The 72,089-nt window shown below is 37.7% G+C and overlaps 1 protein-coding gene across 1 annotated transcript; it reads left to right on the top strand.

Moving 5' to 3' along the window:
* Positions 1-14,261: 14,261 nt before the first annotated feature.
* LOC131162899 (phosphoglycerate mutase-like protein 4) lies at positions 14,262-42,119 on the top strand. The gene is made up of 7 exons (XM_058119514.1): positions 14,262-14,601; positions 14,944-15,064; positions 15,426-15,476; positions 15,557-15,667; positions 39,970-40,098; positions 41,261-41,336; positions 41,578-42,119. Exons 1-7 carry the CDS (start codon positions 14,567-14,569, stop codon positions 41,799-41,801), a joined length of 747 nt encoding a protein of 248 aa, XP_057975497.1. The 5' UTR covers positions 14,262-14,566; the 3' UTR covers positions 41,802-42,119.
* The last annotated feature ends 29,970 nt before the right edge of the window (positions 42,120-72,089 follow it).

Here is a 72,089-nt window from a genome sequence, read left to right as displayed (position 1 = left end):
TCCGTATTTGGTACCTGATAAGGAAAGGAAGGCAAGGAAATTTGAGGAGGGTCTGAGGCAGAATCTATTTGAATAGGTTATAGGTTTTCAGGTTTAGACATTTGCAAAGGTAGTAGACGGAGCTGTTGTGATTGAGGGTGGCATTTAGAGAGGCACCGCAACACAAAGTCAAGGGAAGAGGCCCACGCCTTTAGATGTTTAGGCAAGGTCCAGCTGAGGACCTTGGAGGAGGAAAGATAGTAGAGGTAGACGAAGACAGGTAGTGAGAGATCGGGTTGTGCAGGGTAGTCAGATGCATCCTTTTTGTCCCATATGCTACTGGAGACACTCAAGAGAGTGCTGGGTTAAGGAGATTGTGTGTTATCGGTGCTATCAGTTAGGGCATATGGCAAGGGACTGTTGTGCATCGCTAGTTGCTGTGCTTGTTCCTAGACCATACCGAGGAGCTCATCAGGCACCTCGAGGCGGACAACAGAAAAATATTGGCTCAGCACGAGTCTACGCATTGACACCGGGGGATGCAGAGGCAGTAGGAGATGTTGTGACAGGTACAGTTTCAATTCTATCATTTACAATTACTGCTTGATTTGATTTAGGGGCGACTCATTCTTTTATCACCCGGGAGCTTGTTAAATTTCATGGGTTAGAAACACAGTAGTTGAGTGTCAGTTTATCAGTGGCTACGCCAACAGGGGCTGTGGGGATATATGGTAAAGTACTTAGTAATTGTCCAGTATGCATTCAGGGGGGGGGGGAGATTTTATTAGTTAATTTGGTGGTTTTGGATATGCATGAGTTTGAGGTGATATTGGGTATAGACTGGCTAGCTGCTCACTATGCCAGTATAGATTGTGATTAGAGGGAGGTAGTGTTCAGACCTCCAAGGGAATAGGAATACAAGTTTGTGGGGTCTTGTGTGTGTACCCCACCACAGTTGTTATCTGCCATTCAGGTGAGGCGGTTGCTGTTAGAGGGTTGTCAAGGATTTATGGCCTGTGTAAAGGTAGTATTAGAAGGAGTTTTGAGATTAGAGGATATCCCGATAGTGAGGGATTTTCCTGATATTTTTCCCAAGAATTTGTCAGGACTACCTCCTAATCATAAGGTAGAGTTTTCTATTAATCTAGTACCGGGGACAGTGCCGATTTCGAAAGCGCAATACAGAATGGCACCAGCAGAATTAAAGGAATTGAAGGATCAGTTGCAGGAATTATTAAACAGGAGATTTATTCAACCTAGCGTGTCGCCCTGGGGAGTGCCGGTATTATTTGTGAAAGAGAAAGATGGGTCGATGAGAATGTGCATCGACTATCGAGAAATTAACAAAGTGACTATAAAAAATAAATACCAGCTTCCTCGCATCAATGATTTGTTTGCTCAGCTACAGGAGACACAAGTTTTCTTGAAGATAGATCTACGGTCTGGGTATCATCAGGTAAAATTCAGAGTAGAGGATGTTTCAAAGATGACATTCAGGGACTCGGTATGGTCATTATGAATTTTTGGTTATGCCGTTTGGATTGAAAAATGCTTCTAGAGTGTTTATGGATCTGATGAATCGGGTATTCCACTAGTATTTATATCAGTTTGTGGTAGTATTTATTGATGATATACTGGATTATTCAAAGAACCTAGAGGAACATGAGGAATATTTGAGGATAGTACTTCAGGTACTGAGGGAAAGGAAACTATTTGCGAATTCAAGAAGTGCGAGTTCTGGTTAGAGCAGGTTACCTTCCTTGGACATGTGATCTCCAAGGGTGGTATCTCAATGGATCTGAGTAAGATTGAGGCGGTAGTAGATTGCGTACGACCGAAGAATGTGTAGGAAAGCAGAAGTTTTCTGGAATTAGTTGGATACTACCACAGGTTTGTTGATGGTTTTTCGAAAATTATTGGGTTCATTGACTAGATTGACCAGGAAAGGGGAGAAATTTGAATGGTCTGATAAATGTGAGCAGAGCTTCTAGGAGTTGAAGCAGCGACTCATCACTGCGCTTGTGTTGATGATTCCTTTTGGTGAAAAGGGTTTCGTGATTTACAGTGATGCATCGCATAAAGGGCTTGGCTGTGTTCTGATGCAGTAGGGGAGAGTTAATGCATATGTCTCACGACAGTTGAAAGAATATGAGAAGAATTACCTTACCCATGATATGGAGTTAGCAGCGGTGGTATACACACTAAAGATTTGGAGACATTATCTTTATGGAGCTAGGTGTAAGATTTTTACTGACCACAAGAGTTTGAAATACTTTTTCATGTAGAAAGAATTAAACATGAGACAGAGGAGATGGTTGGAGCCAATAAAAGATTACGACTGCACCATCAGTTACCACCCGGGAAAGGCTAATATGGTGGCTGATGCGTTGAGCCGGAAGTCAATAGGTGCATTAGTATCTGCAACGGCAATACAACATCCGGTTCAGATTGATTTGGAGAGGCTGGGAAAAAAACTTGTAGAGAGTGATCATCAGGAATTTATTATCAATCTAGTGTTGCAACTGACTCTACAGAAAATAATTAAAGCAGCACAAAGGAGTGATGTGGAGCTGGTAGAGCTTATAGAGAAAGTACAGGATGGTATGAAGGAGGATTTCAATATCTCAGATGATGGAACCTTGAGGTTTCGTACCAGGTTGTGTGTACCTACCGATTCTGAAATTAAGAAAGTGATTTTGGAAGAAGCGCATCGATCCCTGTATGCGATGCATCCTGGTAGCACTAAAATGTATAGGGATCTTTGAGAATCTTTTTGGTGGAGCAGAATGGAAAGAGAGATTGCTGAGTTTGTAACACAGTGCTTGACATGCCAACAGGTGAAAGCTGAGCATCAGAGACTGGCGGGGTCTTTGCAGTCGCTACACATTCCTGAGTAGAAGTGAGAGCATATAGCGATGAATTTTGTTACTGGGTTACCGCCGACACTACATGGATTGACTTACGAAGACTGCCCACTTTCTGCCTATCAGAGTTAACTACTCCTTAAAAATATTAGCAGATTTATACAATCAGGAGATAGTGAGAATGCATGGTGTGCTTGTGTCCATAGCATTAGACCGAGATCCACGGTTCACATCCCGTTTTTGGAAGAGTTTGCAAGAGGCCATAGGTTCTCAGTTGTCGTTCACCATAACATTTCATCCTCAGACAGACGGACATACAGAGAGGATGATATAGATATTAGAGGATATGCTACTGATCGGTGCAAACTGCAAGTGCACAGTATCGTAGTTTTATAATATAATGATGTGTAAAGTATCGTCCTCAGGGATTGATGTCTTAATTTTACCAAGTACCAAATTTATAATAACCTTAATTTTTTTTATAAAAATTAATAATTAGAGACTGCGAAATTTAAACAAAACTACTTTAAATGAACTATTCAAGAGAATTTAAAACTGGATGCCGCGTATCAAATTACTAATGGTGAAAACTTCTAGGAAACCAATTTCACCTAGTTTCTCACTATGCTTTACTCATTTAGCTAATTCGAATTCATATTCTTTGTTTGTTAGAAAATCTCCAATTTTTCCAAAAGCCTCTTTCGATAGTCAATCAAAACCTATTCTTGTTTATTATTTAACATACGATTATGCAAATTAATAACGCAAAAACGCAATAAGACCCTCGATTAATGCTACGTAGGTTCATATAAGTCTTTCGATCTCTATATTTACCTGTGTTGAATTATTCAAGATCTATCCTATAATCCCCCCTTTCGGTAGCAAATCACAAGATTAATGTCATATAATTAATGGCTAGTTAATTAAAAGCATTAAGCGCAGAATAACCCAAACAAACATTAATGAAAACTACTTCAGATTAGCATAAAAGGGTAAGCATAGTTCAAAACTAGCTACATCGTTTTCCTAGAATACAAAAATTTAGTTCATTCCGAAAATTAAATTCAACATAATAGATTTCACCATATTTTCTTCTATTTGGAGCCTACGGGAAAAATCAACACTCGTAGTATTGTCGTCACTCACCGAACACCCCAAACATTGACCACGCGCCGCTTTCTTGTTCCGAAAAGATTTGAAATTTCTGTGTGCCGCTAACTCTCCCTTGCTGCTGTGTTTGTTATTCACTGCAGCGCCGCCTTACGATTCCAAAAAGCCTTAAATTTGTTGCATGTCTTCAACTCCAAAAGAGAATTTTTTTTTTCAAAAGAAAACTCCTTGGGTGCGGCCTCCTTCTCTCCCTATAGAATACCAGGAAAAAAAAATGCGTCCTCCCAAAAGACTCCTCCAGAAAGTGGTGCGGCCTCTCTTATTTTCAGCCTCAGCGCATGCCTCCCTCTTCAAACCTTCTGCCCCCTGTTCATGTCCAAACCCCCCTTTGAATGTTCGCTAGCCAAGCCCCCCAAAACCCTATGCGTGTCCTTTGTTCTGTCGCCCCCTTCTTTCCTTTTCTTTCTTTTCTTTTCTTTCCTTTCTTTTCTTTCTTTCCTTTCTTTTGCTCCTCATGTAGCATGTTGCTCTAAGATGACCCATCTGCATGGCGGGGTCACATCACACTTTTTTATTTTTTTATTTTTTTCAAAGGTACATGATCTGCCCTCCACCTTCAAGCCAGATTTCGACCCTCCTACTACCCATAACTCTCAAAACTCAAAACACAAAAGTTGTAGAGCTCTTTCTCAACTTTCCCAGAGTTTTAAATCATCTCAATCGAAGCTCGGACGAGAAAGTTACGCCTAGATTACAGAGAATTGTCGAAATAGTCCATAAAACTGTGTATGGTAACTTCACATCTAATTTTGACCTTGATGCGGTTAGTATTTCGCAAAACACAAAACATGAAAATTGTGGAGTGTTTTCTTATATTTATATGGCATCCTGAATCATCTGAATTGGAGGTCGGATGAGAGAGTTACACATAGATTGCAAAGGACCATCGATTTTTAGCTTCCAATAGTTATGCTGCAATAAAAAACACCAAAATTTCATACATTACTCAATAAAACCCAAATTTTATAAATAGAACACAATGTTAGAATATTGAGAGTAATTAGGCATTTAAATAAAAAATATAATTCGTAATGCATGAATTAAAGCACCTAATTATACAATTTAAGTGCGTAATCAGGTACGTGCATGCGTGTTGGACTTTGAAGGCAATTGGTTATGGTTTATACCACTAGTCGAGTTTGCGTATAATAACAGCTAACAATTCAGCATTGGGATGACATCATTTAAGGCATTGTATAGCAGGAAATGCCAATCTCCATTGTACTGGGATGAGATTGGGGAGAGACAGATATTGAGGTTAGAGCTAATACATAAGACTTAGGATAAAGTTAGACTCATCAGGGACAGGATCAGAACAGTGCAGAGTTAGCAGAAGAGTTATACAAATACTCGGCGACGAGAGTTAGAGTTTGATGTTGGTGATCACATATTTTTTAGGATGGCACCATTAAAAGAAGTTATGAGATTTTTGAGGAAGGGTAAACTGAACCCTAGGTATATTGGACCATTCTAGATTCTTGAAAGAGTGGGTTCAATTGCCTACAGGTTGGCGTTACCGCCAATTTTATCAAGAATTCACGACGTATTTCACATTTATATGTTGAGGAAATACGTCCCAGATCCCTCACATGTAATCAGATATAAGGCACTAAAGCTTAGTGATGCTTTGTCTTATGAAGAAGCGCCAGTGCAGATTTTGGATTGGAAAGAACAAGAACTACGTATGAAAAGCATACCATTGGTAAAAGTTATGTGGTGCAACCATATAGTAGAGGAAACTTCTTAGGAATTAGAGGAGCAAATGCGCCAGAGATACCCACAACTGTTTAGTGGGAATCAGGATTAAGTTATGTAATTTGATTTGTATGTGTATAGTATAGGTAGTATTTTTGTTTTAATGGTTTTGGCGAGAATTTTCTTTTAACGGTTGTAATCTCTTAGAACCCCCTATGTAACCACGGTTTTCCTCCACCATAAGTGAGGGTAATTAATAAAATGATGGTGTTGTTCTTTTAGAATGGAAATGTGATAAATGACAAATTTCGAGGACGAAACTTTTATAAGAAGGAGAGAATGCAGGGACCCGAGAAAATAAAATAATAAAGGAAATGGGAAAGATGATTTTTGGCTGAAAAGGAAGAAAATCGACTACAATTTTCTGGAGGAGTCAGAAAATCGGTGACATTTTTAGTTTATTGTGGAGCGGTAACGAGTAAACGGTAAAAAAATCAAGCCAATTAAATAGAAAATCGGTGACGGTTTCCTGAGGGTTAGAGAAAATTAGTGACGGTTTTCTCCTTAGTGAGGGTTATATGAAAGATCTTGCGAGCATTTTGGTTAAACAACACAATAACTCTCTCTCTCTCTCTCTCTCTCTCTCTCTCTCTCTCTCTCTCTCTCTCTCTCTCACTCATGCAAACCTACGAAGCTCCCTCCTTCTCTCTTCGATTCCGGCTCTGTTAAAGGTCAGATTGACAATCAGGAACCACTACGGGGTTCCTGGGAAGGTTCTATGCAACCTACGTGAAGCAGATTTTCGGTTTGGGGTTCCAGGGCACCATCCCAAAACTAGGGTAGGTGGTGTATTTCAGGGTTTTTAAGTTAATTTGGAATATATGAAATGTAGGAAGTGTTAAATGGAAATTATTCTCGGAGTGGTGTTGAATAATTTGGGAAAAATGTGAATTGCAGGGTTTTTTGGGTTGTGAACGCTGAGGGGTGTAGAAATTGGGTGTTTTAGCAAAATTTTAGTGAGCCAGGTAAGGGGAATAAATTATAGCAGTCTCTTTATGAAAATCATGGGTTGAAAAATATGTGAAATGGTGTATGTTATTTTACCTGAAATTTACTATGATATAAATATGAAATGAAATTTGTGTGGCATATGATTTATATTGAAAAATGTTTAAATTGGGTTAAATGATTTATTCTGTGAAATATGTGATACTGAAATGTGTTTTGATATGAGAATTGAAATGTGGGAAAATAATGAAAGTGAAATGTGCAGGAAATGTATCCTCTGAGAAAATGAAGAAAAGTGAAATATGAAAAATGTGTATTGAGGAATATTGAGTAATTGTGAAACGAGATATGTATATGATAGTATGAGATGAGATGAATTATGAATTGAGAAAATATCATTGAAAAGATGAATGTGTTGAGAATACTTATATTGAAATGTAAATATGAGAAATGTGAATATTGCAATGTAAAATTCTGCAATACTGATATTGAAATGTGAATATGAGAAATGTGAATATTGCAGTGTAAAATTCTGCAATACTGATATTGAAATGTTAATATGAGAAATGTGAATATTACACCTTTAATTCTACAATATGAATATTGAATTGTGAGAATTGAAATGTGATATTTCGAAATAGGAATACAGACATGAGATTGATGAAATGCCAATACCATATAATGATTGCTGGTATGTGGCAGTGATAACCCTGATGGATGAATATGGAAACCCCAATAATGGATTGTAATATTGAGCACGGTACCATTGCTAGTGGCGTTAGTGCAACCACACAAGCTTGTGGAGCGTGTGGCGTGATTGTCAATTGAGTTGTATAGTATAGTTGTTGTACCCTCTGAGTCCAAATCAGGGCTATAGGCCAGCCAGTCGTACTACAAATACGAGATATATGATGATATTTGACCTAACTGGGTCAGCCAACCACAGTTAGATTCAGCGTTCAGGCCGCACAACCCTATTCATGAGGGGAAGTATGACGTGGAGGGATATACTTAGGGTAGCCATGAATACAGACATGGATGTATTGGTAACTAGTGACACTTATGAACTTGATATGGAAATGGAAATGGAAATGGAAATGAAATGAGAATGGAACAAGAAAGGAAATGAGAAATGAAATTGTGTGAGTTAATAAATAATTAAAGCGAAGTAAAACACACCGCCCAAGGGCTTACTGAGTAAGGTAAGTGCTCTGATAAGTATCAATTGTAGCTGAACTCGAGTTAATCGGGCTAGACTACAAACGATATTAGGGTAGAGGGAAGGTGCTTGTATAGGTAGGTAAGCTTCCTTATTCTTAGGAACTTCGCCGATAAACTTGGGTTACGAATGAATGATTTTGGAAATGGAAGTGAAAGCTTATTAAAACTTGTGTTGTATATCTATATGATTATGATTATGGATTTGGTATATTTTCTAAGAAGATATTATTACTAAAACGAATATATGTTATTATATAATTAATCTCATATTGCCTCACACTGTAAATAATTTATTCCATTTTACTGAGATGTGTCTCACCCAATTATTTAAATATTTTAGGAAACCAAGATAGACTTGGTGATAGAGCTCCGAGATAGAGGAGAGTAGATACCTTGGGTAGACAGAGTGAGTATTTTGTGCTAGGGAGGTTTGATTCCCCTAGAGTTTTTGTGTTGGACTTGTAATTATGGATGGTGGTACTTTGGTATGTGTATTCGCTGCGGTATGTATGTATGTATGTGTATATATATATAAAATGACTTCTGCTGTTAGGATTATGTATATAAGTATGATTGTATACCCGATACCCACTTTCGGGTCGAGTTATGTATTATGGTATTAGTGGTTGACGTGGCCGGTTTATGGTTATATGTGATGTTTACATGGAAAAAAATGGTATGAAAAGTCGGGCCGTCACACATTATATGGAATGAAATTGAACGACATGAACGAAGCAAGTTGGAAGGAGCTTGAAGCAAAGGCGGTTTCCACGATCAAGTTATGTCTAGCTGATGACGTGTTGTATCACATCATGGATGAGGACTCGTCCGTGGCGGTTTGGTTGAAATTGGAGCGCCGATGCATGTCCAAGTCGATTTTGAACAAGTTGTAACTTAAGAAAAAGCTTTATTTTGCCCAGGAAAAAGAAGGATGTTCATTGTTTAAGTGTAGGAAACTAGGGCACATAAAACCAGAATGTTCAGCGTAGGAGAAAGGAAAGGCAAAAGGTCAAGGGGTTTCGTCGAAATCTATGAATGTAGTTGAAGAAGGGGACTCGAAAAGTAGTGATGGTGAGATGCTTACTATTTCATCAGGTTCAGAATGCCTCACATGTTCTTGGATCGTAGACTCGGGATGTTATTTTCACATAACGCCCAACAAAGTTTGGTTCACCACTTACAAATTGGTGAGTCCTGGTTCCATTCTAATGGGAAATGGTGCAGTTTGCAAAGTTATCAAAATGGGGGATATCAGGATCAAGATGTATAATGGTGTGGTAAGGATGTTGTGTGGGGTAAAACATTTACCCGATATACGAAAGAATGTGATATCATTGGGTGCTTTGGATTGTGATGAGTATAGTTTCAAGTCCAAAGGCAGGACGATGATGGTGTGTGATGGCGTATTGATGGTGATAAAGGGACATATGATAGCAAGGAATCTCTATGCAATATAGGGTAACATAGTTGTCGGTGGAGTTATAGTTGAGAGTTCTAGGGGTAACTCATGTGGCACAAGTTGGAGTTGTTTGCTTGGTGTAACTTGTGGCTAAGGTGGAGTACTTGACCGAGAGAGAGTTCCTGAGGTCAGATATTGTTGCTGAGTACGTTGAAGTTTAAGAAATTTTGTGAGCGGGGCATGGTGTATGCAGGGCTTGCAATGGAGTTCTTGGTTAAGTCAACGAGTATGACGTGTTTCTCGGTTAATCAATCACCAAAGGAATCACTAGAAGGGAGAGTTGTAGGAGAGGCTTAAACTAGTTATGCAGTAGACTTTGGAAGTCCAGCCATGTATGTTTCTAGTGAGGTGGGATTTAGGCCGTCTTGGTGTAATGTCTAGATGGTGCATCTTTCTGGTATATATGAAAGATAAGTTCAAGTTGGGTGATCCAACGACAAACAGGGTGGTGATTGGTGGAGATATGGTTTTAGGTATTAAAGCCATGAGACAACATACTCAAGTATATGAAGAGAAATAGGTGCCAAAAAGCCGCAGTAGCAGCAATGAGCATGTAGTGCAAGTGGAGTTGGAGACTTAACGTAGGGGTGTAGGGAGTTCTAACTTAAAAGACTTGTAGTATCACAGGATATGCTGGAACAGAAAGGAGATTGTGATGCAGGTGAAGTTTCATACTTAGGGCAAGAATGACATTGGTCATAATGTAGGGAGTTCGAGCTTGGGAGATCAACATGTTTACAATGGGCTTAGAGGCACTATTAGGCCATCACTACCAGGAAGGATCCGACTACCTTTTAGAAGGTAGTGCATGACTAGGAGAAGGGTAGGTGGACAGGTATCATGGTGGAGGATATGAAGGTATTGTATAAGAATTAGATATGGAGGTTAGTGGAGCTCCCAGAAGGGGAGAGGGAGATAAGCTGCAAGCGGGAAAGTATTCTGTGGTTTTATGTGAGTGACATGCCAATTACTGGAAAGGTTCAGATTAAGGTAAATCAGTCAAAGATTCTGTTGAGAGAGGAAGTTGACATGAAGGTCTTGAGCGTTGCCAAGATTATTCTTGGGTTGGAGATTCACAAGAGTAAAGTTATAGGGAGATTGGGATTATCTCAGGGTGACTTTGTAACTGCGGGGATATTGGTTTTATCTTAGGGCAGCTGTGTGGACAAAACTACATGGAGATTATGGTTACCTCAAGGTGATTTTGGGGATCAAGTGTTATTGAGGTTTAGTGTGGTTGATGTTAAACCTATCACTGGTACACCGTTGGTGAATCTAAGCAAGTAGTCTATTGCTCAGTACTTGAAGACGAACAATGATGTTTGGGTCGTGTCAAAGGTTTCCTACGCCAGAGTAGTTGGGTACATTGACGAGCAATAGAGGGTTCCGTTAGTTGTGAGGTTCGCAGAGGGAGGCTACATAGGGGACATAGATGATAGGAGGCGTGCAACGGGGTGCATTGTGGGAAGGTATAATTGTTGGAAGTTTGGGGTACAGTCTTAGGGTGCGTTGGTTACAACTGGATTGAAGTTCTTGGTAGAGGCTGAGGCTACCAATTAGGGGTGTCCAAAAATTACTGAAAAACCAAAAATCAGACCGAAATCGAATTGAAACACATTTCGATTTGATTTTTTGATTTGTGGCTTCAGTTTTGGTTTTTGTTTTGGATCAAAACCGAATCGAAAAAACCAAAACCCAAATTAATAAATTATAATTGTATAATTTTATATAATACTAATAGTTAGAGTTGTTGCATGTTGGATCGCCAGTTGCCAGTGAGAAACCACCTCTGAATCCACCATCACTACCAAATTCAGAATAACACCCAGCTCCGCTAGCAATTTCCTCTTCTTCACATCTTCTCCAACGAGTCCTTTATCTTCTCTGCCGCCGTCTCCTTCTCTTCCAAATTACTCTTGAAGTGAAGCCTCTTCACCGACAGACATCACAATCCCATCGTCTTGATCACTCCCTCTCTCTATATCTCCTTCCCCAATTTTCTTCGTTTCAAATTTGATCATCCATGGTTTGCTGATTCAATTGGACGACTCGCAACCCTTCCTAGAGGTCTTCTTGTGCAGGAACCACCCGACCAGAGAGAAGAATTTGAGATAGTGTAGGAATCACTTGATGCTAGCCATCCACATTGGTTGGAAATGGGAAGAAAACAAGTTTCCCCATCTTATATATTTTAGTTGGATCCTCCCTTTATTTTGTCTCATGTGTTAGGCTTTGCATTCAAAGCATTAGCCCAGTTAGAAATATAAAAAAGGCTGTGGCCTATGGATGCAACCCAACTTGGGCTCAAGAATTGTTTTTGTTGCTTGATAGTTCAAAATTTGATAAAACAAAAAATAACCAAACTGAACCGCAAAATTGAAGGTTTGGTTTTCTCATAAACCAATGGTATACAGTTCAGTTTTGGTTCAGTAGTTTTAAAAATCGAGGAGTTCGGTTTGGTTCAGTTGACGATTTTGGCAACAATCGTACCGAACTGAACTGTGCACACCCCTACTGCCAAGGCAACATTGTGGTTCGAAGGATCGTTCAAGGAGCTGGGTGTTCAATTAGGTGGAGTTCTTGTTACCATAGTCAAGTTCATTCATGACTTGGACTTGGTTTATGTCTCTTGGTGTTAGAGGGGAGGTGGGTCCTGATCTACAGGCTCAGGTGGAGCAATGGTTATGTTTTTAGATTTCCAAGGTGGTGAATATTCACCAAGGTGGAGATTGTTGGGGATGTGGCTCATATTTAGAGCAAATCACATGCACTGGAGAAAGCTACATGACGCGAGGGACAAAGGGACAAAAACAAGGTGCAGCCATGGAGGGCAAACCGTCGATGGTTTAGGGCCTAACCGTCAAAGGTTTTAGGCAGTAATTGCAAAGTGTTTTTCTTCTACTTCAAACCGTCAATGATCTCTGTTGGTGCAGACTATGTATTTTCAAATTGGGGGCTTGTAGATTGGGCTTATCAGAGGAATTTCCTCCGGGGGATTGTTACAGATGTAGTTTAGATATACTAGAACACTTATGTACGCATTGTGTTAATACTTAAACAATACTGTAACCCAAAGATTATAACTTTGATATTGATCATAGTGAAAACCTAAGTGCCGCTCTCGTGGACGTAGGCTACTACCAAATCACGTAAATCTTGTGTGTTCTAGTTATTTTTTTATTCTTCTTATTATTGTTTGATTATTTCTTGAGTATATTTCATCATTGAGTGATTGCATTAGTGGTTGTTGATTGTTTCATGATTGATTGTGTGGTTTCACTACATGTGTTCAAGTTGAACGAACATCAACACCACCAACTTGGAATTCCAAGTAACCAATTTTCTTTTAGGCATTTCGCAAATGGTTTTTTTGGTAGTGCATAAGCTGTCACATTTGTTAAACTTTTCCTACCACTAGCTACTTTTTTTTCTCACATGCAAAAGAACAATGGTCATTAGCATCTACATTATCAGTATCTTCTACACTCACTACCTTTTAAATAGTTAGAAAGCTTTTTTCGAATTTTGCTCCCAATGTATAGGAATTTATTTATTTATTTATTTGTAAATTTTCTTTGAGCATGACTTCTATTTTTCTTTAGAAGACTAAAATTGCTCTATTGGAGTCATTTCCTCTTTGTGTGCATGTTTGTGGGGGTGGCGGGGGAGTGGCCTTGATCTACAATGATCATGTTCACAAGGGGAATTGGCTCCTTTCAATTGGTTGGAGTCAAAATTTTTATATGAGATTGATATGTGTTGGGAGAAATATCAACAAACAATCACAGCGGAATAATTCTTCTTCCTATATGCAAGCAAATATAATGTATCTCTACTTTTATACGTGCTGAAAATAATAAGAAAAATAATTAATCACACCAAGCCATAAGAACACAAACAATTTTTTATATAGAAAACTTCCCCAATGTGAGGAAGAAAAACCATGGGACCTAGTTCAGTTGAAATTTCTACTATCAATCAAATAATGAGTACACAAAGTCTTCTTTAATCGTAATTAGAGGTTACAAATATATCTTATCAAGATGTCATCGATCTTGACAAATACAAAGAGAATTGGAGAGAATATACTAAAATTGCGGTTACTATTCACAGGCACAAATCCCAACTCATGAGCTCAAAATACAATCTCCACCGTTCAGATTATAGTTCCTTGAGTTGTGAACTTCTTCTCTAAATGTCAGCTCAATCGGACCACGGAAGAAGTGGGATCGGAGTCTTAATGAAATTTGGATAGTATAAGAAAAACAAACATGCTTTTATCTCCTTCTTTTGAAAAGTGGCGCTCGTCCCCTCTCCCCTCTCTTTTTATGACTTCATTTAGGCTATCACACTAAATGACTGGACTTTGGGCTTTTAATAAAACCAACTTAGGCTTTTCTCCACATGGAAGGAAATAACCCAACAATACATTCCTGGGACAACCAAAACCACTTCCTTCCCCTTCTTGGCAAGCCAAACTATTGTTGCCCAAATTCACATGATCAATTTATAGTTTCAATCACCTATAAAGAATAAAGAAATTTTGAGTATCTAAGGTATACTCTAACGATCATCTCAACATTTTAAGGTAAGGATGGCAGAAATAATAATGCAAAGGTAATAATAAGAAGAAATGAGTTCGAGAGACCAAACCTCTCTGAAGACTTTTACTTTTCCGTGCTTAATTTCATATGCTTTTAAACTAGAGGGGCCTTAATTTCAAATATTGCACTCTTTCATTTTTTCTTTATAATTTGAGTGTTACACCTTTCAAAGTACCTTATTGAGAAAGGCTTATAAGAGACAATCCTTTTACATTAAATTTAAAATTCATATATATACTCGTATAAGTGCTAATAGGACACATCTGCAATTGGAAAGCAAATTGAAGTTCCAAATCGTAGAGCCGTGACTTAAGCCACTCCCACAAAATTGAACTACAAATCCTCACAGCACTAAATGCGTTTACTATGATATTTTCCCGCAAATTCTCCAAGTTCATGCAGAAGGAAGGATAGTGGAATTTGTGCGCACTGCGCCCCTGGCGCATCTTATAAAACTCGTCAGGCCCTCCCTCCGGTCCCGTCACAGTACGCGAGTCGTCCGCGGCTTCAGAAAGCAGAGCGGAAGGCAAAGCTTCACCTTTCAGTCCTTGACTCGCCTTCTCACAATGGCCAATTCGTCTGTGTTCCATTTGGATTCCAGGTCCGATCTCTCTCGCTCGTTCTCCTCCATTTTCGCTTTAACTTTTCCGCTCGTTGGCTGCCGAGAAAACGGAATGAAATGAAAGAAAATGAACTAGAGTCTCTGTGCTTCCACGTATAGTTACATTAGGCTCAGTTGAGTGGAATCTCATTTGCTCGGCCGGTTAATTTTTGTTAGTCGTTTCTCGTTTTCTTTTACAACGTTTTCTCAGCGACCAAACTTAGCCTTGGAAAACAAGTTATACATGATTCGCGAATTGATGTTTAATTTTTTCTAAATACATGTTGATATTGTGGTATATGTATTTAAATTTGAATTGAGCATTCTTTTCACTATGATAAGGGTTTCCTCTCAATCTGATTGCAATGGGGAGGCTGGATTCAGCTCTGTTGATCCGGGGTTTGCCGAGATTCTCGTAGTGCGTCACGGCGAAACGGCGTGGAATGCAGTTGGAGTAATTCAGGTTTGATTTAATGGAATAGTCAATAACAACAATAACTAAGCCATTATTTCAACTAGTTACTAGCCGCTACGTGAAATACGTTCCAATTTGGAGATTTGCTGACTCTATGGTTGAATGTTTTATAGAACGTACAAATTTGCGCATCCAATCTCGTTCTTGCTTTCAAATTTGAGTGAATGTCCAATTAATTTGCATTTTGAAGTTAGGAGCACTGAGAATGTAACGTATCTAACGTTGTGACGAGTAGCTGGTTGAGGCAGCTTTCTTCGTACATTGCTAGTCATCCTCACCTATCTCTCATTTTTTGCGTGCCTCTCACTTTTGCCCCAGTTTTCCAATCAAATTTTCTGCCTTTTAATAGGGACACATTGATGTTGAATTAAATGACGTTGGGAGACAGCAAGCAGTTGCAGTAAGTTATGAGTCATATTATATTATCGCATCATTGCGTGTCCTTTTCGTTTGTAATGCCTGGTAATTACTTTTCTGAAGGTGGCTGAACGACTGTCCAGGGAAGCTAGAATTACTGCTGTATACTCATCCGACTTGAAGCGAGCTCTTGAGACTGCACAGACAATAGCAGTCAATTGTGGTGGATTAGAGGTATGAATTTAATTGCAGCATTCCTGTTATACTGTTTGTATAGATGATGAGCGAATTTTCATTGTGACTGCAAAAATAAGAAGAATAAGTTTTCCATGCATTAATGCATTTAAAGCTTTGAATGAATCTATTTTCATTTTGCAGTTTTAATTTACATATAAATTGGGGCAAGCATATTTGAAAACTAGTTCAAGAAAGAATCATTTAGGCATATTGCATACCCAAACTTAGACCAGATGGATGTAGGAATTGATGTGTACAACGAAATATACAACAAGTAGTTGCTTGTAAACTCAAGGATTTCTTGGGTAGATCCGGGTTTGATTCTTAGGAGTTACGACTTTTCAACTAAGATTGAACCTTGGTGTTTAAGTGGAGAGGGGTATTGGGGTAGACCTATTATCCTGATGGATTAGTCTAGTTCTCAAAGGGCTTTGGATATCATTGTATGAAAGAATGATAATGACCATATGCCTTTGGGAAGATACATAAGTAAGCAAAGTTAATTGGTAAGTTCTATATGCAAAATAGGCAATGATAAGAAATTTAGAAGTTTGAAAGGAGATTGGCAGGATGGAAAATTGTTTTCTTATCAAAAGGAGGCAGCCTCACCCTCATTAGGAGCACTTTGACGGATATCACCTTGTTAGATAGGGAGTGGTTAAGCAACCCATTTATTTAGGAGGTTTGGGGCTAAAATGCCTCCTCACTTTCAATAAAGCCCTCCTTTGGAAGTGGTTATAGAGGTTCATGAAGGTGAAAAACCTATTTTGGTGGGATATTATTCTCTCTAAACATGGGCTTGAGCATAGTGGTTGGATAGCACACAATAGTAGGGCACCCTATGGAGTGGGAGTTTGAAAATTCATGAGGGAAGGATGTGATGATTTTTTCCAATTTGTGACATTTCAAGTGGGAAATGGGGCCAATGTGTACTTCTGGCATGATGTGTGGCATGAGAACAGTAATCTTAAGAGTTTTCTTTCCTTCCATCAATAGCTTGGCTCGTGACAAAATTGCCCTTATTAGTCATCATCTCCAAATCACTAATCACTCAGGGAATTTTCTGGAATATTCATTTTACTAGGAATGTGGCAGATTGGGAAGTTCATGCACTTTTTGAAATTTTTGTTACCAAAACATCCCCAATGAACCAAAATGGGCTTTGGACAAAAATGGTGTTTTCACTATTAAACCTTTCTACAAGAAGCTCTCCTCGATGGGAACAAATTCCAACAACTGCCCTTGGATTCACATTTGGAGGACAGCAGCCCCTTCAAAGGTTGTATTTTTTGTTTGGGAGTCCACACACGAGAATATTTTAACCCTTGACAATTTGTAGAAGAAGACTTATAGTCACAAATAGGTGTTTTTGTTTTGTATGGCTGATGTAGAATCAGTCAACCACATTTTTCTCCATTGCCCTTGGACAAGGAACTTGTGGAATTTGGTTTTATCCTTTGATTGAACAGCAGTGGGTTACTGAAAATTCAGTTGGAGGGGAGATTTAGGCTTGGAAAGGCATCAGAGCCACTAAGGAGAAGTGAAAGGCTCTAAACCTCATCCCTCTCACCATTTTTGATGTTCTTGGAAAGAAAGAGATAAGAGAGCCTTTAAAGATATAACTACTCTACTTTAGATTTGCAATAGAGTAATGAATTGCTGTTGTTTCCAGTGGCTCAGTGGGAAAAATGTTAATGATCATAATTTAATCCTTGATGTTTGTGACACTTTATAGAGTGGTTGATGTTTTGTACCATGGGTTGACATCCCATTGATGCGTTGCTATAAATTTCTCTTTATTGATAAAAAATTTGGAGGATTTAGAATATAGATCTATTTGTGGAAGGCGCTATAAGTTTAAAAAAATTCAGATGGCGGATGATGAAGCATAGTGATGTCTCATTGTGCTTGATAGGTGTCAGAAATGGACGGACCTTTGATACATGTCCATGCTTGTTGGAACAAACGACATAAATTTGGGCTCCAACATGCATAACGATATAGTTGGGGCATGACTTTTGACATTGATGGGGCACCTTTATTAATGGACTCTACTTAATAATGAAGAAGAGATGCCAAAGGTTAAAAGATTTGGAGAGGAGAGCTTCTCAAGAGGTTTCTCTACTCTCTAGAAAAATGCAACACAATGCTTCTCTTCTCTTTATGAAGGCTTGTACATGGAGCTTGCTCTTCTCTTGTTGAAGGTTGCTTTGTGTAAGTTGATTTTGTGCTTGCACTTCTACTCTTTTAGTTTGAAGGTGGATTTTATCTTATCATTATTGTTGGCCTAACAAGGCTTAGAATCTTATTTTGATGATAACAAATCAAGGGTACTTGACATATTTGTTTAAGTGAAGTTTTAGGGCTCAAATACTTTGATAAAAGATCAAGATCAAGTGTTTGAAGAGTTTTACTAAAAGCTTATACTTAAAGCTTGAAGATTTGATGAAGCTGAAGATTATTAAGAAAGAAGCTCAAGATAGACAAATAATGGAAGCAAATGCATGAAGAATTAGTACTTAGAAAGTTATAGTTTATAAAAAGTCTCATGTAAGTACTTCATACGTTTTCAATATAGATGTTTGAAGCTCTTAGGAACAATGATTGACTTAGAGACCTGTTTTTTGAAAACCATGGAAAATACTTTTAAAATTTTCATTAAGTTTTCCAAGATCAAAGGTTAAAGTTTTTGGAATCAAAGTTTTGAGAAACATATAAGCTGCAAGGATAGGCGACTGATGGAATTGTATTAGGCGATTGACATTTTATGTTGACAAAAGTTAAGCAAACAGAGCAGAGACAGGCGACTGACCCTGAGGTCACAGTCGATTGACTCAACGCTGTGTTTTCAAAATACGCTAAATTTAAAAGGCTTAGGCGACTGACCCTTGTGTCACAGTCGACTGATGTTTGTGTTTTAAATTTTAAACAACGAGGGAAAGTTTCCAAAACTGATTTCTTGACTCTCAAACTTGGAGAAAACTTGGGAAACACTACAAGTAACTTGGGGAATAAGAAAATAACTTTATTACTCTATAAATACATGTTATTTTCACAAATCAAATACAACAATCAAGCACATACTGATTACAAGTTTAAAGCTTTCTTGCTGAAATTTTCTATAAAGTCTTGTTGTGTTTTTGTGCTGATATAACTCACGGTTTTTGATCGTTTTCTTCTGAGATTTTCAAATCAAATAAGAACCCTGGTGATATTCATCTGAGCTTCACTCTTATATATTGATTATTGCTGAAGTATATTGATTTTCACTTGTACAAATTTGCTCTAATTAATAGTGTTCTTGTATGAGCAAAGAAGGTTTCTTGTTTTCTTGTTGTTTGACGATTCAGGGATATTGGATTGTTGCCTAGTAAGAAGGGGTATTTTTGTTTGAGTGGGTTCTACACTTCATACGGAGAGAGGTTGTAACTTTGCCTGGTAAAAAGTTGGAAAGGAAAATCCACACACCGGTTGCTTAGGGCAAGGACGTAGTCTACTGGCCGAACCTTGTAAAAAATCTGGTCTAAAGCTCTCCCTCCTTAATCTCTTTATTTTGTTGCAAGTATATAGCCTGCGTGTATGTTTATTAAACACTTGTTGCGTATTGGAAGTTGCTGAATTACTGATTTTGTTTCATATTTGAAATCAGCACACTATCTTGTTGGTTTAACAAGTTCAAAATTGAATACTGATTTTGAATATCACAAGCTGAAGTTAATTTTGCTAAATTTATTATTCTATTGAAGGAAAGTTGCAGAGCTTTATAAAACTAATCTTCTTGAAAATATCTTTGATATTATCACTATTCATGGTTGAAGAATAAATTCTGATTTTGAATGAAAAAAGTTCTGAGATTTTAATCAAGTTGATCTTTAATATCATTCATTTATAAAAGATTGATTTTGGATTAAACAAAAGATTTTTGATTTCAATATTATTGCTGATTGTGTGGTTGTTAGAAAATAAATTTGTTGGGTTAATACTTAACTAAGAAATTTGTAAAACAAAGTTACAAATAAATTTTAAAAACCCAATTCATCCCCCCTCTTGGGAGTATACCTAAATTCTCAATTATGTTAGCAATTTTGAGTTCTTTTACATCTAAACTATATTTGGGAGTTTGAAGGCTAGGGAAAGGAAGGGTGTGATGGTTAACTTCCCTCATTTGGATGTTTTGTTACTAAAGTACTAATTATTGAATTTATTCTCACATTAGATTCTTCCCTACAATCTAGTTTATGTTATTGAAAGATGAAAGTTGAGCTAAAAGTAAGTACCACTGTTGAAGCAATTTTTCAGGGACAAGTTGTCATTCTTAAGTTTTCTTGGTGAATTGTTTTTGAGATGATAAACACATTTGGGGATGCACATGCCTATTCTTGGCAGAAACGCTTATGAGGGGATTGTGGCCCATGGAGTACAATAGTTCAATGGTCCGATGAAGTTGCTTCGTCTGCCTAGATTTAGGGTGAGGGAGGAGGTTGTCCATAACTTCGACATGAGTAACTGCAGCTCAGTTACCATGGTACAAAGAATTAGGAAACTGGGCCTGAGGGATGCCCACGATCTTGCATTAATGACCAATCAGGCCACAATCCAGGTTAGATTCTGGATACCCCATTGTGGAAATTAATGGGCACCACATATAAGAACATGAGGGATAGATTGGGTGAAGGTAAGTACACTTTGAAACCCTAACGCTATGGTTCTCTTGTGCCTCTTCCTTAAACAACTACTTAGTAAGCATTGAGGGCTTTCCTGGAGCCTTGCTTTGGTCACTCCATGCTTTCTTCTATGTAGGAATCTCTTGACTAGGAAAAGCCATCACCTATGTGGGAGTCTATAGCCCAGGTCATTGAACTTGGTGCATCTCATAGTTTTAAAATTCAGTGCATAACGGCTAATAACAGTATTGGTGGTTTGCAGGACTGTCACAAGGTGATTTCTCAGGGGTCCTGACTCCTAATGACTGTTATGAGTTGTTACAGTCTGCTATGGACTGTTACAGCGTGAGACTGGTTGTAAATAATTAAATAGGTTTTTGAGTCTACTTTTGCATTTCTTTTTCTCTCTTTTAACTTTATTGAAGCTTAGAAAGTCAATTTTAAGATAGTAATTTTTTTATTATAAAAAATTCATTTTTGGGTTTATATTTTCCTTTACAATTATTATGCATTTTTTAAATAACTAGCATTCAAATAAACCTAACTTTTTTCTCTCATTAAATATATTCATATTCTAAGTTCTTTAAATTTTATTTGATTATTTTTTTTATGTTTTTCTTACGCTTAATTTGGAGATGAAAATATGTGCTATTTCTATGCATTTTTGTTCTTGTTTAACATATAAACATTCTATATTTTATTTTTTGAATAACAATTATTAGATTGAGGACTAAAAAAGTGCAAAATATGGCATTCTATATTTTATATTTCTTTATATTTATGATGTCATATTTTAAACTTCACTTATGATTAATAAAGTAAAGTAGCAAATGCATCCTTCTAAACTCTAGCAACTAAAGTGGTTTAGATGACATCCAATACTATGTGTTATATTTAAATTGATTAAAATTTACAAAAAAAAATCATTTAAATTATTAGTATATAGGACCCTTGGATCAAAACATGTGAATCTATGTGTTTTTAACAAGTTTGCTAGACGCAGTGTATGTCACCCATTACATAAGGTCTGCAAACCATTACACCGCGACCAAACTGTTACCGTTATTTAAAACCATGGTGCACCTTGCCAATTTTTGCATTAACAAGCACCGGCCTAGCCACACTAGACTAACCATAGCATGTTTGAAGATCAGCTCGGCATATTCTCTAAGTCTCAAGTCAGCTCCCCCACCCTCAACCAAAACCTTCTTTCCATTCAACCATTTTTTAACCTTTTTTTTTTTTTTTTTTTGTAGAATCCATCCTACAACAGCATTCCAAGAAGCAACTTCATATGGTATGGGATTTGATTCATCAAATCACACTTGAAAGAAAGGAATTTCACCACTCTGTGGGCTCCTTCTTCCTCTTCTTGAGCAAAAGTTATCCACCTTAAAAAAAATACAAAACAATATCAAAATAATCAAAACAACACAGCCAACCAATCACACTGTAAATTAGAAAAAGAAAACCCTATGAAACACCCAGCTGCAAAAAACCTACAAAGAGACCAAATACTGAATCCTATCCCAAAGCATATCCAAAGACATCTTCTTCCCTGCAAAAATATGAGCATTCCATTCTAACCAAATCCCTCACAAACCTACGAACATTGCACATGTCCACAAGGCCGAAGCATCCTTACCCCTTCCAAAACTTGAAAAATGTATAGCCATCAAATCTTCAACCAAATCTGGATGCTTCCAATTCTCTCCAAATAAACCAAAAGGTTATTTGACACCTTCCAAAAAGGAGCAATGCAGGAAAAGGTGAGAAGCAGATTCTGAATTTTGAAAACGAAGAGAACAAACATTTGGTGATAAAGCCTAAAAAGGCCTCTCACCGTGCAACAGATTGTTAGTTTTAACTCTATTAAGAACAGCCAACCAAATCTATGAAGTGGGAAAGACAAGCTTTTATTGGTTAAAAAGCTCAAGAAAAAATTTACAGGAATACTCCCCAAAAGAATCAAGAAGCCAAGAACAATAATCTCTCCTTTGGGAAAGGAGCCTACTACCTACCATCCAACTACCTACCATCCAACAAACTTAATAAGAAGGCAAGTTCCAAAGCCTCCCTATCCTTGAGAGCCTTATGAAAATGGAAATCCCAATAGAAACAATCCCCATTAGAAATAAAGAAAGAGGAAATTGGTTCATTGTGCAAAGAGGACAATCTAAACAAATGGGGAAAAGATGATCAAAGCGAAGAGCCCTCCCTTCCCTATGTCTTCCCAAAACCAAACATGATACCCATTTCCCACAATAAAATTTGTATATGAAATCACAAAAGGATATAACTGTGAAATTCCCCTCCAAGGACTTAACACAAGAACATCTCAAACCCAAATTATCATCCCACTCGTTAACCTACAAGCCAAATTTACTCTTAGTAACTTTGTGCCAAAGGGAAGATTACTCTAAGGGAAATCGCCACAACCATTCACCCATTGAAGCAATGTTCTTAGACACCAACTTACCAAGGCCCCAAAACCCTTCCTTTCTGCACCTACAAACAACCACCAAACTACAGAAATGATCTTTATTCTCCCCCACCTTACACCAAAGAAAATCTCTAGATCTTTCCAACACTATTGGCTACCTCACAACTGACAAGTATTCTAAAGATAGACAAGAAATAAAGAGGAATAACTTTGATTTTCTTAGCCTTACATTGCCTTCAACATGGACCATTTTTCACTCGTTATTGATGATGTTGCTTTCATTTTTTGCCATTTTCTTTTCTTTTCTAATGTGGGCCATGATTAAATACTTTTTATCTCGTCCTCAAAGCTACTGCTAATTTATTATTATTATTATTATTGGCCCCTTGATTTTCTTAGCCTACTATTATGGGCTGAGTATTTCACATCTTGTGAAGGTATGTGCGGCACTAGCTAAAACACTCTTGTTTAACCAGTTAACCAAAGATTACCGTGGTTTACCAACTAGGGGTGTAACAAAACCATCCGAAATCAACGAAATTGACAACACCGAATTGAACCGGACCAAAATTAATCGGTTTTGTAGGTGAACTAGTTTGGTTTAGTTTAGGGAATAGGGGAACTGAGACTTTCGGTTCGGTCTACGGTTGGAATGTTTAAAAAATAGGCATAAGCAAACTAAACTATATATATATATTAAAATATTTTATATTTAGTTATTTATTTAACTTATTTACACTTAAAAAATTAAAAAAATACAAAATACAAAATACAAAACTAAAACAGAAATACCCTAAGACCCTAACCCAACAACCCAGTAACCCCTCTCCCCCTCGTTAGTCGTCCGCTATTCCCCTCCAGAAAACCCCAAGTCCTTAAGAACCTAACTTGCCCTCCTACCAATCGCCGCCTTTGCCTCTCGCTAGCCTCTCAGCTCTTTAGTTCACTACTTCGTGAGTTTACCCTCCTACCAATTGTTGCCTTTGCCTCGTTATGGCCTCGCATAGTCACCTTGTCTTCAACGACTCCTTCATGCGGCCGTGATTGCCGACTGCTGAGAATCATGAGATCTCAATTCTCAATTCCCTCTCTCTATGTCTCTCTCTCTAAAATCTTCTCTTTGACTCTCTCTTTGCAAATTGCCACCTCCATCCTCTACTTGTAGCCTTTGTGCAACCGTGCCTTCTCTCTTCTCTTTGACAAGGTCTAGGGTTTCACTTTTTATCTATTGATCTTGAAAGTTGAAGCACAAAATACACTCAACTCTCATAGTCTCACTTGGATCTACATTGATTAAGGCCCAAACCAACCAGCAAAATCAAACCGAGATTAGTCAGTTTGGTTTGGTTTAGTTTTTTGGCAATTTCCTCTATTAAGAACGACCATCCGAATCTATGAATGGGAAAGAAAAGCTTTTATTGGTTAAAATGGTCTAGAAAAGATTTATAAGAATACTCCCCAAAAGAATCAAGAAGCCAAGAACAATAGTCTCTCCTTTGGGAAAGGAGCCTACTGCCTACCATCCAACAAAATAAGGAGGCAAGCTCCAAAGCCTCCCTATCCTTAAGAGCCTTATGAAAATAGAAATCCCAATAGAAACCAGCCCCATTAGAAATAAAGAAAGTGGAAATTGGTTCATTGTGCGAAGAGGACAATCTAAACAAATGGGGAAAAATGAACGAAGCGAAGAGCCCCCCACCCCAATGTCTTCCCAAAACCAAACACGATACCCATTTCCAAAAAAAAATTTGCATACGGAATAACAAGAGGGTATTACTATGAAATTCCCTCCCGAGGACTATCACAAGAACATCTCAAACCCAAATTATCATCCCACCCATTAACCTACAAGACAAATTTACTCTTTAGTAATTTTTTGCTGAAGGGAAGACTCCTCTAAGTGAAATCGCCACAACCATTTACCCATTGAAGCAATGTCCTTAGACACCAACTTACCAAGACCCCAAACGCCTCGCTTTTTGCACCTACAAACAACCACCAAACTACCCAAATGATCTTTATTCTCCCCTACCCTAGACCAAAGAAAGTCTCTAGATCTTCTCAATTCTAGTGCCCCCTTGAGTTTCTTAGCCTTATATTGCCTTCACATGTTGCTTTCATTTTCTGCCATTTTCTTTTCTTTTCTAATGTGGCACATAATTAAATACTTTTTATCTTGTTCTCAAAGCTACTGCTAACTTATTGTTATTAGCCCCTTGATTTTCTAAGCCGACTGACTATTGTCATGGGCCGAGTATTTCACACGTTTTGAAGGGCTATGCAGCACTAGTTAAAACACTCTTGTTTAACCAGTTAAGATTACTATGCTTTACCAACTAGGGGTGTAACAAAAATTGACCAAAACTGATGAAACTGACCACGCCAAACCTAACCGGGCTGAAATTATTCGATTTTGTAGGTGAGTTGGTTTGGTCCAGTTTAGGGAACAGGGGAACCGAGACTTTCAGTTTGGTCTACAGTTTGAATGTTTAAAAATCCGGCAAAACCAAATTGAACCATATATATATAAATGTTTTATATTTAGTTATTTATTTAACTTATTTACACTTAAAAAAAAAAATCAAAGTACAAAACTGAAATAGAAAAACCCTAAATCCCTAAGACCCTAACCCACCCAACCTAGTAACCCCTCGACTCCTTATCAGTCGTCCCTTGATCCCCTCTGTAAAACCCTAAGTCCCTAAGACCCTAACCTGCCCTTCGCTGATCACTGCCTTTGCCTCTTGCTAGTCTCTCGACTCTTTAGTTCAAGGCTTCACGATTTTTCCCTTTTGCTGATTGCCGCTTTTGCCTCCTCGTAGCCTCGCTTAGTGGTCTCCTCCTTCATATGGCCGTGACTAACAGCTATTGAGAATCGTGAGATCTCAATTTGTAATTCCCTCTTTCTCCATCTCTCTCTCTAAACTCTTCTCTCTGCTAATCACCACCTCCATCCTCCGCTTGCAGCCTCAGTGCGACCGTGCCTTCTCTTTTATGTTTGACAAGATCCAGGGTTTCACTTATTGTCTATTGATTTTGAAAGTTGAAGCACAAAATACACAACTCTCATAGTTGCACTTGGACTTACATTGATTAAGGCCCAAACTAACTAGCAAAACCCAGCTGAGATTAGTCGGTCCGGTTTGGTTCAATTTTTAGGCAATTTTGGTTCGATTTGGTTCATAAATCATGAACCAATAAAGCCGGTTTAGGTGTTGAACCTGGCAAAAAACTGATCGAACTAAATTGATGACACCCTATTACCAGCATAACACATTCACAATAGTTGAATATAAAGTAAACGGAAGCAATAAGCAATTCATGAAGGCAAATGACAAGCAAACGGTAAACATTGAAGTAACGCAATTCATCAAACAACACCTCGGTAAGCAACGTGTGTGTTGACCGAGGAGTCATACTCCCCCTTTACCTTAAGTCTTACACCTACTCAAAGCATAAAAACTTTACTAGTATTTACATGACGGTAACCCATCCCATGCACACAAGAGAAGTGGTGACAGGCAAGCATAATGCCTTGAATAAGCTTGGCTCATGACATCCCTCGTGGTCGATGCCTTCGTAGAATTTGATGCTAGGTACTCTTCAACTTGGTCCACGAATGGTTGCACGTCTCCTTTGAAATCCAATTGATTTCTTCGTCTCCAAGGCCTTTCCCCTTCACTAAGAACTTGTGCCATGTCTTCCTTGATGATGTGAATTCTCTCCTATGGCTGTAGAACCTTGATGCTTCCCCTGCATCACTGCGTCTCCCCACTATTGGAATGCTGGTGATGAAGTCAAGTGAGACACTCTCCCATGGTCTCATTGGTACTTGAAGGGGCTCTAGTAGCCTTGCAGTCTCCTTTCGTTTCACCTTGTCTTGTTGGCAGTTGAGACAAGTTTGGGTATACTTGACCACATCATCGCACATTTGTGGGTAGTAGTACAAAGATTTCAGCAATGCAAAGTGTGATACCATCTTGGATGACATGCCCATATGGTGTCATGACACTCTCTCAAGAGTGTCTTCCTCAAATCTCCAACTCAAGGCACAAAGAGCCAATTACCATATGTCATTAGCAATCTTTCTTTTAACTAGAACTAGCGTGCTTTGCCCTCTTCCATTAACTTTACGAGGTTTTGGACGACTAGGTCTTTGGCAAGGTTCTCTTTAATGTGCTCCCACATTGTTGTGGTAACCTTACCATCAAGTGCGTTACTATTTGTAAGGCTGCAAGCTTGGCCATTAGCAGCTTGGTTTATTTGTTCTGCCTTGTGCTAAAAAAAGAAATCAAACTTTGCCAAGAATTTTTGCCAACGAGCCTGCTTGAGTGATAACTTTGATTGTGTAAGAAAGTGACTAATAGTCGAGTTATCTGTTTTCACCACAAATTTCGACCCAAGTAATGCTGCCACACGCAAAGACAATATATCACCACTAGCATCTCATTTTCTCGAGCTATATACCTCTGTTCGGCTTCACTAAACTTGTGGCTCTAGTACACAATAGGATGCCCCTCCTATAACAAGACTCCCCCAAGCCCATATGATGCGTTTGTCTATACCTTAAAGGGTTTCGTGATGTTTGGAAGTGCAAATTTTAGATTTCGCAGCATGGCATCTGTCAAATTATCAAAGGCTCCTTGCCACTTCTTTGTCCAGTTTCATCCATAATCCTTCTTCAACAGTTCTGTCAAAGGAGCAGTTCTCCTTGAATACCTCTCTACAAACTTTTGATAGTAATTGGCAAGTCCAACAAAGGAAAACAACTCCTTCACTGTCATTGGGTTCTTCCAATCTTAAATAAATGGCACCTATTCCATATCCATTCGAATATAATCTTGTTCGATCATGTAACCAAGGAATTTGATGCTTAGTTGAATGAAAGAGTACCTTTTCTTTACATACAGACTGTTCTCTTTTAGCTGGTCGAACACCTTTTGTAGATGTTGTTTATGTTCCTCCTAAGTGGAGCTGTAGACAGCAATATCATCTAGGTACCACGACAAAATTGTCAAGATACTCATGAAATATTTGGTTCATCTAGGTTGAATGTCATTGGCGCATTCGTCAACCCGAATGACACCACTGGGAACTCATATGCCCTATACCACGTCACATAGGTCATCTTTGGTACATCCTCATCTTCTATCCTCACCTGATAGTAGCTTGAGCACCAGTCAAGTTTGGTGAAATACTTTACATGACTTAGTTGATCAAACAAATCAACAATCATTGGAATAGGGTACTTGTTGTGCACAATCATCTTGTTGAGTGTGCGGTTGTGCACACACATTGTCATGCTCCCATCACATTTCCTCTGAAACAACATTGGTGCTCCAAATGGTGCTTTGGAAGGACATATATAGCTCACCTCCAATAACTCAGCAAGTTGTTTCCTTAACTCCTTGTTACAACTTTTGATCTCATGCTCCACATCCCATTGTAGTAGCAAGTTGTGAGATAGCTTGTTTCACATAATGACTTATACTCATCCAACACATGTTGGATGGTAGTATCCTAGTAGACACCTACTCTTGGAATACTTTATCTACCGCCAGCGTGGCAAGACATTTTTGTTCACCCCTCCTCAATCTTTGTTTGAGTTGCATGGCAGAAAGGAACTTCTCATCATCTCCTTTCTTTGCTATGGCTTACTCCATGAAAGGGTGGTCTCCCATCAGAGAAAGGGAATTGGCAAATGGCATCAACATTGCCTTCTCTCTTAACAATTTCATTCCAAGAATCACTTGAAAATCATCCAATGGCACAACTGTGAAACTCACATGCCCCGTTCACAGGCCAAGCTTTACAATGACTTGACTACTCCCAAAGTAGGTTGAGCTATGGAGTTACCACTTTCATGCATCCTGAATCCTTCTCTACGGATAAGTCGAGTCTTTGTGCTGCTGCCTATGAAGCAAAATTATGAGTAGCCTCGGTATCAACCATAGGATGAGTATTCCTCCCATTGATTCATAGATCCACAACATCAGCCATTTAGCTTGGGTAGCTTTAATCTCTTTTATTTGCCTCTACAATGCGTTGACTAATTGTATTGCACCTAGTCTCGGGGTTTTATCCTTATCCTTATCATCTTGTAGTGCTCCTCCGCAATGGAAGTTTTTAAGGCATTGGGAGATGACTTGTGAGGGCACTTGACAACTCTATGAGGCTCTCAACATTAGAAGCATGACATCTTACCCTTGATCGTGACAGTGAAGTTTCTTTGGAAGTTGATGCCTTGGTGTCGGCTCCCCACTTTTAGGTTTGCCCTTCTTGAAAGACATTCCACTGTTCCACCCCTGCCGCTCTTTTTGTACGTTGTGGAACTCTCTCGAGCGTAGTCAATCAAGTGTTTCGTAGTAGCTTGCGCAGTAGGCAAGTTTTGAACTCTTTGTCGATGGAGTTCTATTCTTACCCAAAGTTTCAACCTCTCAAATAGAACAAATTGTCTTTCTCTGACATGACCTAAGTATCCAACATCTAAGCATTCACATACTCACTAATTGAACCATTGTGCTTAAGACTCAGTTTACGTCTAGCGTTGTACTCCACATTCTCAGGAAAGAATTGGGCTTTGAGCTCTCTATTCAAGTCTGCCCAACAACCAACTACAACATGCATTCTCAATTTCATCGTACTTGGTACGCCAACACAACTTAGTGTCAATAATTAAGTACATTGTTGCAGTGGTTAATTTCACTAGTTTTGGGCTGATTATCATCACACGAGTGCTGCTCCATATCAAATAAGAAGTTCTCGAACTCCTAAGCATCGCGAACACCTCCAATTGTTCTGGGTTCTAGTACTCTAGTAATCTGGTTCCTTCATACTCTATAGCATTGGAGTTTCCATAGCAAAAACCATCAGGTCCATCTTTGCAGTCAAACTTGTTGTCCAAGCCTACAAAGTTTCTACTGTATGGTGGAGGTCCTCTGACATTTCCACCATAAAATTCTGTTGATGATTTTTATGATTCCTCTAAAGCATCAACATGTTCAACAAGTTTGACCATCTCCATGGCTACATTGTTGATTCTATTAGCTTGCACCTCTATTGTTTCAATTCTCTTGGTATTGGTTGGCATGGTCTCTTACCAATGCTTAACATAGTCCCACAAAGAAGAAAATTGAAATTATGTAGCAATTAACCAAGCTCTAATACCATTTATCATGGACTGAGTATTGACCTTGTGAAAGGTCGTGCAACACTAGTTAAAACACTCTGGTTTAACTAGTCAATCAAAGATTACTGCGGTTTACACAGTCATAGTATTTGAATGTGCAATAAGTGAAACCAGTAAGCAATCCATGAAACAGATGGCAAGTAAGGGTAAATATTGAAGCAATGTAATTCATTAAACTACACCTCTGTAAGAAATGTGTGTTTAGAGAGGGAGGTAAGTAGGCTAAACACATTTGCAAAAGCTAGTGAGTTTCACAACATTGATGGACAGTCACCCTTCTCTAAAGAGTTTTATATGCTATTTTAGCTCTGGCACTATGAAACATCAAATTGTCCAAGGAGTCATACTCCAACTTTACACTAAAACTTACACCTACTCGAAGCATAAAACCTATACCCATATTTACATGATGGTAACCCATCCTATGCACACAAGAAAAGCGCTCACGGGCAAGCATAATGCCTTGAACCAAGCTTGACTCGTGACACAACATGAACCAATTTCACTCATCAGTACCGATGTTGCTTTCATCTTTTGCTTTTGCTTTTCTTTTCTGATGGGGTACATGATTAAATAACCATTTTGTCCTCAGTGCTACTACTAACTTCTTACATTTCACAAAGAACATAGGATTTTGGTTCATGTTATCTCATGTATGCACATTTCTTAATTCTGCACATATTATTTTTAATTTGTATTCGATTGCTTCTTGCTTGATATTCGCAAATCCTAAAAAATCAACTTGTCTAAACAAATTGGATTGTTGAAGTCTTGAAGAGGGATGTATGTGCTTGGAATGACATGGGCTGGGTATTGTTTAATATTATTTTACATTTGAGTCATCTTTTGGGCAACAAGGGCTAGATCCAGTAAAGGCTGAAGGCCAGCCCATTGTTTCTGTTTGTAGATAGGTCCATTTCTAGAATGAGATAGCTTCTTGTGGAAATAATTCTCATTAATTGTAACATAGGTACAAGTCTGTATAAATAGATGTACATTAGAAGAATAGAAGGAAAGAACCAAGAAGGAAAGAACCAAAGATGCTTACTTCTAAGGAAACTTAATATTCTAGGATATTCACACATTTACAGCCGAGATTCTCTTGGAAAAATAGGAAAGTTGACTATACAGATTTGAAACTTTCCAACACTCCCCCTCAAGCTGGCTTGAAGATATCTTCCATGGCCAGCTTGCTAATGAAGTTTTCAATCTGTTTCTTCGGCAGTCCCTTTGTCAGTATGTCTACTACTTGCTCAGTTGTTGGGATATATGGCAGACAAATTACTCCCTCATCTATTTTCTCCTTGATAAAATGCTTGTCTACCTCCACATGTTTAGTTCTATCATGCAGAACTGGATTGTGAGCGATAGCTATTGCAGCTTTATTGTCACCATACAATTTCATTGGTGTGAATTAGTAATCTTTAATTCTTCCAGCAACCTTTTGATCCATAGTGCTTCACAAATTCCATGAGCAACAAACCTAAATTCTGCCTCTGCACTACTCCTTGCCACCACCTTTTGTTTCTTGCTGCGCCATGTTACTAGGTTTCCTCCAACAAAGGTGCAATAGCCAGAAGTTGATCTTCTATCAGTGATACTTCCAGCACAATTTGCATCGGTGTATACAACTTGTAAATTCCCATGTCCTCCAAATAATAAACCTTTACTTGGAGTCCCTTTTAGGTACCTTAGAATCCTGTACACAACATCAAAATGCTCGGGTCCTGGTGAGTGCATAAATTGACTTACCATGCTTGTTGCAAAGGCTATGTCAAGACGTGTATGAGAGAGATAAAGGAGTTTCCCTATCTATCTTTGGTATTGCTCTCTGTTGATCACTTCTTTAGCCTTAGCTGATTGGAGTTTTATGTTCGGCTCTATAGGTGTTTCTGTTGCTTTGCACCTTAGCAGACCTTTTTTTCCAAGTAAATCAAGCACATACTTGCGTTGGGAAACAAAAATTCCTTTCTTTGACCTTACAAATTCCATACCAAGAAAATACTTCAAGTTTCCTAAGTCTCTGATCTCAAATTCCTGAGCAAGGATCTTCTTTAACCTCTCTAGCTCATTGCTATTATCACCCATCAGAATTATATCATCTACATAGACAATAAGGATAGCCGTTTTACCTTCACTCGTGTGTCTATCGAACATAGTATGATCGGCTTGACCTTGGCTATAGCCATATTCTTTACTACCTTCCCAAAGCATTCAAACCAAGCTTTGAAGATTGTTTGAGTCCATACAATGATTTCCTTAATCTACACACCTTGCCATTGCCACCTTTCCCTTCAAATCCTTGCGGTAGATCCATAAAGACTTCCTACTCTAAGTCTCCATTTAAGAAGGCATTCTTCACATCTAGTTGATATAAGGGCCAGTTAGAGTAAGCTGCTAGAGAGAGCAACACATGGATTGAGTTCATCTTACTTACAGTAGCAAATGTTTCGTGGTAGTCAATTCCATATGTTTGAGTGAACCCCTTCGCCACAAGTCTTTCTTTGTACCTTTCTATACTCCCACTAGCCTTGAATTTTACCGTAAATACCCATTTACAACCAATAGTTTTCTTCCCCTCCGGTAGGTTACCAATTTCCCAAGTGCCATTAGCAATTAGTGCATCCATCTCTTCTTGAATAGCCAATCTCCATTGTGGGTGATCTAGTGCTTCCTAAATGGTTCTTGGAATAAACAAATGAGAAACATTTGAAGTAAAGGCCTTATGAGAATCGGAGAGTCTATGATAGGATAGATGGTTGGAAATAGGATGTGTGGTACAGGTTCTAACTCCTTTCCTAAGGGCAATGGGTAGGTCAAGATTAGAAGAATTATCAAAACAAGGATCTGAAGAAGCAAAAGTACTTGGAGTATGTGAAGGAGGATCAACTTGTGTAGGCGATGATGATTGGCCTTGCTCTAGATTTGAAGAAAGAGCTCTATTATTTTGATGATTTCTTCTTCTGGTATAAACACGAAGCTCAGATGAGGGAATATTTGATAGTACTTCTCCCCCTGTTTGTGAATTAGGTATGCCTTGTGTAGGTAGACTAGGATTTCCTTTATTTTCGCCAGTTAAAGTATCGGTTTCCTGACCCTTTAAAGAGTGGAAGTCAATGTCAAGGAAAACATTTGGAAGAGGCTTAGAGGTTTGCCATAACTCATCTTTAGTTTCCTTTTTCTCCCCCTAAAGATAGTTATGGCCAAAAGTGCTGGTTTTCAATAAAAACAACATCCATACTGATATGAATTTTTCTGGTCAGAGGGTTAAAAGATTTGTACCCTTTTTTATTTGGAGCATATCCAAGGAAAACACATTTTTCTGCCCTAGGATCAAGCTTGGATCAAAGATTGGTAGGTATATGAACAAAAACAGTGCATCCAAACACTTTTAGTGGCAGGTCTGATGTTATCCGACATGCAGGAAACATTTTTTTAGGCAATCTAAGGGAGTGATGTGTTTTAGCACCCAAGTAGGCATCCTATTAATAAGATAACATGAAGATATTTAGGAACTTGCATTGAAAACATTAGGGTTCATGCAACCTCTAACAAATGGCGATTTTTTCTCTCAGCAATGCCATTTTGTTGTGCGGTGTCACGACAAGTAGATTGATGTTGAATACTCCTTGTTGAATGAAACGTTCCTAAACATTTGTTAAAATATTCAGTACCATTATCAGTTCTAAGGAATACTGATTTTCATTTGGAACTGCGTTTCAACCATATTATAAAAATCCTGAAAATTTTTTTCTACCTCAGATTTGTCACTCAATAAGTACACCCAACACAAACGTGTATGATCATCAATAAACATAACAAACCATTTCTTACCAGAAGTACTGATTTTTAAGGGACCCCAAACATTACTATGAATTAAGTAAAAAAGGTTTGGAAGAATGATAAACTTTTGATTGATAGGTGCTTCGGTGACTTTTGGATATGTGGGAAACATCACAATGAAGAGAATTGCTATCTAGTTTTTTAAATAAGCTAGGAAACAAATGTCTTAAATAGAGAAAAATAGGATGTCCTAGTCTAAGATGCCAAAGCATTATTTGTTCACTTATAGAAACAAAATTAGTACTACTACTCAAACACTGAGCTTGTTTATTGTTGAATAAAGTCTCATTGAAGTAGTAGAGTCCATCAATCATCCTAGCACTGCCAATCATCCTCCCCGAGAGTTGGTCTTGAAATTCACAATGGGAATAAAAGAAAATGACACAACAATTAGAATCCTGTGAGAGTTTACTAACAGAAAGCAGGTTACAAGCAAGTTTAGGGATGTGAAGGAAAGATTTGAGTTCTATTTTTTCAGAGATTTGGACAGAACCTGTTCCAGCAATGGATGAAAAACTTCCATCTACAATTCTAATCTTTTTATTACCAGAACAAGGAGAATAAGATTGAAACAATTGTGAGGTAATGGTTATGTGATCAGATGCACCATAATCAATAATCCATGGTGCAAGATTTAAGCAACAAGAGTAGGCACTAGTGTTATCACCTGTTTGGGCCAATGAACTAGTAGGAAGACCAGAGACAGAAGTAGATTTCAGCAATTGAAGAAGATGATCCTCCTGCTTAGCACTTAGGAAATTAGCTTCATTGGCTTTAGGGACTGCATGATTGCTACAAGAGGGTCCAGATTTGTTGCTCTTCCTGTTAGCTGGCTTTCCATGGAGTTTCCAGCAATTTTATTGAGTGTGGCATGGCTTATTGCAATAGTCACACCATACTCGAGGCTTATCTTCCAACCTCCTTTGATTAGAGTAAGGTCGTTGTGTAGAAATATTGGTAGTAGCCAAATCTGTGTTACCAGCAACATGAGGAGCAGGATTATTGGCAACAAGTAGAGTAGAATTTTCCACAGTCTCATCCTCCTTTTTCTTCATCATCACACTCCTTCGACAATCTTCTCATCGTACTTCAGAAAATACTTCCCCGAGTGGGGCTAGAGGCTGTCTCTCTAGGATTTTTCCCTTTACTTCATCAAACTCATCATTAAGTCCAACCAAGAATTTAAAAATTCTTGCATTCTCCCCCATCTTCTTATTGTGATTGCAATCAACAGGATTTTTCCATTCATAATGATTGAATAAATCCAAATCTTGCCATAGGCCCTTAAGAACATTGAAATACCTTGTTACACTGCCATCTCCTTGATAAGTATTGCTGATCTTTTGCTGTAGTTCATAAATTTGAGAGTAATTCCCATGGTCAGAGTACATCTGACTCATATTATCTCGGAGTTCCTTTGCAGTAGAATAACACATGTAATTAGCACTAATCTCTTCATCCATAGCATTCACGAGCCATGCCATCACCATGGAATTTTACGCATCCCATATAGCATAAGATGGGCCTTTCTTCTCGGGTTCCTTAGCTTCACCAGTCAAGTACTCTATCTTCCCTCTTCCACGAATATACATCCTGACAGATTGTGACAACCGCAAGAAGTTGGCCTCATTCAATTGTATATTGGTAATTTGGACAGAGTAAGGTTCAGAATGGGTAGGTCTGGTTTCAGGTTTGGTTTCGGGTTTAGCTTTGTTTGAAGTTTCAGCCATGGCTATAGCAACAAAAGAGATTAGGATAGAGTTGAACAGGGAAGAAAATCGTATAGAGATTAGGGTCAGATGGGAGCCACCAAGGGAAACTAGGGTTTACACAAGGCCAAGAGCTGGGCCTATCTCTGATACCATCTAGAATGAGATAGCTTCTTGTGTAAATAATTATCATTAATTGTAACATAGGTACAGGTCTGTATAAATAGATGTACAACAGAAGAATAGAAGGAAAGAACCAAAGATGCTAACTTCTAAGGAAACTAAATATTCTAGGATAGTTGATTGGGATTTTTGGCTTCGAGTGTTAGAAGGATTTGGTTTCTCTTCAAATTTTTGTAAGTTGGTGGCTGAATGTATTCAGGCTCCTTGGTTTTCCATTATGATGAATGACTCTTACAAAGGATTCTTCAAACTTGCTAGAGGTTTAAGGCAGGGAGATGCGTTATCGCCTTATCTATTTATTGTCATGGAGGAGGTTTTATCTAGATTGCTGCAGAAAAACTTTGAGGAGGGGTGTATTGGCTATTTTTCTCACTCTTTGGGGGCTCCTTTGGTTTCGCATTTACTCAATGCAGATGACATTTTGATTTTTCTTAATGATGAGAAACGATCCATGCGGCATCTTATTAAAGTTTTGGGTATCTATGAGCAGTGGTCTAGCCAAATGATTAGTAAAGAAAAATCAGCTATTTTCTTTTCAAAGAAAATTACGATGTGGCGGAGGCGGAGTCTGATAAGATTAACGTGATTTGTGGAGGGTGTTTTCCCGGTCACTTAGATGTCCCGCTTGTTTCTGGGCATTTAACGATTAGATCCTTGAAGCCATTGGTTCAAAAAATAAAAAGTAAGGTGGCGGGGTGGAAGCTAAGCTGCTCTCGCAAGGTAGTCGTCTAATTCTTTTAAAGCATGTTCTCACTTATATGGCGACCCATTTGTTGGCGGTATTAGACATTCCGAAGGCAGTCCACAAGAAGATGAATTCTATCTTCTCAACGTTTTTTTGGGGTGAGATAAATGGAAAGCCGAAAATGAAGTGGTGTTCGTGGTCTAAACTGTGCAAGCCCACTAGTGAGGGTGGATTAGGCGTTCGTGATTTTGGTGAAGTTCAAAAATCTCTACATATGAAATTTGCATGGAGGCTTATGACTTTAGATAATTTTTGGACAAAATTCTTCCGTGCTAAATATGTGAAACAAGGACATATCTCCATGGTGGTTTCTAAAGACTCGAGTTCTCGGTTTTGGAAATCAGTCATGCGGGTTTTACTGCAGGTGACGGAGAACGTGCAGCTGAAGGTAAAGAATGGCAAGGGTTCGTTTTGGTTTGATAATTGGTTGGCTAGTGGCCCGCTTCTTTTTGCAATTTAATAATATTCAAAACCCTTTGCTTAATAGTAAAGATGTGTGGGTGGATGGTGCCTGGGATAGGCAGCACTTAGTGGAGTTGATTGGTAATGACAAAGCCGAAGAAGTCATACAGAATATTGCTTGTGGGAGACCACGTGAGGATATTCTAATTTGGAAACTCAATGATAAAGGAAGCTTCATGTTGTCAAGTGCGTGGGATTTAATTAGAGTCAAAGGGCCACATGTAAGGGATATGGATTGGTTGTGGCACTATCTCTTGCCAAAGAAGGTCAGCATATGTGCTTGGAAAGCTCGTTTTGACTACTTGCCATTGGATGAGAAGTTCAATCCTTGGGAATTGCTCTTGCTTCTCGGTGTAACTGTTGCGAGCTGGGGCAAACGGAAACCTTGAATCATGTGCTTTGTTCGAGCGAGATTGCTGTGAACGTTTGGAATTTTGCCGCTACAACCTTGGGGGTTCCTTGCATGAATGCGGTTTCTTGGATTTGTTGTGTACAACAATGGTTTACTTATGCTAAGAAATCGACTTAGAGGGATGTAATCATCGGTATCTTGCTGAGTTTAATAACTTGGAGACTTTGGCTGCGTTGATGTAGAGTTCGAATCGAAGGTGCTAAGGAATTGGCTGAAGGAGTTTGGTTGGCAATCAAGGTTTGGCTTAGGAGGATTTTAGAGAATATGAGATCAAGAGGATCCCTTTCTACTAAGAATAGCAAAGTACTAAGTGCTCTTGAGATTCCAATTATCACTCTGAAGGCTCGGATTCCTTGTGTTGTTAGGTGGTGGAACGCTACGTAGATGGTAGTTGCCGTGGGAACCCAAGGACATGTGGAGGGGGTGGGGTGATTCGAGATTGCAGCGGGGCTTTCCTGGGTGCTTATTCTTCCTTCTTTGGCTATGACACTAATAATAAAGCCGAACAACTTAGGGCCTTGACGGAGGGAGTATGGATGTGCAAAGAGATGAGTTATATGAATGTGGAGATTGAATGTGACTCTAATGTAGTGGTTGATTGGGTTCGTTCTCGAAGATGCATGGTTTGGTATTTGTGAGATTTTTGGGAAGAGCTGCTTGAGGCTCTTTCCATGATTAATTTTACCATTGCTCACCAATTCAGAGAAAGAAATAAGGCTGCAGACTTCTTGGCATGTCAGGGAGACGAAGACACCACTATGAGATATCTGGAGTTTGCTTTTTTACCTCTTCTAGTTAGAGGCATGATACGACTTGACAAAATTGGTCTTCCTAATTTAAGAGTTTAATGTGTTGTTTTGTCTTCGTTTAGTTTCGTTACGTTTGGTTTTTATCTGTTTGTAGCTTGCTTTGTTGGAACCATGGTATTCCTCCGCCATAAGTGAGGGGTTTTCTAATAAAGAAAGGAGATGCCGCCCTCTTTTATTAAAAAAAAAAAAAAAAAAAAAAAAAAAAGAACCAAAAAAAAGAAAAAAAGAAAAAAGCCTTAATTTGACCAAATTATCCCAAATTAACTGCTGCCTAGAAAATGAGCAAAAACTCAAACTCTAATATTGGGTGTTTGTTGGATTAAAAATCTTGATATGGGTGATTTCCAGCTCAGTCCTCTCACACCTCGATGTTCATGGTAAGCAGCAACAAGTCTGTAGGTTTCATCTTACAGTTCAGACCAAATCCCAAAGTAAATAGCTTGCTACATCTGCTGGTGAGCATGCCAAGAACAATACAAGGAGCTGACACATGCCTGTCATCCTCAGAGATGTTGCTGACTCAAGCATCTGTTAGACCTTCTCTGGTGAAATGTCATCAGACTCTGAATCAGGCGTGTCCAAATTTAGTGAAAAATATTTTAGATGATGATTTAGTACTTCATGATTGAATATAGTATCATCAAATACCATTATCGGCCATGTTGGTGATGGAAAAAACACTGGTGCTGGACAAAAATCTATTTATAAAGCTGATAAAAGAGCTCAATTGCTGGTTCAGGCACAGCTGAGATGGGAATGTTGTAGCCTCATGGATTAAATTGGGTTTGTGGCTGTCTGCTATGGGAGTGCAGTAAGTTGAGATGGGAATGTTGATGAAACAAGGTTAAAAAGAGCAGGAAAATTTAAGATGCTCGATAAATTATGATGAAAAGGGTTTCTTGAATTAGTTGTTTTAGATTTTTTTGTTTTTGTTTTTGTATTTTTTCTTTCATTTCCTTTTAGCTTTGGGGACTTCTTGCCATCCTTCATGTTGTACTTCTTACGTCTCTTCTCCTAATAAAATTTCTTTTGCTTTCAAAACACACACACACACACACATTATGTAACTGAAAATTGCATTAAATTGGAGCTCATGATAGTTGCATGTTAAGGGACTAATGAGCCATTTGGTGCTAGGATTTGAACCCAGGGATTTGGGTTTGGTCCAAATCCATGATTGGTAGAAGATTTTGGATTTGGATTTGCTTAAAACCCAAAGGAAATTTTGGGCTTAAAAAAGTAATGGATTTGAAATAACTTTTTTCACCAACTTATTTTAGATCCAAGATTTTAAATTCGAGTTAAAATCAAAATTCAAATTTCAGCCTAAGATAGCTGGAGAAAGGTAAAATCCAGAAGAATTTTTTTTTTATAAAAAAAGAATAATAAATGTGAGCAAGAGATGATTCCAAATGCATGCTTTAGAGAGTTATTTGAGGGGAAACGTGAGTCAGTATATGGTTGTGAGATTGCTGTATGATATTCTTAATTGAGAGGGATACATGTAGTCCTCTGAGCTTTCTTGAAACATTCATTAGAAGGATAAAGAGAGGAATGGACCTCTAACCTTAATTTCTAGGATCTTATTTCTTATTCTTATTCCATTCTATGACTCTTTCTTTCTTCTTCTTCATTTTTTTTTTCCTCACCACTAAGCAGTGTTAGATATGCTCAGATGATCATGACATGATAAAGGGTGGATCCTAAAGTTCTACTGGAATTAGTTTTTAATTGTCTTTGATTTGAAAACTTTCATGAATCCGAAGTAATCTTGAAACTTGAAGCTTATGTTTGGAAAAATTTCCCTTGCTTTTTGTCTCCTTTCTTGTTTTAATATCAGGTTATTAAAGATCCAGGCCTGCGGGAAAGACATTTAGGTGATCTTCAAGGTCTTGTATACCATGAAATGGCCAAAGTCAATCCTAAGGCACACAAGGCTTTTGTATCTCAAACAGATCAAGAAATCCCAGTAAGTTTGTTTATATTTGTTTTCTCATCTAAACTTGGTTCTTTGTTAAATTGTGTTACTTTGTTGGCATTTTATGGTTCCTTTAAAAATAATGCATCATTGGAGATCCTTGCAGGGGTGTGAAGTGTGTTAGGCAAAACCTAAATCAGTGATGTGGGCCAGTGAAGAGAGAGCAGAAGAAAGAGGAAGAACATAGAGAAAAGAACTAGGGAAGAAAAGAGAGGAGAAAGAAGTGGAAGAAGAAGAAAAATCAGACAGGAGAGAGGTGATGGAGGATGGTGAAGAGATGAGAGGAGAAAGAGAAAGAAGAGAGAATTAGAAGAAAATAGAGAGAAGAAATGGGGAAAAAAAGGAGGAAGAAGAGAGAGAGAGTGAGAGAGAAGAGCTTATGCAATTCAATTAATACAAAGCAGTGAATAATAATCCCTTGGATCTGTGAACCTATATTTATAGGTAACTAAGAAACCCTAGAGTAAATAACAAAAACTTAGAAAATAAATCAGCTAAACAAAAGAGAAGAATCTGAAAGCATTTTGTCTGAACAATTTTTTTTTTAGACAAAAAAAAGGCATTTTTGAAAAATGGCAATAAATGGGTGCTAATGTTTAACTGAGCTGATAAAGTTGGCTAGCTTTTAAGTCGGCCTAAAGTGCATCTCGTAATGCAGGATAGCTCATGCTAGGGGAATGGATACTGAGCTGGGTAGCCTTGGAGTGGGCTGGGTGGATTTTGACCTAGGCTCTTGGTCTTCCCAAGTCCAACTTACATCCCTACTCGTGAAAAAAAGACTATATTTAGTTAATTCATGCGAGGCAGCCTTTTTGCCTAGTTAATTTCAAATCAATATCTTTGTATGACAGAACATGAGGATAAGCCCATTTTAAATCAATGGCCTCAATGCACAATAAATAAGATGGGATATCTCTTGGACTGGCTACAGGCTTAGTGTTAGAGTAGTATGATTGATCAGTATGATCTATCTTCCTTCCTGAGTTATGTTGCAGAATGAAACTAATTATTTTCCTTCTTTATGTAAAAAGCTTTTCTTATAAAGATGATTGTGCGAATACCGCATGGAATGTTGCATGGGCATGAAATCTGGTTCTTGCATTTACAGGAAAGTTACTGGATTTGTAATAACCATTTTATATTACATATACAGGGTGGTGGAGAAAGTCTTCATCAACTTAATCAACGTTGCATATCAGCATTGCAGAGAATTGCTAGCAAGCATATAGGTATGATTGCATCCCTCTCTTAGGATCACTTTTTTCCTGGAACAAGAATTTTATTTCCAGTATTCTTTTATTAATTTTTTTTTTTCTGTAGAACATGAAGTGATGAAACAATAGGATGTTTTACATGGTTAGACTAGCATTTCGGAGCTTGAAAGAGATTGTTTGCCTTCCAAAAACAAAAATTATGCTTTTCTATGAGCAGTTCCAAGTTAATTTGTGCTGTTGGTTGTTTCAATTCCAGGAGAGCGAGTAGTTGTAGTCACTCATGGAGGTGTTATTAGATCGCTTATAAAGAGGGCGGACTCGAGCGGAGAGTTCAGAGGGAAGATACTGAACACATCCATCACCACATTTCACTTGTCTGATGGGGAAGATTGGATCATTAGAGCCTGGGGCGACGTTTCTCATCTGAACCAAACAGGGTTTCTGGAGTCGGGTTTTGGAGAGGACAGAACTTCTGGCTAGTTCGTGAGCAGCATTGCATGCTCTGGGAAGAAGGGAGAAAGTAGTAGACCAGGCACTATTGAAGTCGCTGTAATGTGACAACAAGACTCATTTCTAAAGTGGGTATGCGCCGGTCAAGCTTTTATATGGGCGTTGATTAAGTAATGAAATATTTATTGAATAAAATTTGTATTGTTATGTTCAGATGTTCCCAAAGATTTAGTGTTCCAGTGAGTCGGGGTTGTATGCAGAGAGTATGTAATGTTGGATTTTTGGCTGTGCCTTGGGGGATTTGTGGCCACAGCAGTGGCATGTCTATTAATTGGATCGTTGGAGAAATCTGGCCCATCTTGAATGGGAAAGCATAAAGCCTCCACTGCATCTGTCAGACTTTCTCAAATTAATTTATCTTTTAAAAAACTTAAATTTAAATTTGTATAGATCGATGAATTATAGTATAAAATTATATAATTTTTTTATTAAAAAAAATTATTTCAATCTTTTCAAATCCATGTTTCAAACGCTAAGACAATGCTAAATCAGTATAAGTGAGGATGCAGGTGGTATTGCCTTTCACACATGTAGGGATGCAAATAATACACACTCAAAATTCAAGTAATTCAGAAAATAATTTAAAATTTTAATTTTAATTTTGTTTACGGTGCAATTTTTATTAATTAATAAGATATTTTTCTAGAATTTGTGTGGTTGATATGCTCGTTGTTTTGCATCCTTAATCCCCCTTTCTTTTAGTAATGATTTTTTGAAATTGATTTCATTATTTTCATCACTTACAGTGGTATTAACAGTGACTTGTTTCTATAGCATTTTCTACACCGAAAAAAAAAAAAGAATCCTAAAAAATGGAAGACAAAGAAGAAAAGTAATTTTTTTGAATAATATTTTAGTAAGTATTTATCATTGCACTTAAGTTTAATTTTTCCTAGTAACAAAACATGCATATTTTATGAGTAAAGTGTATTTTTTTTTAATTGCAGTTTTTTGTATTTTCTCTAGAGATGGCAATGGATGTTAGTTGATGGATTTATATGGTTGATAATGAAAAATGAACATTTTTAGTAACTTCTACCTAAAAAAATCATAGGCAACAACTGTTTTTTTTTTTTAATGGACATGTTATTTTATGATTAATCTTTTGTATCTTTTAGTGAATATCCTTATTGCACTTGGCCCTTAATTTATTATAGAAATTGAGTATATATTTTGTTAATTGAATGGATAGATAAAAACATAATTTTTTATTAATAATGAAAGTCATTTTTAAGGTTAACTAACTATTGACTAATTGTTAACTAGTACAATGTTATTTTTGTCAATAAATTATAATGTTAGGGATTGTTCTGTTAGTTATTAGAAATTCAAGAGGTGCATATCATTTATAAAATTTGGGGATGTCTTCGGATTTTATCTTTTGATTAAATTTCACCTCTACTCATTTCTTCTAGGTAAATAAAATGTTTTTTTTTTTTTTTTAATTTGAGCTGTTTATTGCTATACATTCAACCACTTATGAATCGATGGAGTATTGAGTTTTAATGAGAAACTATTAGATTAAAACACATTACAAGTCATTTTAAACAACTAACCAAATTGCCTAAACACATTAAATTGTCTAAATACATTACAGACAACACCAATTGCTGCTGCCAAAAATAAAACAACTTTTGTGAATCATCCTTCGACTCGACCACTTGAAAAGAATCAAACGTAAATGACTTGGAAGACTCAGGGTATACTCCGGGGGATCACTATGATGCCTAAGTGAGGAATTGTAAGAGGCTTTAGGTTGCAACAATTGGCGTCGCCTGTGGGAACGTTTGTGAAGTTTTTCCATCATTAACCATGGCCGCATCGCATAACTCAAAGTTAGAACTTGTTGTGGGAAACCATTCACCCTAGTCAATTCATTCTGCACCGATAAACAACCTTAGTGTACCACTGAATGAATTTTTAGCCTTCCAGAAAAGGGTGGAAGACATGTTTACTATGATCCTACATTAGAAAAGGAATCATGGAGAACATGGTCTAGAGACTAATCAAATAGAAGCAGCGTCTGATGGGAAGGTTGTAGCCCCACCAGAAATTGCTGCTAAGGCTTCTGATCCAATAAAAAAGATAAAGGATGCAAATAGTGTGAGCATCTATGAGCAGCGGTCCCATGAGCTATAGGAAAAGTTAAAAAAAAATCGACGAATTGGAAAAAAAATGGTGAAGGAAGTGCGCAATTATCCCGCTATAGGGGGATCGTCAATCAAATCTTCATACCCTCCTTTTACTAACGAGGTAATGGATATTCTTCTATCGAACAATTTCAAAATGCCAAGTATAGAAGGGTATGATGGCTCGTCCGATTCTGTTGATCACCTGGATACCTTTAGAGTGTTGATGCAATTGCAAGGGGCGCCCAAAGCAATAATGTGCCGAGCACTTGCAGCTACCCTAAAGGGGAATGTCAGGGCATGATATCGAACTCTAAAGCCCTACTCCATTGGGTCCTTTTCTGAAATGGACCAGCAGTTTATAAGACATTATGTCAGCAGCCAGAAAATGGCAAAAATCTCAGCTCATCTAAGGAGTATTATCCAAGGGGAAAAGGAGTTACTAAAAGAGTTCATGCATTGCTTTATCAATGCCACCTTATAGATTCAAAACTTGGATCATGGGGTGGCAGTAGCGGTTTTGACGACAACTTTTTAGTTAGGGGATTTCCTAAATTTGCTAGGAACCCCCCCCCCCCCCCAAAAAAAATAATATGGAAAAGTTGATGACACAAGCCCAGAAATACATCAATCTAAAAGAAGTTATGACCACAAGAAGGATCCAGATTTGAAAAGGAAAGGTCCAAGGGATATGGATGAAGCAACCAAAGTGGGGAAAAGACAAGAAAGTAGTAGGTAATTCAATAACCAAAGGGAGGCAGGACCCATACCTAAGTTTTAGTCTTATACCCCCTTGAATGTCTCTCGAACCAATGTGCTGATGCACATTAGGGAGAAAGACTACATCTCTTGGCCAAAACTCATGCGCACACTATCGTAGAAGAGGAGCACCTCAAAATTCTACAAATTCCATAGGGATCACGGGCATTGGTCATCTAATGTTATTGACTTCCAAGCGCAGAAGCTGTCAAAATAATGCAAGGGTGAGTCCCAAGATCGAATTCACAGGGACAATGGGAAATATGTAAGCATTAACAATTCAATTATAACCCAAGAAATCAAATTATTATTTATGGTGACAGGAATTCCTAAAACGAATAATTAACTAATGAGTTAAAACAATAATCAGGAAAATGAAAGATAAAAATAATGAGGTTCACGCACAAAGAGGATCTGAAGATGATGATGAATCTAAGGACCTAAAATTACCAATAATTAAGCAATTCAAAGGGAATTCGTAGAAATTAAATTGCAATTGTAAAAGATAATTAATTAAACACTTGAGACACAAGTTTCATTTGTTTCTGATTTGGTAATAGATCTCTAGTTTTTTCTTCTCTTAATCACTTTCTCATTATGAGAGATTATGATAGGATAATATAACATTGAGCCCTGCAATTTCACTATAATCCAAAATACTCAACAGATTGTATAACAAATTTAAACAATGGAAGAAAACTATTATAATCTTGTTACTAGTTCAAGGATCAATTGTGCCTTCACGTCTACAACTTATCAAAACCCAGAACAAAGAATTTTAATCTTTTCTAAATATAAAGTGAAATACAATCCAACAAGTTAAACACTAAAGTTCTAGGGAAAGGAGGAAATCCAACCCAAAACGGTCATTGATTACTCCTTGAATCTCAAGATAAAATTTAGCCTAACATTGTTTGTAATTCAAAATTTTCGGAATAAATTAAACCAGAAATAATTCATCGACAATAATAAAAATAAATGGAAAATACAAATCAAAGAAGCAAAGGAAGAGAGGGAGAGATGAAGAGTGGGAGAAAATCCAGCTTTTGGTCGAATGGCCTCTGCGCTCCTTGCTTCCTCACGGCTCAAACGGTCATGAAAAATAGAATGAAATTTCTGTATTTATTGAATTCGATCTTTGTACATCCCAATTTACAATATATAATACAATTGAAGGTTCTAAATATGGAAAAGAATCTCCCTACAGAATTACTCTCAATAATATAGAATCTTTTATATTTACCCACTTTCCTAATTTACTCAATATACCCAAGGATACTCGAGATTTCAACACTCCCCCTCAAGTTGGATCATAGATATTGATCATATCCAACTTGCCAATGAAATCATCAAAGTTCTGTCGTGCTAACCCTTTAGTAAAGATGTTTGCAGTTTGTTCCTTGGTAGGTATATAAGTCATATAGATGGTTCCTTCTTCAACCTTCTCTTCGATAAAATATCGATCCACTTCCACATGCTTAGTCCTGTCATGTTGAACTGGATTGAGAGATATACTGATGGCTACTTTGTTGTCACAATAGAGTTTGATAGGGAATTTCATCATAATTTGTATTTTTTCCAAGAGTTTTCATAACCACATTCCTTCACATATTCCTTGTGCAATTGCCCTGAATTCTGCTTCACCAATGCTTCGAGCCACTACATTCTATTTTTTGCTCCTCCAAGTTACCAAAATTTCCCATACAAAGGTGCAATATCCAGTGGTAGACCTTTTGTCTTCCGCTGATCCTGCCCAATCTACATCTGTGAAGATTTCTACATCCTTGCTTTCACATTTCTTGAAGAAAATTCCTTTGCTCGGAGAACCCTTGAGGTACCTGAGGATCTTATACACAACATCTAAATGAGTCTTTTTCAGTGAATGCATGTGTTGTCTTACCACACTTACCGAAAATGCAATGTCGGGTCTGGTATGTGATAGGTAAATTAGTTTACCAACCAATCTCTGATACCTTTCATTTTCAACTAGTATTCCACATTCTTTGACCCTTTTTATGGCTTCAATCGGAGTTTTACTAGGTTTGCAACCAAGCATGTCAGTTTCAGTTAGGAGATCAAGGATATACTTTCACTGAGAGACACTGATACCTTTTTCTAATCTAGCAATTTCCATTCCCAAGAAGTACCGCATTTGTCCTAGGTCTTTAACCTCAAACTCAATAGTTATGACTTTCTTTAATCTTTTCATCTCCACTGTATCATCTCTTGTTAGGATTATATCATTAACATATACTACTAGAATTATTTTCTTACAGCTTTCATACTATTGGAAGAACATAGTGTGATCTCATTGCCTTTGTCAATATCCCTAATTTTTAATCACTTTTGCAAATCTGTCGAACCCTAGGTACATTGACCCATTTGAGATACTTGAGAGAGTGAGATCAGTTGCCTACATGCTAGCTCTACCACTAGCTCTATCTATAATTCACGACGTATTTTGTGTTTCCATGTTGAGGAAATACATTCTAGACCCTTGCCACATAATAAGTTATATGGAGATAGAGCTCAGAGATTCACTATCATATGAGGAAGCACCAGTATAGATCCTAGATAGGAAGGAACATGAATTGCATACCAAGAAAATTCAGTTAGTAAAAGTCCTGTGGAGGAATCATGCTACAGAGGAAGTTTCATGGGAGCTTGAGGAGGGAATCAGACAAAAATACCCACACCTATTTAGTGGGATATAGTAATAGTCAATACAGTATTGTTCAAATGACAACAGTTTTATTTTATTTAGTACAGAATGATAAATGTGTAGTTGTATTTTAGATGACAGGGTAGGTAGTGTTTTGGTTTTGGGAGAAAAATTTATTTTTTGGGTATAATTGTAATCTCTTAGAACTTCTTATGTAACCACGGTATTCCTCCGCCATAAGTGAGGGTAATTAATAAAATAAGTAGTCTGTTTTCCTCAATGGATGATGTTCAGTATAGATAGCAAATTCCGAGGACAAAATTTTATAAGGAGGGGAGAATGTAGAGTCCCGAAGAATTATAGTAATTAAATAATAAAAGAAAAGAGAGAAAAAGGAAATTTTCAAAAGGGACTCATAGGATCTCGTTGACGAACGCAGGGCGCTCGTCAACGAGCATCCTTGTTGGGCTCGTCAACATGGACACGTGTCTCATTGATGAGAACTTACCATGAGGGCTGATTTTAGGGTCTGAAACTCGTCAACTAGGGTTAGGTGTTCATCAACGAACCCCCCTACTTGTACTCATCGATGAGATGATGTGGCTCGTTGACAAAGGCCACGTGGACAAGCATTCTATATAAGGCCAAAAAATCACATTTCTGCGAGGATTGCATGCAAGTCTCTCTCTCTCTCTCTCTCTCTCTCTCTCTCTCTCTCTCTCTCTCTCTCTCTCTCTCTCTCTCTCTCTCTCTCTCTCTCTATCTATCTAAAATTTGTTCCCCTCCCCTTCTCTTTACGATTCTAGCTTTGTTCTTCACTGGTTCGACGATCGAAAGTCACCACGCTACTCTTAGGAAGATTCTCTTCAAGTTTGTTGGAGTAGATTGTTGGTTAGGCCAACTTGGGCACCATCCCAAAATCAGGGTTAGTTGATTACCTGGGTATTTTTAGTATTACCAGGCTCATCTGAGTTTAGATTCTATGTTGTATGGGAATATACATATATTTTGTGGAGTAAAACTAGGGTTATGTTTTGAGGATTAGGGTGTTTTTTGGACCCTACAAATATGGGTTGAGGACCCTAGCGGGTATATTTCCAAGAGTTCAGGAAAATTATAGTTTAGAAATGCTGGATATGTGGAGTTCGGGAAAATATGAATGTAATAATTATTATGGTAAATTCAATTGTGTGATTGGGAATTATATGGGTGTTATTTCTAGGTGTTGAAAATTATGAACGTCGTATGCTTAAGATTGTTAGATAATATCTGGAGATAGATTGTCAGGTAAGGGGAATACATGTTATGCTAGCCTTATTAGACATTTTATCAGTATAATATAGTATTTGATCAGAGGATGAAAATTATGCAGTTTTACAAAACATATTTATAGAGTTTTATTGAATTGTGTGGCATGAGAAATACTAGAATATTATAGAATATGTTATACAATTTCATAGAAGCATGATTATATAGCCTAGAAAGTTATGAAACATAACTTATACAATTTTATATACAGAGCTATGGCTATACAGAATTATATAGAAATATAGCTTATATGATATACAGTATTTTACAAAATCATGCTTTAACAATATTTTTATAGAATTATGATTACGTAGTATATTTCAGAACATGATTGCACAGTGTTTTATAGAGTTGATTATATAGTGTTTTTATTACCATGATTATAGAGAATTTTATAGAACCATGATATACATACTTTTATAGAACCATGATATACAGACTTTTATAGAACCATGATATACATAATATAGAGTCATGACATACAGAAATACATATTATACAGAGTATAGAGCCATGACATACAAAATACAGAATTATAGTTACATAATATATAGATATACAATTATTATAGCGTCATGACTATACAGTTGATACAAAATCATGGTTATTATGGAAAGACATAATCATGGTTATACAGAAATATAGAATCATGGTAAAACAACTAGATTTATATAAAAATATTATTATACAGTATTAGACCCCGATGGAACACAGCAATTTATAGAGCATGGTACTGTTGCGATATAGTATAGACAGTGCAACCATACGTCTCAAACAAAGTATGGTACAACCAATTGTGCCCTCAAGTAGAGTTGTGTGCTCCCTGGCATCTAGACCAGGTGGAGTGGGCCTTTCGTGCTATAGGCATCTAGATATGCATAAGGTTAGGCTAGCACTGGAGGGCCAACCAGTGTTTAGCCCCGCCTATGAGCCGCACAACCCAGTCCTGAGGGGGTAAGTCATGACATTAGCCATCCAGGGGAAAATTTATAGATATATGGTTATGTAAAGTTCACATAGAAAGCAAATATTATGTATTATAGATAGAAGTACTTTTGAATAGATATCTCAGAAATTTTCATATTCTATATGATATAAGCATGTGTTTTTCTTGATGTATATAGTACGCATTATTAATTAAATGATATGTTGCCAATTAATTCATATGCCACACACTGATAATAACATGTTTCTCCTTATTGAGAGGTGTCTCACCCCAAAATTATTAAACATTTCAGGTAATCCAAAGAAGCGAGCAGGTCCGGCTCAGAGGTAGAGCTGGTGTAGAGTCGGCGTAGTTTTTGGGGTGAGTTTTGGGTTGGTTTGTGGAGCCCCCAGTATTTTGGGATTTTTGGGAAATGTTATGTATATGTGCGTATGTGTACACCACGGTCCCACTTCGGGCCGTGATGATGTCAGCTATGCCCATGCAAGGTATCAAATATTATATATTAATATAAAAGGAAAAAAAAATGGATGAAAATTTCAGGTCGTTACAATTTGGTATCAAAGCCTAGGTTGCTAGGGTCTGTAGACTATAAAAAGCAGCAGAAACAATATTAGAGTATAGGAGTAGATTAGGAATTTAGTGAATCAATGTTGGGGAATGAAGATAAGTATTTATGGTTTTGTTTAGTGATTGGGAAATAGAATTTCCGTTGTGGTTTCTATGTCTTTCCTAGGGTGACGATTTTAGGAAAGCCATAGTAAACTATGGTTGGGTTGTGTTTCGTAATTACTGGATTGAATCTTAAATTGATGGCAAGGACGATAGATTAATTGATGTTATGGGATTTCAAAATTTGATGAATATACTGGTTATATTTCACAGACAAGGTCCTCAGACTATGTTTATCTTATTGTAGGATGGACCCTAGTGGGAGTAGTGCTCATGCTAGTGGGGATGATAGGGCAGCCCCCTCTAGGGTAGGTGGTTGGGATTCAGATGTAGTCTTACATAGTGTGGCTCAACAGGTTATGGTTGAGATTGCACGTAACTCTAGAGAGCAAGGAGGACCATCGATAGAGCGAGGCTGCACTATTGAAAAGTTCACGAAGATGAATCCTCCGGCTTTTTTAAAAGGAGCCGATCTTGCAGTGGCTAAGAATTGGATGCATGAGATTGAGAAAATACTGATGGTCCTCCATTGTACCAATGAGAAGAGGGTTCTTTATGCTAACTATAAACTTACAGGTGAGGCCGAAAGGTGGTGGACAGCTACGAGATTACTAGAGGAACATAGACAGGTACTAGTAGCTATGACCTAGTGCCAATTTAAAGAAATCTTCTTTGATTGCTATTTTCCTGCCATTGTCAGGGAGGTGAAGGTAGCAGAATTTCTAGGATTGACTCAGGGAAATCTTATAGTCTAGCAGTACGCAACGAAGTTTATTGAGCTGTAACACTACGTGATATTTATAAACAAGTGGTGGTTTTAAAGTTGTAGGACTTCTTTGAGCTGGTTGAAAGGGCCACTATGGCAGAGGATAGCGAGTAGAAAGATGCAGGAGCACCAAGCCAGAGGGATGTGGGGACCTTGAGTCAGAGAAATAGGCCTGCATCTTTGGGGTTTCAGATGAGTTTATGACGAGGCCGTTGGAAGGGAGATAGATCTGGCAGAGTTCAAAGATAGGAGGGAGGAGATCATGGGTATCAGGGTAAGCAGGCATACCCTATTTGCCCTATTTGTGGTAGGAGACATACAAGAGCATGCCGGTTAGGGAGTAATGTTTGCTACAGTTGTGGAAGACCTGGACACATAGCACGGGAGTGTTAGTGGTCAGTGAACATAGCGCTAGCCCCTAGACAGATCTAGAGACATAATTAGGCACCCAGGGGTGGCGGCCAGCAGAAGAATGTAGCCCCGACGAGGGTTTATACGTTGACGCCGGGAGATGCAGAGACTATTCAGAGGTGTAGAAAGGTACTTAGGAATTTTCCAGTGGCCATTCAGGGGAAAGTATTACCAACTGATCTCGTGGTGCTAGACCTGCAGGGGTTTGACGTGATATTGGGTATGAACTAGTTGGCAGCTAATCATTCCAAAATTGAATGTTATAGAAAAGAAGTGATCTTTTGATCCTCGGGTGAGCAGGAATTCAGATTCGTGGGATCACGTGTGCGCGCCCTACCGCAGTTAGTGTCGGCTTTACAAGTGAGGAGGCTGCTTTAAGGCGGTTGTCAGGGATTTGTAGCTTATGTAAAGGAGATGCCAGAGGGAGAATTAAAGCTTACTGATATTTCAGTGGTTAAAGAATTTCTAGGTGTTTCCAAAGGAGTTACTTGGCTTACCACCTGATCGAGAGAAAGAATTTGCAATTGATTTGCTTCTAGGGACGACACCAATATCTAAAGCGATTTACAAAATGACTCTAGTAGAATTAAAAGAGTTAAAAGACCCATTGTAGGAGCTGTTAGAAAAAGGTTTTATTAGGCCTAGTGTGTCACCTTGGGAATCACTAGTTTTATTCGTGAAGAAGAAAGATGAGACCATGAGGATGTGCATTGATTACAGAGAAATAAACAAAGTGATGATAAAAATAAATATCCTCTTCCCAGAATTGATGATCTATTTGATCAGCTCCAGGGGACTCTAGTCTACTCCAAGATTGATCTTCGATCAGGTTATCACTATGTGAGAGTTAAAGCAGAGGACGTTCCGAAGACAGCTTTCAGGACTCGTTATGGGCATTATGAGTTTCTCGTTATGCCATTTGGTCTGACAAATGCATCGACAGTGTTTATGGACCTAATGAATGGGTGTTCCATTAGTATCTGGACCAATTTTTTGTGGTATTTATAGATGATATACTGGTCTATTCGAAAAGTTTTAAAGAGCATGAACATCATTTGAGGCTAGTGTTTCAGGTATTGAGGGAAAGAAAGTTGTACGCGAAATTCAAGAAATGTGAATTCTGGATGAGGCAGGTCATTTTTCTAGGGCATGTCATATCCGGGAATGGTATAGTAGTTGACCCAAGCAATAAGGAGGCAGTGGTAGATTGGGCGAGGTCGAGAAATGTTCAAGAAATCAGGAGTTTTCTAGGACGACTGGTAGGGTATTACCGACGCTTTGTGGATGGTTTTTCTAGATTGTTAGGTCCCTTGACACGGTTCACGAGAAAGAATATGAGGTTTGAATGGGTTGATGAATGTGAGAAGAGCTTTCAAGAGTTGAAACTGCGGCTGGTTATTGCCCCGGTGTTGGCTATTCCATTAGGAGAGGATGGATTTGTCATTTACAGTGATGCGTCTCAGAGGGGGCTCGAGTGCGTGTTAATGCAGCATGAGAGAGTTATTGCTTATGCATCTAGGAAACTTAAAGAATATGAGAAGAACTATCCTATGCATGATTTAGAGCTAGCTGCAGTGGTGTATGCCCTCAAGATCTGGAGACAATATCTTTATGGAGGAAAATGTGAAATCTTCACAGACCATAAAAGTTTGAAATATTTCTTCACTTAGAAAGAACTGAATATGAGGCAAAGAAGATGGATGGAACTCATTGAAGATTATGACTACATTATTAGCTGATGCAATGAGTCGAAATTCAGTGGGAGTAGTATTGTCAGCAGTGGAGATTCAGCACCCCATCCAGATAGATTTGGAGAGGCTAGACATGAAGCTAATAGAGGGTGATCACTAGACATTCATTGCCAACATGGTGGTACAACCTACTTTACAAGATAGAATCAAAGTTGCCTAGAGGAGTGATCCATAATTAGTAGAACTGATGGATAAAGTACCGGAAAGACAGGGGGAGGAATTCAATATTTTAGATGACGGAGCTCTGAGGTTCCGTGCCAGACTATTGGCTCTTGCATACGCCAAGATCAGGAGGACGATTTTAGAGGAGGCTTATAGATCCCTTTACACTGTTCATTTGGGTAGCACGAAAATGTATCGGGATCTATGAGAATCCTTTTGGTGGAGCGGCATAAGGAGGGAGATTGCTGAATTCGTGAAACAGTGCTTGACGTGCCAGCAGATAAAGGCTGAGCACCAAAGACCTGCAGGGCAATTGCAGTCATTTTACATCCCTAAGTGAAAATGAGATCATGTTTCCATGGACTTCGTGACAGGGCTATCGCTAGAGCGGTAGGGACAAAACACTATATGGGTGGTCATAGATCGGTTGATGAAGACCGCTAACTTTATCCCTATCAAAGTCAACTATTCTATGGACAGATTGACAGAGTTATACATTCATTGAGATAGTGTGCGCTCATGGTGTGCCAGTATCTATAGTCTCAGACCAAGACCCTTGATTTACTTCACGATTTTGGAGGAGCTTTCAAGAGGCTATGGGGACATAGTTAGCATTCAGAACCGCTTTTCATCCTTAAACGGATAGACAGACATAGAGGACGATCTAGATACTTGAGGATATGCTGCGAGCGTGCGTGCTGGATTTCGGGGTAGTTGGGCCGAATATTTGTCGCTGGTCGAGTTCGCGTACAATAACAGTTATCAGGCTAGCATTGGGATGACACCATACGAGGCTTTATACGGTAGGAGGTTTCGTTCTCCATTATATTAGAATGAAGTAGGAGAAAGGCGAGTATTGGGACCAAAGTTGGTGCAAATGGCATACAATAAATCTGGCTTATTAAAGACAAAATCAGTACAGCTCAAAGTCGGCAGAAAAGTTACTCAAATACTCGCCACCGAGAATTAGGGTTTGACGTGGAAGATCAAATATTTTTTAAGGTAGTTCCAGTGAGAGGAGTTATGAGATTTGGGAAGAAGGGTAAGCTAAGTCCTAGGTACATTGACCCATTTGAGATACTTAAGAGAGTGGGATTAGTTGCCTACAGGCTAGCTCTACCACTGGCTCTATCTAGAATTTATGACATATTTCATGTTTCCATGTTAAGGAAATATATTCCAGACCCTTCCTACCTAATAAGTAATGTGGAGATAGAACTCAGAGATTCACTGTCATATGAGGAAGCACCTGTACATATCCTAAACAGGAAGGAACAAGAATTGTGTACCAAGAAAATTCAGTTAGTAAAAGTCCTGTGGAGGAATCATGCTATAAAGAAAGCTTCGTGGGAGTTTGAGGAGGGAATCAGACAGAAATACCCACACCTATTTAGTGGGATATAGTAATAGTCAATACAGTATTGTTCAAATGACAACAGTTTAATTTTATTCAGTACAGAATGATAAATGTGTAGTTGTATTTTAGATGATAGGGTAGGTAGTGTTTTGGTTTTGGGAGAAAATTTTATTTTATGGGTATAATTGTAATCTCCTAGAACTGCTTATGTAACAAGGATATTTCTCCGCCATAAATTAGGGTAATTAATAAAATAAGTAGCCTGTTTTCCTCAATGGATGGTGTTCAATACAGATAGCAAATTTCGAGGGAAAAATTTTATAAAGGGGGAGAATGTAGAGAACCAAAGAATTATAATAATTAAATAATAAAAGAAAAGAAAGGAAAAGGAAAATTTCAAAAGGGACTCACAGGGTCTCGTCAGCATGGACAAGTGTTTCGTCGATAAGAACTTACCGAGAGGGCTGATTTTAGGGCCTGAAACTTGTCGACGATTGTTAGGTATTCGTCGATGAACCCCCTTCTTTTACTCGTCAATGAGATGACGTGGCTCGTCGATGAGGCCACGTGGACAAGCATTCTATATAAGGCCAAAAATCACATATCTATGAGGATTGCATGTAGCTCTCTCTCTCTCTCTCTCTCTCTCTCTCCCTCTCTCTCTCTCTATAGAATTCGTTCCCCTCCCCTTCTCTCTATGGTTCCAGCTTCGTCCTTTTCCGATTCAACGATCAGAAGCCGCCACACTATTTTTGGGAAGATTCTCTTCAAGTCTACTGAAGTAGATTGTTGGTTAGGCCAACTTGGGCACCATCCCAAAATCAGGGTAAGTTGATTATTTGGGTATTTTTAGTATTACTAGGCTTATCTAATTTTAGATTCCTTGTTGTATGGGAATATACTAGTGTTTTGTGGAGTAAAACTAGGGTATTATGTTTTGAGGATTACGGTATTTTTTGGACCCTACAAATATGGGTTGAGGACCCCAGTGGGTATATTTTCAGGTGTTCAGGTAAATTATAGTTTAGAAATGCTGGATATATGGAGTTAGGGAAAATATGAATGTAATAATTATTATGGTAAATTCAGTTGTGTGATTGGGGATTATATGGGTGTTATTTAGGGTGTTGAAAATTATGAACGCGACATACGTAAGATTGTTAGATAGTATATTGAGATAGATAGTCAGGTAAGGGGAATACATGTTATGCCAGCCTTATTAGACATTTTATCAGCATAGTATAGTACTTGATTAGAGCAAGAAAATTATACAGTTTTACAGAACATATTTATAGAGTGTTATTGAATTGTGTGGCATGAGAAATACTGGAATATTATAGAATATGTTATACAGTTTTATAGAAGCATGATTATATAGCCTAAAGAGTTATGAAGCATAACTTATACAATTTTATATACAAATCTATGGCTATACATAACTATATAGAAATACAGCTTATATGACATATAGTATTTTACAGAATCATGCTTATACAGTATTTTTACAGAATTATGATTACGAAGTAAATTTCAGAAAATGATTGCATAGTGTTTTAGAGAGTTGATTATAGTGTGGTTTTATTACTATGATTATACAAAATTTTATAAAACCATGATGTACAGACTTTTATAGAATCATGATATACAGATTTTTATAGAACCATGATATACAGAATATAGAGCCATGACATACAGAAGTATAGATTATACAGAGTATAGAGCCATGACATATGGAATACAAAATTATAGTTACAGAATATACAGATATACAATTATTATAGCGTCATGGCTATACAGTTGATATAGAATCATGGATATTACAGAAAGACAGAATCATGGTTATACAGAAATACAGAATCATGGTAATACAGTTAGATTTATAGAGAAATTTTATTATACAGTATCAGACCTCGATGGAACACAACAGTTTATAGAGCATGGTACCATTGCGATACAGTATAGATAGTGTAACCATACGTCTCAAACAGAGTACGGTATAGCCGATTGTGTCCTCAGGTAAAGTTGTGAGCTCCCTGGCATCCGGACCAGGTGGAGCGGGCCTTTCGTGCTATAGGCATCTAGATATGCATACAGTTAGGCTAGCATTGGTGGGCCAACCGGTGTTTAGCCCCGCCTACGGGCCACACAACCCAGTTATGAGGGGGTTAGTCATGACATATAGCCATCCAAGGGGAAATTTAAAGATATATGGTTATGTATAGTACAAACAAAAAGCAAAGATTACGTATTGTAGATAGAAGTACTTTTGAATAGATAACTCAGAAATTTTCATATTCTATATGATATAAGCATGTGTTATGATACATATGTTTTTCTTGATGTATATAGTACACATTATTAATTAAATGATATGTTGCAAATTAACTCATATGCCCACAAACTGGTAATAACATGTTTCTTCTTATTGAGAGGTGTCTCACCCAAAAATTATTAAACATTTTAGGTAATCCAGAGAGGCGAGCAAGTTCGGCTCAAAGGTAGAGTTGGTGTAGAGTTGGTGTAGATTTTGGTGTGAGTTTTGGGCTGTCTATAGAGCCCATAATATTTTAGGATTTTTGGGAAATGTTATGTATATGTGTGTATATGTACAACTAGGTTTATAGTACTCTGGTATTGTATTTTGGAATATGTTGGGTATGTATGTACTTCTGCTACCTAGGTGTTCTATGAAATGTATAGGATACCACGGTCCCACTTCGGGCCGTGATGATGTCAGCTACGCCCATGCAAGGTATCAGATATTATATATTAATATAGAAGGAAAAAAAAAACGGATGAAAATTTTAGGTCGTTACAAGGATTCTAATTCTGTCGGATTGATCTGCGCCCCTTTCTTTGTGATCATCATTGCTAGCGCCTTCATTAGTTTTCCGATCTGCTCTTTAAGAGCCTTAAGGTCTTGGCTAACTTCTCTATGAATCTGATATATCTTAGCCAATACATTCTCAATATAATCCCCCATGATTCCCACTTTCAATCAAGTACTCTTCAATGACGAGGAACGACTCAACTGGCTTATATCAAAGTCAAATAAAGCCTTCTTTTAGAGGTACAAAGAATGTGATGATCATGCTTGCAGATGATAAATGCACGAGATGCATAACAAAGGTACGTAGGTTCCTAAACGGTGAAGATCTTTACGGGCAATTGAGATGTACTCACAAATGCAGGCTCTAAAAGCTTAGTAAGAGTTATGATTATACTATACAAATGAGTGATCATACGAGTGGATGATGCAAAATGCTTAAAGGACTGACTGAGCATGCTAGCATATTGGTAATAAGTGAAGAATAAATGATAGAATGGGAGTTAGGGGCTCCTTTCACACTACAAGCCTCCATATGTACCCAAAAAAAAAATAAAAAAAAGAAGTCCACACTTAGTGAGTGTAATAAAAATAGAGTTCTTTTATGTTATGCCAACAAATAGGAGGATTCCATAATGAAAGAGGGGGAATGTAGGGTTGCAGGATAGGATGGACACTTGCCTAAGCACAACCCTATAGTGATTCTTGGAATCAAGGCTTTTTTATAGGGCGACGACAAGGTATACCACCAAACGGATGAATGCTTGCTTGGAATGTATGCCATAGAACATACCAATATGAGGGCCTTTATGGTGGAAGAGTTAAAGATTTTCTTAGGCAATGATGACTTGATCAACTCATGGGACTTTCTCTAATAGGATAGAGAACTTAAGCGAATATGAGCGACTGAAGAAGTTGCTAGTATCAAAGGAAAGGATATCTTGATGAAGGAATTACCTGGAGAGATAGGAAGATGACCCTAAGGTTGATAGTGATTCCCTACTCTGACCTGATGATAGCCAAGGGGAATGAAACCACCCTAGAAAACTAAAGAGCAACCAGGAAAGAAATGACCCCTGAAAAACTAAGCTCTGGACTTGATTCAGAGGGATGGGATGAAATGTAGGGAAAATGAATACAAAAAAAATGATGAAACTACATAAAAGGGTCTTCCAATAAGGATGGAGTTCTTGTTCCTAGAAGGTCGGTCTTTAGATACACAGGGTAACGCTTGGAATTTCAACAACTCACTAAGTGAATTTTGGCTCTAACTCTAAGGATGAAAAGTTCCCAATCTACTTCTAACTGACCAAAAGGCAAGTCAGAACTCTTGTCCTTACCCATTACAGGCAAAATTGGACAAGTTACATCCTGGGTGGAATGTTTTATGCGCCTATTGGGAGATTCTTGCCTCCCAAGTACCAACATTACCTTATTCCATCCTAAACCTAAAGGTACAACCCAGATGTAGAGCTCATGTAATGTGTGGAAAATTTTTGCAAAACCCCAAATCCCCTAAGCAGACAAAGAAGCACACAACACACAAGTTTATTTAATTCGTGCATATTTACAAACAACAACCAAAGCACTCAAATCACCACAAAAGATACATAAGTCTTGATTGGTTAGATTCTAGGTAATCAGAAGAAAACCCTTGGCTTGACACTCTAAAATCCCAAACGGAGTTGGCAAACTACCATGACGTCTTGAAGGGGGTCAACTCTGGAAATACGGGGGTCAAATATTTGTGCTAGGGTCAAAATATGGTCCAAGGGAGTCGCCACCAAGCTATTTAACTCTAGGTGAGGTTAGAATACCTATTTAATATGCTACCGGTTCGTTGGCCTTTAAGCTATTCCTAGGTCCAAGGAATCTGATAGTCCATAGTCTACGTAACCAAGTCAGATTCAAGAGTATGGTTACGTAAAGCGAAGGTATTAGAACCCCTTTACACCCATCCAAAGGATGGTACATGATTTGTCTAGGATTACCTTCAAAATTAACTGACTATCCTCACCTTAAGACCCCAAAGGCGTGCTAAGAACACAGCTCACGGAGATCCTTTCGAGGATTATTCATTCAATGTTTTTCCTTGTATTTTAAAATATGCTCAGTACCTAACCTTTATTTTGAGGAAGACTTGCATAAAACACAAACTTCCTGCATTTAAACCTCAAAGGCATGCAAAGACATAACCTTTGAGGTTTAAAGGAAAATTCATTAAGGTTTTTTAAACAATAGTTTAACAAGATAAGTAAGGACAGTGGAAAGACTAAGCATATTTACAACATGTGATTAAAATTACTGCTTTAAAAAAAATATATGTAAGGTGCGCTCCATAATCCAAAGATTCTAAAAGAATCACTAATGACGAAGTGATTAGGTTAGAATCTCCACCTCTCACGAGATAATTTTAAGATCAAAGATCCTTATTTTTTAGTTTTCCTCATAGGGGAAGTGCACACACGCACACAAGCATTCAAGCACATGCATGTATAAAAGAAAAGGTAAAACATGCATTCATGCAGCAAATGGGGCACACATAAACAAACCACACAAGAAAAATCACTAGAAATTGATAATAAAAAAATGAGTAAGAATAGTCCCAAAATTTTTCTAGAATTTTCCTTTATTTTCTAATTTTCTAGATTTTTTCTAATTTTTATTGATTTTTTTTTCTAATTTTTATACTATTTTCCAAAATTTTCTAAATTAAAAATACATTTTTTGAAAAATATTATTATCTAGAAAAAATCGGGTGGTTCAAGGTGGTCAGACCAGATCAAACCAATTCAAACGGTCAACGATCTAGGCTTGAGTTGACCTTGTTCAAAAGGAGAAGCAGAGGGCGGGAGACGAGTAAGGGCTGCCATGTGTCAACCACACATGGAGACATGTGGTAACACTAGAGTGGCCTTGCTTTTCTTTCATTTTTCTTCTTTTTGGAAAATCAAAGGCTGGCAGGTGGCGTCATGTTGACGTCACCCACCAAGTGGCAAAAAGGGACGGGTGTAAGGGAGTTGAGGCATATCGCTAACGTGGCATGATTCTGGCCATTCAGAGAAAATACACTTCAAACGGCCAAAATCGTACCGCTTTACCAAAGTGATGCCACTCGAATTCTGCAAGCATAATGGCACCACTTGTCACTATACAGATGATGACACATGTCCCACTTTGATTTTTTTTTTGAAAAATTAACATTATATATATATATATATATTCATTTTATTTTTTTCCTCTGGTTTTCTCTCAAATTATCCAGAGTCCGCTTTCTCATCCCCCTCTTTACTCCCACCCTCTTTCTTACCTTTGGCATAGCTGTCGGCACCTCTAGTGGCCACGACCCTTTAGCAAAACCCCCTTTTGCTCTCTCTCTCTCTCTCTCTCTCCCCCCCCTCTCTCTCTTACATACACACACACACCCCATCTCGAACCCTTTTTTTCTCACTCCTCTTTGTCTCTCTTTTGCCTCTCTACTACCATGGCTGCCACCAGCGGCAGCCTCCATCGGTGGAGCCACCCAAAAGTACATCTCTTCTCTTTCTTTCTCTCTCTCTCTCTCTCTCTCTCTCTCTCTCTCTCTCTCTCTCTCTCTCTCTCTCTCTCTCTTTTTCTCTTTCTCTCTCTACTATTTTTTCATCTCAAACCTTTTCATTATTTCCTATTTTCATCCCAAACCCTTTCTCTCTTTTCTTGTTCTAACCCTACCCTATTTTCCTCTCTTACAGGTTATGATCCAAACAAAGGCAAAGAGCCTCAAGTTCTTTGCAAGTCGGCCCCATATCCAAGCATAGATCTCTCCATATATAAAAAGGAACCCCCTTTTTTACATTTTTGTTTTTTTTTGTTTGATTTCTAATTTCTCTTATTTGGCTGCTTGTGTGTTATTTTCTTCAATGGGTTTGATGGGGGGTTTTCTCGCACTTTCTTGCAAGCCAAACAAGGAAAATAGGGGTTGAGACTAACCCAGATTAGGGCTTATTAGGTTGGGGGTCTAGTTGGGGTTTGGTTGGGTTAGGGGTCTGGTTCGTCCAGATGGCATCAGGTTGGGTCAAGGGGTCTGGTTAGGGCCAAGTGTGATCAAGTTGGGTCAAGGGGTCTAGCTAGGACTAGGGTTAGGTTAAATTGGGCTTTAGAGTTTTGGACTAGGTTAGGCAGGTTGGGCTAGGATGAATTAGGCTTTGGGGTTTTGGTTTTAAGCTTAGTTAGGGTTCGGTTTAGTGCAGACTAATGGGTTAGGGGTTAAGTAAGGCCTAATTGGGCCATGGGGGTATAGGTAGCAGAGGCTCAGTTGGGCCACGGGTCTTGTGGTCTTTGGGGCTTAGGTTGGTCTAGGACCGACCAAGGTTGGGCTTAGGTTTGAGTTGGATATGCGATATAGGCTAATCTGGGAGGGGTTAGGTTCAGAGTTGTTGGGATAGGCCAAGGTGAGTGGGTTAAGGGGCTTTTTTGTTTACGTTAATTATGTTAAGTCAATTAGGCCAAACCCAATTAGGCCTAGGGTGGTTTAGGTTTAAGATGGGGGCTGACTCAATTGACTTAGGTCAATGTTGACCTGGGTCTAGATAAGCAGGTCAAACCCGAGTTAATGGACCTGGGTTGTATCTCAAGTTGTTTAACTTGGACCTGGGTCAAGTTGACCTCGGTCCCTAAGTTAGGTCTGGGTTAATGGATCCAAGTCCTTTAAATCGGGCATAGGTATTTTGACTTGGGTTTTTAGGGTCTGGGCTTCTTCGATCAGGCTTAAAACCTGTGTAGTGACCCAAAAAATAATAGTATTTAAATGATAAAGAGGGAGAGAAATGGAATCAGTAACAGAAGGAGATAGTAGACTTCATCAACGACATTGCATTTTGGAGAACATAATAATTTCAAGAAAATTGCCAGGCTTCGTCGACGAATACAGGGATTCGTCGACGAAGGTCTTCAGGATCTCGTCGATAAGGTCCCGTCTCGTCGATGAGAAAATACCGAGCAACGGTTTTGGGCTACTTTGAATTTTATCGATGAAGGGTGAGGTTCGTCGACGAATTTTTATGAAGAACTCGTCGACGAGGTGATGTATCTCGTCGACAAATCTGGCCCTATAAATAGTGAAAAATCGGATTTTTTTATTCAATTGCAGTGTCTCTCTCTCTCTCTCTCTCTCTCTCTCTCTCTCTCTCCTACGGACTCTCTGCCTTCTCTCTTCGATTTCGGCCCCGCCAGTCACCAGATCGACGATCCGAAGCCACCACAACGCTTTTGGCGAAGTTCTCTGCAAGTCTGCCGGAGCGGATCGTTGGTGAAACGAAGTTGGATTTCATCCCAAATTCAGGGTAAGACCTTTTAGTCCATTTTTGACCTTCTGACAATTATAGGAAATGATATAAGCAGAGAAATACTGATATTCTATTCTGGCAAATGTTATTTTTAGGGTGTTGTGTAGGAGGCCCTACGGGTGTTAGGCCAATATACCATAGGGTCTTTCTAGTAGTCAGGTAAGGGAAATATGCTATGCTAGGAAATTTTGAAATATTATACAGTGTATTAAATTATGAAAACTATGTATTAAAGTATGTTGTGGCTTGAGAATATGAATATAGTACGGAGATATGTTTTATGAATTTCAGTATCATGGTTTTATGATTTTCAGTACAATGATTATACGAATTCTAGTACCATGATTATACGAATCTCAGTACCATAATTATACGAATTACAATACTATGATTTTGTAGTTATCAGTGTTATGATTATACAGTTCTCAGTATTATGACGTATGAATTATAGTTACAGTTTATGCAGTATCATGGTTATTACAGTTATTTCAGAATCATGGTAAATCAGATAGTGGTATATAGAGATATATTATATAATATCAGACCCTGTTGGACTATGCAGTTACAGAGCACGGTACCGTTGCTACAGATACTATGTTATGTTATGAGTGCAACCACCTATTTAGATAATACGTGGTAATAGGTCGATCACCTAGGCCCTTGACATGGATATGCTCCCTATCAGATATAGGTTGAGGTGGGCAGATCAGACCGATGGAGTATAGTGATTTACCCTGGTCGGCCAGCCAGTGTAGATCCCGCCTACGGGCCGCACAACCCTGTCATGAGGGGTTAAATCATGACACACAGTTATCCACAGTGAAAGTTTTCAGTTACTATTACATATATACAGATTTACAGAACAGGGAACATACGTATGTACACTAGAAGTATTTTGGATAGTAACCTACGCTACTGTTATGTTAAGCAACGTAGAAAGGGTGGTGGATTTTATTACTCAAACTGTATTTACATATTCAGTTATATATGATTATATGAAAATAGATTTTTATAATATTGTAACTCATTTGCACACACTAGTGATAGCATATTTCGTCTTACCGAGCGTTGGCTCATCCCAGTGATCCAGTTAGGCGAGCGGAATAGGCTCGCAGATAGAGAGGCTTCAGTAGTGCCTTGTCAGTAGAGAGTGAGTATATTTTTGGGAATGTTTTTGTATAGCCCTCACCAGTTGAGGATATTTTGGGAATAGTGATATATGTAAATTATGGGAACCATGTTAGTACTTTGGTATTGGTATTGTATATAATTATATATGGATATGTTTATTTGATTTATGCTTCTCGCTGCTTAGGTTAATGATTGTGTTTTCCCCAGTATGGTATCAGAGCATGTAGAGAGTCATTGTAAAAAAAAACATTGAAATTAAGGAGGTCGTTACAACCCGGGTCTGCCTTTGGATTTTTTTTTTTTTATGGGTATTTGCAAGGTTTTTTAGGCGTTCTATTTAAGGGAACTTTAGGGATTCTTTTAGGGGATTTATGGGGCACTAGTTTGGGAATTTAGTGGGCTCTGGTTTGGGGTTTTTTTTGCAGTGTTTTTAGGGGCTCTGAAATTGATATTTTGAAGTTCAAACAATTTAAACTTGGGATAGAAGAACCAACTAAACTAGAATTCTAAGGACTAGAAAAACATAGAAGAAATGGGGGAGACTTGCCTTTGATCTCTAATTTATCATTATCCACTCTTTCTCTTTCTCTTTCAACATCCCTTCTTCTCTTCTGATTCTTCTTCTTCTATGCCTTTCTTATTCTTCTCTCTCTTGCTTCTCCTCTCTGCTCCAACAGAGTTCCTCTTTCTTCTTTCTCACTTTCTTTCTCTTATTTCTTTCTCTGGCGCTACTGCTCAAGTGTTTCCAGTTGGCTCTCTCGGGTCTCCCTTTATTTGCAAGCAAAGGATGGGGAACAAGATCTTGAGGGACTAGGATATGCTTGGGCTGGCATAGGAGACAAGTGATGGAGTAGAGTTTAATGGAGCAGGGTAGTGGAGCAAGGAGAGTGGTTGCTAGAAAAGGATAGCCTGTGGGGTGGTTGTCCTTGGGTACTAGGTTGGGTTTGGGCTTCAAGCAAATAAGCCCAAATGGGCTTTAGGCTAATCACAGACCCACAGTGGGCCTCAAACTCAAAATTAAGTTCAAGTCTGGCTTTTAAAATCCCCAAGCTCACAGTAGGCCCCAAAATGCAAAGTACGCCCAAATTGAGTCTTAAATTAAACATAGGCCCATTGTAGGCCTCTAATTTGAAACCAAGCCCAAAATTGGGCTTCTTTGTTGAGCTATGGCTAACTTAGGCTTTGATCTCTTGTGTGTGCAGGTGTAAGATCTCTTGAAAAATGGGTTCGATTGGAGCCTCGAGGACAGAGAAGGACAATTTTTTCCTTTTCTTTCTTTTTTATTATTATTTTTTAAAATTTTTATTTTTATTTATTTTTTGTTATTTTTAGTTGTACTTATCATTTTTTTTAATAGTTTATAAATGCAAATGAACTATTGTACAACCTGCTTAATGCATGGACATGTTAGACCAGGTGGTGAGGATGAGTGAAATGAGGGACTGCACCTAGGGAAAGACCTTACATGACACCTATATTTTCCAAAACAAAGACCACCTAAATAAGGCTAAAATTGAAATGAAAATAGGATAAATAAAAAAAAATGACCAAATTTTACTATATAATGACCGGACAAAATTTGGTGTCTACACTAATAATTGAATAAAATAGAAAATATGAGTCTTGATTGATTGATATTTCAAAGGTAGCTTAAGGCTAATCAGGTACTGTCTATCAAATGGATGTGAAGAGGTGCTAGTATTTTCCTTTTGCATAACTATACTCTCATCCAACCTGGTAATACATACAATCAACTGCCAGTTTCCTTGGGTATAGCTTACCAATGAACTAGTAGAATGTTAAATAGGTGTTCTAACCTCGCGTAAAGTGAAAAATAAGTTAGTTATATTTTAACCCATTTCTTAGCCAAGGTTCATATAATTCCGAGTTCGCTAGTCGGTCGAGGCAGTTCGAAGATTCGATTCTCCTTTTACAATTAACCCTCTGGGAAGTTATGATAGTATTCAATCTTATTCTTAAGAATAGATATTATGGTGAACCAAGCATAAACCTAAGTAAAAAGAATAGATATTTTGAGTGAGCAAAATGCGTGCCAAATATCCTATTCCATCTTCTTTAGTTATGTAAGTACAAACAATGCACCAATATATCACAAGGGTACATTGGGTCCATGGATACATGGATGGATGGCAAAATTCTAGTACTACATGATACAATTAAAAATTGGACCAAAACATTCCAACCTTCAACCTATAAGTATCAATCCGCAACATGTTTGGTATAAAAGAATAGAATGAAATCGAATTTATCACTTGACTTTGTCATATTATTTCCTCAAAGTATCATTTCATTTCTTTTCTATTCCATTCCATAGACCGAACACGATAACTTTAATTCTCAAATTTATCATTGTAGTTGATCTTCTTCCTAAGAATAGATATTTTTACCTGAATCAAGGGTATGACTTATGTCAAAACAATAGATATTTTGCGTGAGCACAACCTGTGTGAAATATCCTATTCCCTCTTCTTTAGTTATTTAAGTACAAACAATGCCCCATATACATCACACGGGTACATTGGGTCCATGGATGTAAGGATGGATGGAAAAATTCAAGTACTACAGGATACAATTGAAAATTTGGAGTGCGACATTTCAACCTTCAACCCATAAGCATCAGATAAGGCTATTGTGTCATGTAATTGGAAATCTCTCACAAAGCAAAGTAGAAGTAGTAGTTGTGTTCCCAATGGGAACCTTCCTTCATAATTTCATCTTCCCCTTGACGTGCAATCATAGGCTTAAATTTTCATAAAATTATTAAAAAAATTTCAATTTTCATGACCTTTAAAATTGAAATGACAGTCGATCATTTCTATTGAAATTTCAACCAATCATCTAAAATTTCTCGAAATCTTGAAATTTTAGTAAGCCTTGTCAAAATTTTAACTATTGAATGAAATTCCCTCACAATTCAAATGAGTGATTTGGATGTGAAGTGAGATTTATCTCTTAATTTATTTATCTATTTTTTATTGGAACAAGAATAAGCTTATGTGGAAAAAAAAAAAAAACTTATAACCATTCATATTTAAATTATTGTTTTTTGTATAATAACTAATAAGTAATGAGTTTATGAATTTATACACATGATATTACAAATTTTTCACCTCATTCATAGACAACATAGATGCATTCGAGTTATCTTTTTTAAAAAAGAAAGAAGAGAAGTTACATATTTAGTCCTTAAACTTACATTATTGTGTCCATTAATCATTTCTAAAGTTTCTAAAAAAAAAAAAAATTAATTCCTACTTTGCTACTAATTTTCATTATTTTTTTAATCGAAATTGAAATTGACATCAAAATCGTAATTTCCATGGAAATTTTCATACTCTTACACTTTAGTAATTTGAGTTAAAATTGAAATTTAAGACCTTCTGTGCAACACTAGTTCTGCTGGAAATTTCCAAAATCTCCTCTTCCTTTTCTGTTTTTCTCTTTTTAATTGATTGCAATGTAGTAAATGTTGAAGGATTGGGTCCTTTCAATTCAGAGCTGGCTGTTGGCAGATGCAAGGTGAGAACTGTCCATCAGATGGACGGTGCCACTGCCAATGTGCGATACAAACAGGAACTGCCCAAAGGTTTCAAGCAGAAGTGTGCAATGGATTTGGCAAACGCAACTCTATTCGAAGAACCTTTACGTCAATATCTCAACATTTCCCATATCAATACAAACAAAAACTCTTTTGCCAAGTGAATAAAATTGATGTACTACTTACTTCACATAAAGCTCGAGTAAAAGGGACGCCAATGATCATCCAGGTTCAGCCCTTGCTTTGGTTCAAGGAATCCTCGACGATTTTTGGAATTAATTTGAGTTGAAAATTTTTTATATTCACATTTCGGTTTGTCATTTTGCGCAATCCTATACATGGTGATATGGTTAATTATTAAAATACCTTGTCTCTATGTTTGGAGAGACCTTTGATTTGGATTTGTATTGAATTTCAATAAGATTAAATATAAAATTATATTGAAATCTATCCAAATTCATCCAAATCATATGGGCTTATGAGTGTTTTTACCATTTCCAAAACAGTTATGATTCGTTCATCTGAATTGGAAATTCATGATATCCTAGTTTGGGTAACCGTATGCATGATGGTTAATTATTTGATATTTTGTTGAAATGCCTTGCGAGTTTATTAGCTTGTTTTTATCATTTTCAAAATGCTTGTGATTCGTTTTGACAATTTCCGAAGCATTGCATTTTCTTTTAAATGTATTGGAGAATCAAAGTTGCATGTAAAGATTGTTTGTCTCATGGATATATTTGAGAATTGAGTTTGTATGAATAAGTTATATTATTTGTATAAATCATTTGTATAGAGAAGAGAATAAAGTGACAGATGCTTTGGTTCAACAAGGTGTCATGGGGAGGAATAATTTATTTACAACTAGTAGTCAACTTCCTAAAGTTATCAAATGTTTGTATAAATTGGATAAGATGTGTACGACTTATATGAGGTATGTTTAGTTGGTTTTCTTTTGGTTTTGGTTTAATTTTGTTTTCTTCTTTTGTTTGATTTGATGGATGAGGTGTTTTATTGGTTATTATGTAAGTCCCAAGTGTTATTTTGTCTCCACGGTATTCCTCTGTCACAAGTAAGGGTTATTAATAAACTTGAGACGAGACCGCTATGTGGGTAGCTTCCTAGCTCTTTAAAAAAAAAAAGGTTATATTATTTGTAAAAGAAATCAAGTTTTTATTAAGGGTCTATTTAAGTCAAGGATTTTGGTAGGGAAAAGAATGGGAAAAACAAAAGGGCAGAAATTCATTTTCTATTGTATTTTTATTTTACATTAAATACAATGAAAGTTTGTTTTAACATGATTAAAAATTAGAAAAAATAAAATATGAATTATGTGTAAAATCAATATTGTGTTCATCAATTTGGTATATTTTATTTTCTTTCTCATTTTTCTTAATCACTAAACATGAAAATTTGAATTTTTTAATATTTTTTTTCTAATATTTTTTTAGTACCAAGTGAAGTCTAAAAGTATTTTAAAGATACATTTTTAGAAACACCTATAGATGCACCTCTAAAGATATCAGTAGACGCAACATCAATTTCTTGTTAACACACTGTAGACACCCCAATTTTAACCAGACCTTTCTGAGAAAACCCGACATAATAAAAGTTGGCTTCAAATCTCGAGAATGAGAGGATCCGATTGAGTCCTATTTTATTTCAAAATTGAGTCCCAGGTATTTTAAACTAGGTCTTGGTATTTTTAAATTGGGTCTTTTTGATTTTTAAATTTGAGTCCTTTAAATTTTAAATTGAGTCTTTTAACTTTTAAAATTGAGTTCTTTTAATTCTATTTAAATTGAGTCGCTTTTGTTAAATCAAGTGCGGCCCCTCCTATTCTCGGGAATTTAAGTCCTCATTTAAACCAGGCTTTCATTTTATTTTTAGAGGAGAATTAGAATATTTTCTTCCATGGGCCATGCAGCCCATCCAAGTTAAAGTATCAAAGGCAGCCCAACTCCTCTGCTCACATGCATGCAACTGGCAACCCTAGGGTTAGGAGGATATTTTGGCTTATAATAGCCTAGCCAAACACACACTTAGGGTTTTTGGGTATTTGTGGCTTATAGAAACAAAGCCAAAGCAAGCACACCCAAGAACGTCCGTGAGCTTCTTCCCCCACAAGGGGCTAAACCTAACCTCTGTCTTCATCTTTTTTATTCTCTCCATTCTCTTACCATCTCTGGCAAGCCTCCACGACCACAGTACTCCACGGTTGTAGCAGTCTCGAGCACCAGCCCAAGCAACCTCCTCTTCTCCTCTCTATCATCGTCACCTCCACACTACAACCCTCTTCCTCCTTCTCATCGCCCATCTCTCCGATCCCTCATCTCTCTCCTATCTCTCTCAGTTTCCCTAGTGACCAGAAGCCCACGGCGGCCCCAGCACCGTTCGCTGCCGCCTTACCCATCTCCATGTCCAGCCATATCTCCGTTGTTAGCTTTGGTGTATTCCCAAGAGGGGGGGGGGGATGAATTGGGTAATTAAAAAATTTATCCCTAGGTTAACCAATCTAGTAGCAGCATTACACAAACTTAGGGTCTTTCTATTTAATTATAAACCCAATCAACACATGTACTACATATAATGAATCAAGCATACAACATACGTGTGCTGAAGAATAAAAGTGTGAAAAATAAATTTGCGGAAATATAAAGAACATGCACGATATGATATCAGGGTTTGGCCAAATGTGCCTACGTCCCCGCCTCTAACTCGCAAGCCCTAGGATTCCACTAATGCTCACTTAACAGGTGGAGCGGCACCTAATACAATCAGGTCAATTAGCACAGCGCTGACCTTAACCTTTACAAATTCTCCTTGCGGGGCGAAGAAGGCCCTAACAATCCTTACGAGTTGGATTACCGCCCCCTCAGGCCACGCTTGGAATACAACAATATTTTTCACAACATAACTGGTACAGTGATTATGCTTCTCAAGTAAAGCAGATATGTATCCAATATAATCTATGACATGCACATCAACAGTATAGGTAATATAAGCTCATTAATGTGAATATATGTGCAAATAACACTCAACAAGATATAATCACAAAAATGTTCAAAAGTGTTCTAAGCAAGTTGTATCTTTGAAACAAGTTAAATGAAAATTTAATAGCAAATCAGGGTTTCAAAGATGTTAATCATATATTCAAACTTAACTCAAAATATTTTCCTTCAATGTAATGAGCTCAAAAGTAGTTTGAAAATTATTACAGCTTGTAAAAAATGTTTTTGCACAAAAAAATCAAGTTATAGTAATCTTTGCAGTGACAATGCAAAGATCCTTAAGCTAATGAGTTTTTCCCAACACTAGATTTATCAAATAAAAATCTGTGGGAAAACTCTTGCTTGACTCCCTAAAAACAATAATAATTAATCAAGAAAAACAATGAGAGTATAAGCAACCTCTAATAAGCACTAGCCCACTCAATAAGCTCTCACAATGCTAAGAAGTATCAAGGGAATAAGTATTTGAGAGTATTTTGGGCAATATGAGCTTTTGAAAAAAAGAGGATTTTGCACTAATGATATTTGCTAATTGTTATTAATCCTCACAAATGAACTCATATTTATAGGGTAGAGTAAAATTATAACCGTTTGGGACATAGGGGTCATAATTAGAATTGTTTTAAAATCAATTAGGAAAATTAACCCTATTTAATTATTTTTAACCCCAGTAAAAAATAAGTAACCCGAGAAGATTCGGGTGGTTGAACCTTGATTCAGTCGCCTGATCAGACTCAGTTAAAAAAGTCACTCTTGAAGGTTTGGGTGCCCGAGTCTGCACTCGGTTGGATCAACCAAAGTCAGAAAGTTTTGATGCATAGTTCGAGTGCCCGAAGATATGTTCGGTTAACTGAACTAAGGGATTTGGTCTCTTGAGGCCTATTTTGAACTGAAAAGTTTGGCAGCCCGAGTTGGTGAAAAGTAACCTTCTAAGGGTTCGGTCGCCCGAGGGCGATAGGGTCATTTTAGGTTCAGTCACCCAAAGCCTAGTCAAACTGCTGACTTTCCAGCAGTTCAGGTGCCCAAGGTGTTTTGAACACCTGGGGTTCGATCGCCTGACCTCTCATAATTATGCCTATTATGTTCAATTTCATTTTAAGTTGATCACCTTATTATGAATGTGAATGGGGACTTTATGTACAATGTGTAGGAACCTAGGGTCTTTTCAAGTATGCCCAAAAACCTGGTGTCGGTCGATCGAAGGGTGCCCTAAGGTCATTCGGTTCCTATGGTCAATATAGGACATTTCTGAGCTTATAGATCCTATATGCATGATATGCAGTGATTATTACAAACCCATTTGAAACGAAATTATACCAGACTCAAAATAAATTAAAACAATTAATGAATATGTCGGGGTCTTCATGCTTTACTTCATGTGCCATCAATTGGTTTGCTAAAATAAACTTGCACACAAACTAGAAAGCTATCAAATACTAGAGTATTTGTCATTATCAAAATCGGGTGTGACCTATGAGTTCAA

This window comes from Malania oleifera, chromosome 1 (assembly GCF_029873635.1).
Source record: "Malania oleifera isolate guangnan ecotype guangnan chromosome 1, ASM2987363v1, whole genome shotgun sequence".
NCBI lineage: Eukaryota > Viridiplantae > Streptophyta > Magnoliopsida > Santalales > Ximeniaceae > Malania > Malania oleifera.
The sequence above is the reverse complement of the archived record's forward strand: the minus strand, read 5'-3'. Positions and strand labels throughout refer to the sequence as shown.

Coding starts and splice junctions, on each gene's coding strand:
- LOC131162899 (XM_058119514.1), top strand. CDS start 14,567: ATGGCCAATTCGTCTGTGTTCCATTTGGATTCCAG. Junction 15,065..15,425: donor ATGCAGTTGGAGTAATTCAG/GTTTGATTTAAT, acceptor GCCTTTTAATAG/GGACACATTGATGTTGAATT. Junction 40,099..41,260: donor AAACAGATCAAGAAATCCCA/GTAAGTTTGTTT, acceptor TTACATATACAG/GGTGGTGGAGAAAGTCTTCA.